The sequence below is a fragment of the Ascaphus truei genome, chromosome 2, assembly GCF_040206685.1.
Source record: "Ascaphus truei isolate aAscTru1 chromosome 2, aAscTru1.hap1, whole genome shotgun sequence".
In the NCBI taxonomy this organism is placed as follows: domain Eukaryota; kingdom Metazoa; phylum Chordata; class Amphibia; order Anura; family Ascaphidae; genus Ascaphus; species Ascaphus truei.
Window position 1 is genome coordinate 445,392,747 of NC_134484.1, and position 72,089 is coordinate 445,464,835.

The following is a 72,089-nucleotide window of genomic DNA, read 5'->3' on the forward strand; positions in this document are numbered from 1 at the left end:
GGAGCTCGCCACGATGTTAAATCCACTCGCCCGGGGCGAGCAAATGTATAGGTTTGTCGAACACTGCCTATTTCTATTACATGTTCCCATCCCGTAATGTTGTATTTCCTCAGTACTTTTTCCCCTTTTTATTTGTTTTTTTCCCCCAATAAAACATTTCAAAGAATAAGAGGCCTCCCTTTGTATAGAATCGGAATTGAGTTAAGCTGTTTGCCTCTACTCACTAGCCACAGTGTGCATGAGTCAGAACATACACACTATTGGGCGCCCCCCAGTGGGGCAGATTCTGCTGGGGGACACGGGCGGTTGCAGAGGTCCTGCGCTCTTCCCCACGGCATTTAATGTAATGCTGGGGGATCGCGTGAGGCCCCTGCAACATTCCACTTACCTTATTTCAGCCGGCTGTGACGCATCGTCATTGCAACGTGGCATCAAATGACACCGCCGGCCATGTGACATGACGTTACATGCATCAAATGACGCCGCGGGTCACGTGACATGACGTCACATGACCCCGCAGCTTCACTTGATGCGGATGTAAGGTGGGGGGAGGGCGCCTTACCGGGGAAAACTAGACATGGGGCGCAGCAGGAATAGTTGGCGTTCCCCTGGTTTAGAGGATTCAGTCATAGTTTCAGCTTAGTTAAGATATTCGTACATTTTTATATTTGTTTTTCTACATTGAATGTATTACATTTTGATGACACAAATAGCATAGTGTTGTAGATAGATACACATTTTTGTTTTTCACGTATGTTTTAGGGTATTTTGTGATATATTTTACCAATAGTTTTTAGATATTTGATATTTCTGGGTAGATGTATACAGTTTGAAGAGAGCTGTCTTTTCTCCTCATTCTTTGCAAAAACGACACATCTGACTGGCTGAATGTTGTCGGCTGCAACCAAATGGGTGCATGAGAAAGAAAGATGTCCCCCTCCTGTCCTGTATTGGCAGAGGGCTACATACATTTATTTTTTAATTTTACAAACATTTGTTTTCCATTTTTCTAATGCCACAGATTTGATTTGAAACGATTAACATTTAATTTCCATTTGCTTAGCCTCCAAACACTGAGCGCCTTGTGTTATTAGGATCAAGTGTCTCCTGAAATCACCCCAAGGTTGCTCCTCTCCGCTCTCCCCCCCACGCCTCACACTTCCCTCTCTCCCCCACGCCTCACACTTCCCTCTCTCCCCCACGCCTCACACTTCCCTCTCTCCCTCACGCCTCACACTTCCCTCACTCCCCCACGCCTCACACTTCCCTCCCTCCCCCACGCCTCACACTTCCTTCCCCCCCCCCACGCCTCACACTTCCCTCCCCCCCAACGCCTCACACTTCCCTCCCCCCCCACGCCTCACACTTCCCTCCCCCCCCCACGCCTCACACTTCCCTCCCCCCCCCACGCCTCACACTTCCCTCCCCCCCACGCCTCACACTTTCCCCCCCCCCCACGCCTCAAACTTCCCTCCCCCCCACGCCTCACACTTCCCTCCCCCCCACGCCTCACATTTCCCTCCCCCCCACGCCTCACATTTCCCTCCAACCCCACGCCTCACATTTCCCTCCAACCCCACGCCTCACACTTCCCTCCCCCCCCCACGCCTCACACTTCCCTCCCCCCCACACGCCTCACACTTCCCTCCCCCCCCACGCCTCACACTTCCCTCCCCCCCCACGCCTCACACTTCCCTCCCCCCCACGCCCACGCCTCACACTTCCCTCCCCCCCCACGCCTCACACTTCCCTCCCCCCCCACGCCTCACACTTCCCTCCCCCCCACGACTCACACTTCCCTCCCCCCCCACGCCTCACACTTCCCTCCCCCCCCCACGCCTCACACTTCCCTCCCCCCCACGCCTCACACTTCCCTCCCCCCCACGCCTCACACTTCCCTCCCTCCCCCACGCCTCACACTTCCCTCCCCCACGCCTCACACTTCCCTCCCCCACGCCTCACACTTCCCTCCCCCACGCCTCACACTTCCCTCCCCCACGCCTCGCACTTCCCTCCCTCCCCCACGCCTCGCACTTCCCTCCCTCCCCCACGCCTCGCACTTCCCTCCCCCCCCACGCCTCACACTTCCCTGCCCCCCCACGCCTCACACTTCCCTCCCCCCCCACGCCTCACACTTCCCTCCCCCCCGCCTCACACTTCCCTCCCCCCCCACGCCTCACACTTCCCCCCCCCACGCCTCACACTTCCCCCCCCCCCACGCCTCACACTTCCCCCCCCCCACGCCTCACACTTCCCCCCCCCCACGCCTCACACTTCCCCCCCCCACGCCTCACACTTCCCCCCCCCCACGCCTCACACTTCCCTCCCCCCCCCACGCCTCACACTTCCCTCCCCCCCCCCCCACGCCTCACACTTCCCTCCCCCCCCCCACGCCTCACACTTCCCCCCCCACGCCTCACACTTCCCCCCCCCACGCCTCACACTTCCCTCCCCCCCCCACGCCTCACACTTCCCTCCCCCCCCCCACGCCTCACACTTCCCTCCCCCCCCCCCACGCCTCACACTTCCCTCCCCCCCCACGCCTCACACTTCCCTCCCCCCCCCCACGCCTCACACTTCCCTCCCCCCCCCCCACGCCTCACACTTCCCTCCCCCCCCCCACGCCTCACACTCCCCTCCCCCCCCCCACGCCTCACACTTCCCTCCCCCCCCCCCACGCCTCACACTTCCCTCCCTCCCCCACGCCTCACACTTCCCTCCCCCCCCCCACGCCTCACACTTCCCTCCCCCCCCCCACGCCTCACACTTCCCTCCCTCCCCCACGCCTCACACTTCCCTCCCTCCCCCACGCCTCACACTTCCCTCCCTCCCCCACGCCTCACACTTCCCTCCCTCCCCCACGCCTCACACTTCCCTCCCTCCCCCACGCCTCACACTTCCCTCCCCCCCCCCACCCTCACACTTCCCTCCCCCCCCCCACCCTCACACTTCCCTCCCCCCCCCCCACCCTCACACTTCCCTCCCCCCCCCCCACGCCTCACACTTCCCTCCCCCCCCCCCACGCCTCACACTTCCTCCCCCCCCCCACGCCTCACACTTACGCCTCACACTTCTCTCCCCCACGCCTCACACTTCCCTCCCCCACGCCTCACACTTCCCTCCCCCACGCCTCACACTTCCCTCCCCCACGCCTCACACTTCCCTCCCCCACGCCTCACACTTCCCTCCCCCACGCCTCACACTTCCCTCCCCCACGCCTCACACTTCCCTCCCTCCCCCACGCCTCACACTTCCCTCCCCCACGCCTCACACTTCCCTCCCTCCCCCACGCCTCACACTTCCCTCCCTCCCCCACGCCTCACACTTCCCTCCCTCCCCCACGCCAGACACTTCCCTCCCTCCCCCACGCCTCACACTTCCCTCCCTCCCCCACGCCTCACACTTCCCTCCCTCCCCCACGCCTCACACTTCCCTCTCCGTCAATTCCGTGCAGTCAGCTAGGCAGCGATATCGGTGACGTCACGACAACCCGGAACCGCTGCGGGGGAGGGTAGGCGCGCGCGCTCTGTCCGTTATCGGCGGCGCGTGTTTTGAAAGTGCCCGCGGCCTCGCGCCTGCCCTGGTGTGTGCAGGCACAGAGTGCCCCCTCCCCCTCTCACCCTGCTCAGCATGAGCGAGGATTTCCGGAAGGCGGAATCCGGCACGCAGGTAGCACCAGCAGACCGGGGAGCTGATGTGTGGGGCTGTGCAGGCTGCTGTGAGCCATTGTGTCCTTAGAGTTGTCAATTCTCCCAATTTAGGACACGGCCCTTACCTCACCCCTCCCCCCCCCCCCCATTGTCCTCCTCTCCCACCCCCCACCAGCAGCAGGGAATCACTGTCCTCCTCTCTTCCCCCCCACAGGGAATCACCGTAGTCTTCCCCCTCCCCCCCACACACAGGGAATCGCCGTCCTCTCCCCCCCCCCTAGGGAATCACTGTCCTCTCCCCCCCCCCTTCCCACAGAGAATCGCTGTCCTTTCACCCCCCCCCCCCCCCCACAGGGAATCACTGTTCTTTCTCTCTCTCCCCCCCCCCACAGGGAATCACTGTTCTTTCTCTCTCCCCCCGCCCCCCCCACGCCTCACACTTCCCACGCCTCACACTTCCCCCCCCCCCCCACGCCTCACACTTCCCCCCCCCCCCCCACGCCTCACACTTCCCCCCCCCCACGCCTCACACTTCCCCCCCCCCCCCACGCCTCACACTTCCCCCCCCCCCCCACGCCTCACACTTCCCCCCCCCCCACGCCTCACACTTCCCCCCCCCCCACGCCTCACACTTCCCCCCCCCCCCACGCCTCACACTTCCCCCCCCCCCCCACGCCTCACACTTCCCCCCCCCCCACGCCTCACACTTCCCCCCCCCACGCCTCACACTTCCCCCCCCCCCACGCCTCACACTCCCCCCCCCCCCCCACGCCTCACACTTCCCCCCCCCCCACGCCTCACACTTCCCCCCCCCCACGCCTCACACTTCCCCCCCCCACGCCTCACACTTCCCCCCCCCCCACGCCTCACACTTCCCCCCCCCCACGCCTCACACTTCCCCCCCCCCCCACGCCTCACACTTCCCCCCCCCCCACGCCTCACACTTCCCCCCCCACGCCTCACACTTCCCCCCCCACGCCTCACACTTCCCCCCCCCCCACGCCTCACACTTCCCCCCCCCCCCCACGCCTCACACTTCCCTCCCCCCCCACGCCTCACACTTCCCTCCCCCCCCACGCCTCACACTTCCCTCCCCCCCACGCCTCACACTTCCCTCCCCCCCCACGCCTCACACTTCCCTCCCCCCCGCACCTCACACTTCCCTCCCCCCCCGCACCTCACACTTCCCTCCCCCCCCCGCACCTCACACGTCCCTCCCCCCCCCGCACCTCACACTTCCCTCCCCCCCCCACGCCTCACACTTCCCTCCCCCCCCCCACGCCTCACACTTCCCCCCCCCCCCCCCCACAGGGAATCACTGTTCTTTCTCTCTCTCCCCCCCCCAACCCACAAGGAATCACTGTTCTTTCTCCCTCCCCCCCCCCCCCCAACCCACAGGGAATCACTGTTCTTTCTCTCCCCCACCCCCACAGGGAATCACTGTTCTTTCTCTCTCTCTCCCCCCCACCCCCACCCCCATAGGGAATCACTGTTCTCTCTCTCCCCCACCCCCACAGGGAATCACTGTTCTCTCTCTCCCCCACCGGGAATCACTGTTCTTTCTCCCCGCTCCCCCCCCCCCCAACCCACAGAGAATTACTGTTCTCTCCCTCCCCCCCATTCATTCACACTTCCCTCCTTCCCATTGTTCAGTCTGGTTTCCATCCCTCACATTCTACTGAAGCTGCCCTCCTCACCATCCTTCACTTTATATCCCAAATTTGCATCCTCATTCATCCTAAGGCGGCTGCGGCTAGGGTGACGCTGAGTGGGAGCTCGTGCTGGCCGCAATGAAACACATTGCAGCAATGTGTGTGGCCAGCGCCCGCGGCTGCGCATGCATGGCGCTTAGCTGCTTGCAGAGCAATCAAATTGTATTTGCACGCTCGTTGGCGCGTCACGTGAGCGGCTCGCTCAATGAGGTCTCTGTGATGCCATGGCTGCACCCCCCACCCCTTGAGCATGCAACTGGCTAGCCAGGAAACATCTGATGTCACGGCGCTCCAGCAGCAGCGAGCACTCTCCCACCATGGCCGCAGCCTAATCCTCCTCGACCTCTCTTCAGCCTCTGACACTGTCAATCACCTCACCCTCATTTCCACCCTTCCCAACCTTGGCGTCACTGACACCGCCCTCTCATGGCTCATCCTATCTCTCCTACTGCTCCTACTCTGTCACGTTCAACAATTCATTCTCTTCGCCCTCCAGCCTCCAAATGGGTGTGCCCCAAGGCTCCGTCCTTGGTCCTTTCCTCTTTTCCCTCTACACTGCCCCCCATTTGTAACTTTGTCTCCTCCCATGGATTCAACGTCCATTTTTTTGCAGACGACATCTAAAGCTATTTTTCCTTCCCACTATTCTCATCTGAATTTTCCACCCGTATCTCTGCCTGCCTTTCTACCATTTCCACCTGGATGTCCTCCCACTTCCTACAAATTAACCCAGCTAAGACTGATGTCCTCTTCTTTCCAGCTTCCTCCTCCCCAATCGCCACCATCGCCCCCTCCCCTTCTGCTCGCAATCTTTGACTCTTCCCTTCTTTTCACCCAGCACATCACCTCCATCACTACCAAGAAAAATTTGTCCACTCGTTTCTCTCTCCATGGCCAAAGCTGTCATCTACTTCCTCATCTTCACCTGTCTCGACTAATGTAACTCCCTTCTCCTCAGTCTCCCCTTCTACTCGATATCCCTCCAACAAATCTAAAATGCTGCAGCCCGTACACTTTTCAATCTCCCACATACTGCCCATGCTACCCATCATACAACGTTCCCTCTTCAGAGTCCTCATCCTGGTCTAGAAATCTCTCAATGGTCTTGCCCCCATCCCCCCTTATCTTTCAGCACTCATCTGGCTATACCCCTTCCCATCATCTTTGCTCCCTGACTGCCAAAACCAACACATGCAAACAACCACACAGAATATTGAAAAATAGCCTGTTTCTTGTTCTTACTTTGGTCTCAATTTAAAGCTTTATTCCCCTTTGAAATCAGAGTTTTTGTCCAGAAAGGAAACTAAACGATGTATCAAACTTTACTTAAAGGCAATCCAAGCAGTTAAAAAAAAAAAAAAAAAAAGTCTGCGTGCAGCGCATGCGCATTTTAAGTGAAACTTCTTTGTCTTCTGCTACTGTTTTGTCACAGAAATTGTATTTGTGATGGTGATGTTTTTAATTAAAAATCAAAACACAAGTTCACTGACAAAACGCAAAGAAATTTGACTTAGAATGCGTGTGCTCTGCACACACATCCTGTTTTAGCTATTTGCACTTCTATATGTATACTAACTGAATTCCTTGTGAGTGACTGTGTTTGGGGCGGGTCTGCGCATGCGTGTCACCGGGCGGGCCTGTGCATGAATCACCAGAGGTTCTGCGCACACGCGCTGACCTGTCGGGTCAGCACACGCACGGCACTGGCCGCGCCATTACTGCGCATGGGAAAATCCATACGGGCTTCTGCGCATGTGCTTGCGTGGTGTGCCCGGCACAGTTTACAACCTCCTCTGAGCATGCGCCGCCTACAACGTGCGTGTGTTTCCCCTCCGTCCCCCGACGTCACTGATGGCCTCTTCTGCCAGCAGAGATGTCACTTCCGTTATGGAATTTTGTTACAACACATGGGATTTTTCCTATCAAAACTCTGTAGGTGCCAGCAAAGAAGTTTAACTTAAAATGTTTACATATATAGGGAGGGGGAGTGGCTCACTGAGTAAAGACACTGACAGGCACAGAGTTTGAAGTTGGAGAACCTGGTTCAATTCCCGATGTCGGCCTTGGACAAATCACTTTATCTCCCTGTGCCTCAGGCACGAAAAACATAGATTGTAAGCTCCACAGGGCAGAGACTTGTGCCTGTAAAGCAGAACAATGTCTCTGTTGAGCGCTATGTAAAACTAGCAGCGCTATACAAGAACATGCTAATATAAATATGTATATGTACACGAATCTGCAAAATGAATTACCTGATCTGCGAATCAATTCATTCTCCCGTGGGTGATCAGCAAATTACTGCTGCTCAGGGTTCCCTAAATGGCTGCCTTTTTGTTTCAATTCAATCCTTTAGTCAGTGTACTGTAACTCAGTAGCTACAATGTATTCTTCTATTACTATGGTAACATTTATCTATTATTACAGTTTGTATCTCAAACTGCTGGGAGTATTAGCAACAAATTATCACAAACAGGAAATGTGTTACAAAGATCTTGCACTGCTGGGGAGGTGGGCTACAGAAATCAAAGGATGGTCATTATATTAAAGGAGCAATCCATGCCGGTGAAATGTTTTTAAAGGTTTTTTTTATTATTTAGATATAGAATTTGAAGCAGGGGGTCTCCGGAGCTGAACCCTGTTAATTTCAGCTCCAGGGAAGCCCCTACTTCCGGAGATACCTCCTAAGTAGGTGCCAGTAGCTGGTCTGGCTAAGCAAGCTGGGCTTTTAAGTTTGAAGCTCCCGCGTCATATGGACCAATAGAAAGCCGCACTGATGATGTCACGGCTTCCTATTGGCTCGCAGGGCCTGAGATGTCTGAACAGAGGACATATTGTGAATGATGGTAGTAGAGGAGAGCTACTACCGGCCCCTAATTCGCAGATAAGTATCCCCGGAAACAAGGGGTCCCTGGAGCTGAAATTAACTGAGTTCATATCCGGAGACCCCCATGCTTCAACCCTACCATGATTAATGAACATTTTGGCCGCAAGAAAACTGCAGATAAATAGAGACTGACCCAACCACAGTTTCCTCGCGCCCAAATGCCTAGTACACTAATTTTCGATAAGGATTAATACAGTGTGGGTCGCTGCTTCCATGATGCAGGACATTTAAAATTACCCCATGCTATGGCCTGTGTCAGGAAGCAAGGGGTCCCCTGACCTGAAATTAATGCAGTTCAGTTCCGGATTCCCCCTGCTTCAATTCTTATGTAATAAAAATAAAAACAGCACGATCGCCTGTAAGAGCTGTACAGAAAGAGGGACTGCTTCCTTCTGTTCTCTGCATAGCTCTTCCAGACTGGGGGTGATCCAGTAAGATTAACAGAGAGAGAGAGTCCCATTCAGAAGCAGGGACCTGTGCTGTGTTAATACTTAAGGGTAATTCCCCCCTGTGTTGCACTTGGCTGTGATCAGGCCACATTTGGGCCGCGGTCTACCCACTCCCAAGTGCAGGGCAGGGTGGAGATAAATCATGTTACATCTGTATATTTTTTTTTAAAAATTGCCGCCTTGGATTGCCTCTTTAAAACTCATTAAAAATGGCATTAAGAGTTTAATTAAAAAAGATATATAAACTAGTAAGTATTATCTATTATAGGCTAAAGCAGTAAAATTCAGGGCATTTTTGAAATCCCTGCTCTCTGGTTAAAATTCCGGGCATTACTCATTCATTAATGCCTGGAATTTTTGCAGCTTGCAATGTGTTTATTTACAGCCAATCAGCTTTTCCTTTTGTCAGAACAGCTCTGAGACAGGGCAGGGGATTGGTCAGGAGGCAGGAACAGCTCTGAGACAGGGCAGGGGATTGGCCAGGAAGCAGCAGCAGGCAGTGACTTCTCCCCCTCCCTCCGTGAACACGGCATCATTTTGAGTTGAGGAGGGAAATAGTGTTTGTGTAGCTGCAAAGTAAGTGGCTATCTGCAGTTTGTAGCGTCTGTCTATTTATTGTGTGTGTGTGTAGCTGCAGTGTGTGTATGTGTGTCTGGCTGCAGTGTGTGTATGTGTGGCTGCAGTGTGTGTGTGTGTATGCAGTGTGTGTGTATGCAGTGTGTGTGTATGCAGTGTGTGTGTATGCAGTGTGTGTGTATGCAGTGTGTGTGTATGCAGTGTGTGTGTGTGGCTGCAGTGTGTGTGTGGCTGCAGTGTGTGTGTGGCTGCAGTGTGTGTGTGGCTGCAGTGTGTGTGTGGCTGCAGTGTGTGTGTGGCTGCAGTGTGTGTGTGGCTGCAGTGTGTGTGTGTGTGTGTGTGGCTGCAGTGTGTGTGTGTGTGTGTGGCTGCAGTGTGTGTGTGTGTGTGTGTGTGGCTGCAGTGTGTGTGTGTGTGTGTGTGTGTGGCTGCAGTGTGTGTGTGTGTGTGGCTGCAGTGTGTGTGTGGCTGCAGTGTGTGTGTGTGTGTGGCTGCAGTGTGTGTGTTTGGCTGCAGTGTGTGTGTGTGTGTGTGGCTGCAGTGTGTGTGTGTGGCTGCAGTGTGTGTGTGGCTGCAGTGTGTGTGTGTGTGTGTGTGTGGCTGCAGTGTGTGTGTGTGTGTGTGGCTGCAGTGTGTGTGTGTGTGTGTGGCTGCAGTGTGTGTGTGTGTGTGTGGCTGCAGTGTGTGTGTGTGTGTGGCTGCAGTGTGTGTGTGTGTGTGTGGCTGCAGTGTGTGTGTGTGTGTGTGTGTGTGGCTGCAGTGTGTGTGTGTGTGTGTGTGTGTGTGTGTGTGTGTGTGGCTGCAGTGTGTGTGTGTGTGTGTGTGGCTGCAGTGTGTGTGTGTGTGTGTGTGTGTGGCTGCAGTGTGTGTGTGTGTGTGTGTGGCTGCAGTGTGTGTGTGTGTGTGGCTGCAGTGTGTGTGTGTGTGTGGCTGCAGTGTGTGTGTGTGGCTGCTGTGTGTGTGTGTGTGTGTGTGTGTGTGTGTGTGTGTGTGTGTGTCTACAGTGTGTGTGTGTGTGTGTGTGTGTGTGTGTGTGTGTGTGTGTGTGTGTGTGTGTGTGTGTGTGCTGCAGTGTGTGTGTGTGTGTGGCTGCAGTGTGTGTGTGTGTGTGGCTGCAGTGTGTGTGTGTGTGTGTGTGTGTGTCTGCAGTGTGTTTGTGTGTGTGTGTGTGTGTGTGGCTGCAGTGTGTTTGTGTGTGTGTGTGTGTGTGTGGCTGCAGTGTGTTTGTGTGTGTGTGTGGCTGCAGTGTGTGTGTGTGTGTGTGTGGCTGCAGTGTGTGTGTGTGTGTGGCTGCAGTGTGTGTGTGTGGCTGCAGTGTGTGTGGCTGCAGTGTGTGTGTGTGTGTGGCTGTAGTGTGTGTGTGGCTGTAGTGTGTGTGTGGCTGTAGTGTGTGTGTGTGGCTGCAGTGTGTGTGGCTGCAGTGTGTGTGTGTGTGTGTGTATGGCTGCAGTGTGTGTGTGTGTGTGTGTGTGTGTGTGGCTGCAGTGTGTGTGTGTGGCTGCAGTGTGTTTGTGGCTGCAGTGTGTGTGTGTGTGTGTGTGTGTGTCTGCAGTGTGTTTGTGTGTGTGTGTGGCTGCAGTGTGTTTGCGTGTGTGTGTGTGGCTGCAGTGTGTGTGTGTGTGTGGCTGCAGTGTGTGTGGCTGCAGTGTGTGTGTGTGGCTGCAGTGTGTGTGTGTGGCTGTAGTGTGTGTGTGGCTGTAGTGTGTGTGTGGCTGTAGTGTGTGTGTGGCTGTAGTGTGTGTGTGGCTGTAGTGTGTGTGTGGCTGTAGTGTGTGTGTGGCTGTAGTGTGTGTGTGGCTGTAGTGTGTGTGTGGCTGTAGTGTGTGTGTGGCTGTAGTGTGTGTGTGGCTGTAGTATGTGTGGCTGGCTGTAGTGTGGTGTGTGTGTGTGTGTGTGTGTGTGTGTGTGTGTGTGTTTGTTTGTGTCTGTAGTGTGTGTGTGTGTGTCTGTAGTGTGTGTGTGTGGCTGCAGTGTGTGTGTGTTTGTGTGTGTGTGTGGCTGCAGTGTGAGTGTGTGTGTGTGTGTGGCTGCAGTGTGTTTGTGTGTGTGTGTGGCTGCAGTGTGTTTGTGTGTGTGTGGCTGCAGTGTGTGTGGCTGCAGTGTGTGTGTTTGTGTGTGGCTGCAGGGTGTGTGTGGCTGCAGGGTGTGTGTGGCTGTAGTGTGTGTGTGGCTGTAGTGTGTGTGTGGCTGTAGTGTGTGTGTGGCTGTAGTGTGTGTGTGGCTGTAGTGTGTGTGTGGCTGTAGTGTGTGTGTGGCTGTAGTGTGTGTGGCTGGCTGTAGTGTGGTGTGTGTGTGTGTGTGTGTGTGTGTGTGTGTGTGTGTGTGTGTGTGTGTGTTTGTTTGTGTCTGTAGTGTGTGTGTGTGTGTCTGTAGTGTGTGTGTGTGGCTGCAGTGTGTGTGTGTTTGTGTGTGTGTGTGGCTGCAGTGTGAGTGTGTGTGTGTGTGTGGCTGCAGTGTGTTTGTGTGTGTGTGTGGCTGCAGTGTGTTTGTGTGTGTGTGGCTGCAGTGTGTGTGGCTGCAGTGTGTGTGTTTGTGTGTGGCTGCAGGGTGTGTGTGGCTGCAGGGTGTGTGTGGCTGCAGGGTGTGTGTGTGTGTGGCTGCAGGGTGTGTGTGTTTGTGTGGCTGCAGTGTGTGGCTGCAGTGTGTGTGTGTGTGTGTGTGTGTGTGGCTGCAGTGGGGGTGTGGGGGTGTGGGGTTTGGCTTGTGGGTGTGGCTGCAGTGTGTGTGTGTGTGTGTGTGTGTGTGTGTGTGTGTGTGTGTGTGTGTGTGTGTGTGTGTGTGTGTGTGTGTGTGTGTGTGTGTGTGTGTGTGTGTGTGTGTGTGTGTGTGTGTGTGTGTGTGTGTGTGTGTGTCTGCAGCCTCGGGCCTTCAACTCTTCCAGCCAGGGCATTATTGGCCAGTAATGCCCTGTTCTTCGAGGATTATTACTTAAATACTACAGAACTGATTCATTTAAAAAAAAAAAAAAAAACGTGTAGGATATTGCTTGGATTGCTCCTTTAAAACCATATTTACAAAGCAGTGCTAAGCCACAAGGTGCCGTACAGCCCATTCATTTGAATGCTCGATAAGATGCCTTGATAAATATGACACTAAATGTATGGCAAATCCCCTGACAGTTGGAAATCGGTAAAATCTGAAAAGTCAAAAGTAATTATATGGTGATGGTCCAATTACATTAACAGAACAAACAATTGACAGAGAGTTTCTGTTCTGTTTAAGATTTTAAGAAAGCAAGAACTGTACTTATAATACAAACCAATACAAATGAAGGAAGCCACCTCCTGATTTCATGGGTTATGAATCTCCTAAATATAAACGTAGTGGAATTTTGAAGAGCAGCATACAATGTTACCAGTGAAAATGTACTGGTGGCAACAAACAGTAGTGAGTGACTGCACCATCAGGTATGACTTCAAAGGCATTAATACAGTACCTCACACATTTGAGTTTCTATTTATGTATTGGCAATATTTCTAATGCATGTATACTTGGTGCATTCTTAACAAACTGATAATGAAAGCACATTGTTCTTTTCCCAGCTCCTTGCTAGATTGGAGGGACGAACGTCTCTGAAAGACCTGGAGCCTCTGCTTTTTGCTGATGAAGCCTGTCCAGTTCATGGTAATTATTCATTTAAAGATCTCATAAATGTGTTTTTCGAAACCACATGTTTGTATTCATTTTTTCTCCATTTAATATACTATTTGGTAAAATGAAGCATAATTCATACTTGTATTGCTTCTTGATGTTTGGCACCTATTCTTTATACTGTATGTAGTATTTCATTTAAATCTGGAAACTGTCTCTGATAAATGGGAATGCCCTTTTGGGAAAATAAAAACGACCAATTTGGGGCCTGTTTCCATGTCTGGGGATATTCATGAAACGCTTGCTGTTTTAATTCCCCTCCCTTTCTCCGCACACAGCTAATTACAGCCTTGTTGACCAGTAACAGAACAATATCCCTGCATATGTCATGTTTTATGATCTTATTAAGAAATGCCAGAGGCAATTCAGTATTAAAAGACTAGTCTCTCATTGGGTTGATCTACTGTACTAGTTGACAATATCCAACAAATTATTATTACATTTAATTGGGAGTGGGTTGAACAAATCTGATAGATTTCTTTGACTGGTTGATTAAAGCTGTAGTTGTGGGTGGAGATGTAGATGTGGCTTACCTGTAATTCAATAAAGCTGTTGGCACTGTTCCATGCAAGTCTACAGAAAGGTGTTCTGCCTTCGATTGGGTTCTAAAGCAAATGCTCTGGCAGAAGGATAGGTGAAAGATTTGTACTAAAAGAGTTCAATCTGAGGATGGGAGGTCGACCAGTAGAGTGCCCGTGGGAAAAGTACTGTGTTTCTTCAGTATGTTAGTTGGGTTACGGATGCTATAGTCTGAAAGGAAAAGTATGCATATTTGCAGCTGACGCAAATTATCTGCAGAAGGATTGATACTGTATGGCCTCAATTATACCAGAAACTGCAGAGCGATCCGGGGACGTCATCGTAGTTAAGTAGCGGCGCTACATGTGCACATGCAGAAGAGATTTGTAGCACTACTGCAAGGAGGCATGGCTAGATAATTTCTCTCTCTCTGTGTGTGTGTGTGTGTGTGTGTGTGTGTGTGTGTGTGTGTGTGTGTGTGTGTGTGTGTTATCTCTATATCTATCTCTGTCAAAAGGAGTGCTACTGAGCATGACAAATGTATACAACAAAAGACATGGGAGCCCAATGCTACATCCAATTGATAAAACATATATGGTAATATAGTAATATATAGTGTTATTGGGTTGGCACATATAAGGCACCTTATTAGGAATGGAATATTGTGTCAGACCCAACATGATCAGAAGTTGAACACCCACAACCTCTGTAATTCAGAACAACGGGACTCTAGCAGTGTGTGCTAAACCAGCTGATGTCTAGTACCACTGTCACAGTATTCTTCATTTTGAGCTCTACTTCTCATTGAGTGCTCATACTTGTACAAAGTGCTTTGCCTACTTCTAGGATGGAGCAGCATATCTAATTAGCATTCTTTTGCTAAGTGACACCTGTCATGGGAAGACACCTTACAGTCCATTTATTTGAATGTGCTGTAATGTATTCCAGCACCGAAGGTGTCTTATCAGAGAACACTGCTTAGTAAATATGTCTTACTGTCTGTATCCTTTATAAGATTATAAGTACTACTAACTCAAGTCACCACCAGTTCACTTTGTTACTTTCTCTCTGCATCTTACTTGCTGCGCTTCATCTTGTTTTTACTTCTGTCAGAGAAACCATGTGTTTTATTTAATCCCACCTGGCCTCAGTAACTCATAGTCCTCAGTACATATTATTATTTTGTGCTTGATGTCCTTTCAAGGTTACAATCAACAAAAGATATCAATTGGAGGTATGGTCGTAGTAGATAGTGGTGCACTGCAACCCATCAGATGGGTTAGCTCATAATGCTAGAGCTGTGGCCTAGAAAAGTAGTGTTTGCGGGTTCTGGTCCTGTTGGGTCGTGCACCATGCCAGTGATTAGGTTGGTTCCTTAGGCTTATGAACGCTATATAGTTGGTATGGAAATCCTTTTAAGAAGCGTGAGATGGAACTCCTTTATACTTTGCATAGGCATTAGCACATCTGCCAGCCAGGAACCTCCAGGTCTGCTCCTTTTTCAGCACAGGCATCTCTCCCTAATTTATTTGGCTGGAGGTTTAAGGGAATACACAACTGGAGACGCTTCTAAATTGAAAGTTCGCCCTCTTCCTACGGAGTGTGAATTTTTAACAATCCGGCAACGGATTTTGTATTTGTCTGGGAGTGGGGGTAGTCTGAAATGCGGATTGGCCTTTTGATACTGATCCATGGACCAAAGGAACCAGCGGTTCCAAATCTGCAAAAAATGTCATCCATCTCTAGTGTGCATTTATAAAACTTATGACAGACAAAACTGAAAAGGGGGAAAAAAAGAGGGAGTGTAGATCTGATACAATGTATAGAATGTCAGAAATTGGATTAATGGTACATAATTATGATTATGCTGTTAAGCTCATAGTTAATAAGGTATGGGTAGATGTAAATCTGTACTTCACTGAAAGTATGGTTTATTTATGGAACTCTCTCCCGGGGGAGGTAATGCCACTTAACACAGTAGCAGAAAAAAAGCTTCTGATAGACATAAGGGTATGCTAAATGAGTGGGGAGTGGGGGGGGGGGGTGGGGTGGAGGGAGAGAAGCGCAGGATCCATGCTGCGGCTTTCCAGCTGTTTAGGGAAATAGGGCAGCCACTGACTATTATTACATGTAGACTGTGTATATGTCTATAAAAACATTCTCTAACTGTTTCCACAAAGACATCCTAAACCAAGTGTATTTAATTGATCTGATAAAGCTACATACAATAAATATACATTTGTAAAACAGAGGAATATACAACTTTTAGAATGATCGAAGGATTGATCGAAACGACGTGTAATCAATATAACTTAATGCAATTGTCTTACATAAAAATATTAAATTACCCCTTAAGTTATTTTTGAATTATGTTTTTATTATCTCTGGGTCCTATGTGATTCTATTCTTATCCTACACGTATTGCCCTTCCTCCTCTGTTTGGCATATGTAACTTAATTAGTTCACACAGAACAAGATAGGTGTCTGTTAACAATTTGCCTATAGACACAAGCAACCTTAATACAAAACAAATGTGGTAAATGTACAAATCTTCCACCGTATTTGGTAACTGTGTGAAAATTAACCGTTCTAAATAAACCATCTACTGTATAAATACCAGTCTGTATGTATAATGTGTCAATCCCCTACTTTTCAATTCACTTTGGTGTTAAGGCATACGGCCCCTTTATTTTAGACAGATTGCCAATGGGGAGGTATGTTTTGACATTGGACAATTTGAATGTTTTAAAAGTGCAATAGAGAAGGTATAGTTTATAAAATAATTGTAGAAAAACAAGGTGCTTTGTAAGAATTTCCGTTAAATGTAACCTAAATATATGTAGTATGTTTTTCCATCCTTTAGGATGCTGAAGTTGATGACAGATTTAATCTGAATGAAATAGTGACTGTTATTTTCTCTGCACCTCTAGTGAAACAAAATAGAAATACTGCAACAATAGCCTATAAAGAAATGCTGCGGTGCCGTTTACCAAAATCATACGTTTCTCCAGCGTAACTAATTTATTTATTCGGTTTGTCTCTTGTGAAAATGCACAATTACATACCTAGTTAAATCCAGATTTCCGGCACTGAAAGATTGGAGTCCATTCAAGTTCATTCCCTTGGCTTCTGCTTGTTCTGGGACTGCACAAACCTGTCATTTTGAACCCTGATTTTAAGAGAGGAAGCTTGTCTTTTTTTTAATTTATCTTCTAAGTACTGTATGTGTTCCCATTGGGTATGTCAAAATGCACATAATGTCATCGTGTTTGTTTTAGGAATTTCTTTTGTGTTTTTCTCCAACAGGTGATGTAATTGAATTGTATGGTCCAGAAGGCACAGGAAAAACTGAAATGCTTTGTCATCTTATTTCACGCTGCATTCTGCCCAAGTCAGAAGGTGGACTACAAGTTGAAGTCATTTTTATAGACACTGATTATCACTTCGATATGCTGCGTCTAGTTACTATTCTTGAACACAGACTCTTGCAAAGCACTGAGGACACGGTAAAACAGTGTCTGGGCAGATTCTTTCTGGTCTACTGCAGCAATAGTGTTCAACTGCTTCTTACGCTCTACTCTCTAGAAAATATGTTTTGTAGTCGCCCTTCTCTGTGCCTCTTGATTCTAGACAGCATATCTTCCTTTTATTGGATAGACCGAAGTAATGGAGGAGAAATTATTTCGAAGCAAGAGGCCAATCTGAAGAAATGTACTGAGCTTCTTCATAAACTGCTTAAAGAATACCAGTTAGTGCTTTTTGCATCAACGCAGACCATCATGCAGAAATTTTCAAATGATCGTAGTGAGGGATTTTCTCATTCAGTAAAACAAAGCAGTGCTAGTGTGGAGTTCAAACCCTATCTTTGTAAATCATGGCAGCTGATGACCACTCACAGAATTTTATTTACAAAAGAACCAAGTAGTAAAAGCAGTGACCAAACATTTTATATAATGTCCTGCCATCTGAAAAATAAAAGTGTTGTTAGACGTTCATTTACAATTGCAGAATTTGGGGTGCGATTTCTTTGACATCTTATTCAATATTCTCTCTTTCTAGTAAGAAGAGTTAATATCATTGTTATGATCCTCCACTTGTTTGAAATAATGCAGTTTGCATTGTTGGGTATCTGATTATTATTCACAGTATCTGTGAGTTTCTTTGTACCCCCTTTGCTAATGTTGTAGTGATGCAGCAAATTGCGTAAAATAGTATAGTTGGGGAGTTTTTTTATGTAGAAGACATGTCTGAATTCTACCAAGTTGTAATCAATCACCAGTAGCTTTATAAGAATGTCTTAGAAGTACACCAAGGATTGATCAAGCGCTAATAGTTCTATACATTTTCACTTTTAAAAAAAGGTTTCCAATGTGTTTTTTTGTCCCTGTCTATGACTTTGTATTCACATACAGATCCTATTCTGTTTTAACAGCGTGTTTTACATTGCTGTGACAGCTCCTATCCCATACAGTATAAATCACTGTAATAAAAATAGGACCTCGCAGCATGGGCTATAATTGACATTTTATGAAGAGCTACCCTGACAGCTCATCTATTTTTCCAAGTAACAGGTTCCCTGTCAAGTTAGCCTTCTCTGGGCAGAAGCTACTGTACCTTGTCTTGCAATTTAATCCACATTAAAACGGTATCATGCTTGACTGTTATTTTTTAAACTCCTGACACACTAGTCAATCCAGATGAAGTAAGAGGTGTTACTCCTACAGTCAGGATGTAAATAAACTTTTACATCTCCAAAAAAAATAATGCTGTTATTTGTTGAACACTTCATCAGAGAGAGTGTCTCTAGATGACCAAGCTACACCCGTTTATAAACTGTTTTCACAAAAGTGATTGGGTAAAGATTGTATACACGCTCCAAAGCATTTGGCTACTTAGGGATATTTAAACTTTTTATAAATATGGTGTAAATCTTTTTAAAGCCTTGTAATCTATAGAACATGCCCCTGCCCCTTCAAAAAGTCTCTCTTCTCTTCCCCCCCCCCCCCCCCCAACTCTGAAAAGTAACAACGTAAAGTTGAGCTTTTCTGACAATGACTTCTAATTACACTGCACACCAAGTCAATATTCAAATCTACAGTACATTCTAGGAATACAGATTCAACCTAATGTGTCTTCTGTAATAAAGAAACAGAAGGAGATACTCCATGTAAATTTTATTGGGAGTGGAGACTAATCTAATCCTGCTCCAAACCAGCACTCCATGTTTAATTGATTCCTCTTTGTTCTTCGCCATAACACTGAATAATTGAAACGTTTGTAGCCTACATATTACTGTTATTACCATGCACAAAAGTTAAATAAAAATAAAAAAAAGTATGGTGTATTGTACAATTGAAAGAAGCTCTGTTCACTTTACCTTCATCTGTGAAGAAGCTTAATGTTGGTCTCCTTAAAGATATCACTCTACAATGATTATGGCTACCTGAATTTTAAAATAGTTCTTAAAAAGATTAATTCAAAGAGCTTTGGCAAACATGTCATCACTTTCTATGCAATTCATCATTTGGTCTCCCCAAACGCCACCTGTCATACAGTGACTAAAGAATACATAATGTCTGAAATGCAGCTGGGGCTAAATTACACATCTGATCTGGTCCTGAAATATTATGGATTCTCTTCAAGGCCATATTTACTAAGCACCTTAGGGCATTTTCCAGTGCTGGAAGTCACTTTTATAGCTTATAAAAGGGTCTTCCAGTGCTGGAAGGTTCCTTTATGGCAAGATTCTGCTTGGTAAATATGGCCCTATGGGACGTGGTTTGGTCAGGGACGCTATGACAAGGCAGAACTGGGAATGGATACATAAGGAGCAATGGAGAACACCCAGAGATGGAGTGGATTGCTTTGGGTGGGGCAAAATTAAAGGGTATAGACTGCACCACAAAAAGACAGCACTGGGGAGGAGGAGCAGAGGAGTTAGGAGTTGCAGGACGGCTGGGGAGGAGCGCGCTGTAGATTAGAATTTTTTTTTTACAATTTTGCTTAAATCCACAGGAGTGCCTGTTTTTGGATTAAATACCTAAGACTATAACCTTAATGGGACCTCCTAACAGAGCTGCCGTGGCACTAATTCTAGTCTTGCTCTCTTCATTATCTTTTATTCAAACCTTTGGTCAATGAGAAGAACCTGGCTACATTTGAACAAAGTTTAAACAATGACACTCCAGCTGCACTTGTGAGTAAGCAAAACTTGAACGACCTAGACTAAATTTACACCATTTCGTATGCAGATACTGAGGTTGCCCAAGAGTTTGAGACTGCGCTCGTCAGTTGTCCTCCGCTCCTTTCCTGGTCCTCTTCTTCACGCAGCTCCAAAGCTCTCCGGCGATCAACCAGGATACATCAAACACAATACAAAGGAAAGAGCGCAGGGAAGGCAGGACGTTAGGGAAATATTTCACATTTATTAAACACAATAACTTACAACTAAGTTCAGTCACTTGATACTCTAAAACTTGAATGCTGAGGGGCTTTCCAGTTTAAAACCATCCATCCAAACTTTTGTCGCCAGTGGTATGCAATCCTTAATAAACATTATCTCGATCAAATACTGTTGATGGTTGAACAGGTTGGTAAGGAACGCACTGTTAAGTGAAACATCCTCAACTGAGATCAAACACCATGATACATTAAAACAAATAAATCACAGGTCTGGCTCGATAAAGTGACAGGACAAATATTGTGAGGATCTGTTCACATTTAATATACACCTCATAAATTGACATTGGCCCCTTGTAGACGCATTTACCAGAACACCCTCCTACTGTCTCTGTACGTTCTTCTTAATTACCACTTAAATTGTAAGCTCTTGGGGCATGGACTCCTTTTTTCTAATGTTACTTTTGTATCAAGCACTTAATCCCATTATGTGTTATATTATGATGTCACGTGTATTACTGTTGTGAAGCGCTATGTACCTAAATGGAGCTATATAAAAAGATAGACATACATTTAAACCAAAAATAGCTTAAAGTAGTTACCGACTATCGTAAACACGGAATATATAGGTGGCTGCTAGGCACCCTCGAGTCGTCCTCCAGTAATCTGGCCACGACAACTATATAAAGCTACATAGACAGAACACCACTAGGCCCTCTTCACATACAGTAGTGATTCAGACATTCACAAATCTACAGTACTGTCTTATAGTGAATCTACTTCCCACAGAGAACCACCTACACAGAAATCAGCACACAGACTCACAAGAGACAACGAATGCCAGTGGGCCAAACCAAAAAAAAAAACATACATGACCTGCAAGTATTTAATTTCTCCAATTAGAATTTGTCAGCAGAAAAGACGACAGTCATAAATAAAGGTTTCTTTCATTCCTACCTGTAACCCTGACCCTTTCAATCTACAGATTGAACGATGTAAAACATTGCAGCTTGAGACTAGGGCTTTTTCCATAACAACCGCAGCCCTGTCAACGATAACCATTCTACTAAATGTAGGAATAAAAGTAACTTTAACTTCTCTTCCCATAATACAGCTATCAAAACATTCAGTAATCTCAATGAATTAGACAAAAAAAAATGCATTGAAAAGTGACAGTTAGGCCCAGCAGGATCAGAACCCATAACCTCTGCTATTCAGGGCAGCGGTGAGCTACTGTAAACCAGCTGCTGGATAGCTCCTTTGCCACAGCATACTTTTAAATGTCTATTACGCACTGTTCACACCTGTTGCCTATCAGCCTTGTGACCAACACCCTCATCCCTCCGCCCCCCTGGCTTTCTGTATAAAATGATAACTTCCTGGTTGCCGGATCAATGTGCCTTCCTAACATCTGAGAGTGAGAAACTGTTAGACATTTTGTTACATATTCCCTCAAACCAATCTTGAAACAACATTTTGAGAGACACCTGTGCTCAAAGAGGAGCACACCTGGGAGATATGCAAAGGCAGTGCTAACTTAACATGGAATTATGTTTATTCTGATGAGATCAGTAATGGCCATTGTTTTTGCATACATTTAGCTTTGTAGATTGGCGTTAACCTCCGAGAACATAACATCCATTACTGATTTTGATAACATGACGTTATGAGCCCTGACTTAACACAGCTTTTGGATCTGGGCCTTGGATGTTGGAGCGAGCATACCTCAAAGAAAGTAGTACCAATAAGGAAGTCTTGATCCCCAAATATAAAGCAGATCCAATGGTGTACCACCACACAGATTCCTTACATAAGTTTATAACAAGTTTTAGTTTGGAAGAAAATACAATGAAAAGAATTGTGCAAAAACATTGGTTTGTACTTATGCTAGAACAGTGTTTTTCAACCTTTTGGTGCTCGCGGCACACTTGGAAAATAATGTTTGCTTTGCAGGACCCTAAAATCTAAATTATTTGGTTTGTGTGGATTTTTGGCCTATACCCAGGAACTAGGACCAAAAAGTCATACAGCTCTGATACTGCCAATTGAGCAGAGGCAACGTGGTAAAGAAATTCGCCCACCTGGCTTACCTCGCCCGGGATTCAAACTCGGGATATTTCGATAGAAATTTTAAATTGAGAATAAGGATTTAATTTAAAAAATAATACTACAATTTTTGTAACTATATATCGTTTTTATATGTACCTAATTGACCAAATAAAATTATCATGTCAGAATCAATGTTTGTTACCAATATAACATACAAAGTGTATCTCCCCCTCCTCTCTCAGACACACGCTGTATCGGAGTGCAGGGGGTGGCGATCTGTGTGGGCGGCGCATGCCCAGTCAGTACAGCGGCTATCTTGTTCTCACGCATGCACAGTGAGCCGGTATTTGCGGCAGCCATCTTTAGGGGTCCGCAAGATGTAGTGTGGGACTACTTGTCCCATAGTGCTTACGGAGGTAGGCACCACTTGGGGCGTTTGAGCCAATAGGGCTCGAGGAGGGGGAAAGAGGATCTTTGGCACGAACAGACACCGCGTGTCAGTTGGAAGTAGGAGGGCAACAGGGAAGGTAATGTCCAGGGAGCAGTGCTTCCATGGACAAGACCTAGACTTGCCTCGTAGGCCCCAGCTAGGCCCTGAGTCACCACAGCCTGAGTATTGCAGGGAAGGCCCCAGCATAGGGACGCTTCCCCTTAATACACAGTGGTACTATCGCTCCGGTGATCGGACAGCCGTGCGGCCTGGGACCAGGCCAGGGCCATATAGACATTGTGTGAGACCCTCCAGCTGGAACTCACACTTCACAAGGCGGATCGGACAAGTAAGGAGTGAGGGGAGTATTGGAGGCCCCACGTTGTGGGACCTGACGGATCCTCTATTTTACCAAGCAGCACCTGGGTAATGGAGTACCCAGGCAGATACCCAATGTGCACCTACATCTACAGGGGGTAGCGCTACCTCACATTGGGTGGGATTGCTGGAACAGAACACCAGGGGTTATTGGTGCCACTGCACCCTAAGTACTTTGGGGGTACTCACCCACGTTATTGTTGTGTTATACTGTGTGGTACAGTTAATAGTTATTGATGTGTGTCAGTAAATGCTCATTATATACCTTGTGTGTATTCATTACTGTAGTAGTTCCTGTGAGGGGTTATCCCGCTAACACTGCGATCCCTCAGAGGTGGAGGCGCTGCACTAAAGGAGTAAAAGCTCACAAGAGGCTCCCAGTGGCGGAGGCTTAGGCCTCCTGTGAGCAACAGGTATAGCAGCATCGTAGTTCCCCTTAGGCATAGGGAAAGGGGGCTGCACATATACATTAAATAAGTTTGTTTACTGTGGCACTATGTTATCTACCTTCTCACAAGTAAATCTACTATGTAAGGCTGCGCTTATAGTGCCGGCGACGTCGCGTCAAAACAAATGCATTGTCGGCGGCGGCGCTTGTAGTGCACGCGACGGCGCGACCAAGCCACCGCTAACAAAAATCTGGTAGTCCCTGTTATTTGATTTTTTTCAGCGACGGTCTCCCCTTGTGGCCAATCACAGAGCTTGTCCGTCCCTCTGCCTTCCCCCTTTCTGACGTCACTGGCCTTGTAGCCAGCGACATCGCCTAATCTTAAATTACAACTATCGCAATGGCGACGGGTGACATCATCGGTCGCCGTCGCCGGCAGTATAAGCGCAGCCTAATATGTGGGTCTCACAATTTTACAGCATGAGGAATGCATTAGGAAGCATTAATATAATTAAAAACAGATTAGCTTTCCAGTGGCTTAACATATTATTGTAGAACATGCAACTGATTTATCATTCTTTTTATTTCAAGGGCTTGAGCACGGGACAACTAATGTGAGAGGGGGTAACACCTTTTAAAAACGTAACCAGTTATGTACTTAGGTCCCTAATGGACTCAATAAGGAATAGAACATTGAACTGGATCCTTTTTATGTCAGTGTCCCCCTTATTTATAAAGGGTATGCTAACGTGTCACAGTATGTTTTGATTTGTGCCCTTTATTATGTTTTTGAGTCCCGAATATCAATTAACAACAACAAAATCTGTTATTTTGAATTAAAAAGTGTGCTATTTCTTTAAAAATGTACTATTTATAGTCTTCAGTGTGTGCATCCATTTGCTTACCTGTAATGAAGTGCTATGTTTGGCGCAAAATACGTCCGGCAATTCTTCTGTTATATTGTAAGTAAACATTTTATTGCAATTTTTATCCAGCCCAGAGGGCGTACGTTACTTTTTGGACAAAGATCTGAGTTCATCGTTTTCTTTTAAAGTTATTCTTTTATGTATTCCTCCAATGCATGCTCTTTTAATCAATCCACTTACAGTATATGTATTCATACTGTCTCATACTGTAAGTCTCCCAACATGCCACCTAGACCCTTGCCTTGAAAAGCTTACAATCTCTTTTCTTCCGGTTTGTTTTTATTTGATGTTCATCTGCCTATTATGAACAACATCTAATATGTCTGATATACTATGTCTATAAAACACTGTGAGCATGTTGAAATCTTGCTTATATATTCTCTGTGCCAGTTCAAATGTTCCGATAACCTGGTTTTCAGTTGCTTAGTGATCCTACACACGACAAAGATTTCTTCTTTTGTTTGGCAATTAAAGCAGCAATATGGGTTAACTTAATTAGATATATATATATATTTTTTAATTGCAGGTTTGAAGCAGGGTGTCTCTGGAGCTGAACCCCCCTTTAATTTCATCTCCGGGGACCCTCAACTTCGAGAGATACTTACCTCTATAGATTACAGTTTCTCTGCTTGCAGGGATACTGGAACCACTATAATCTAATGGTGACATTTAAATGTCCCACTTCACCTATTGACCTGCGTTACCTGGATCTTTACACTCCACAGAGATACCAACACCCCCATCCGAGGTAATTATCTCTGGAAGCAGGAGGTCCCTGGAGCTTAAATTAACGGGGTTATGCTCTGGAGACCCCCTGTTTCAAACCTGTAATAATTTTTTTTTAGTATATTAATATATTTTTTTTAATAGTTTACTTTAAAAAAATGTTTTATTCCAATAACAAATTTGCACAGCCTTCCTTCCTGTTAACCATGTAATTATTGTAGCTTGTCTACATACACTATGAGACCTTTAGCTTTGTATTGTTTCAGTGCATTCTGGAGAGCCTACAGTAGGTAGGGCATCTTGGATAGTGTGTAAAAGGTAGTTACCACAGAATACTCAGTTACCAAATACTTATACTCCTAAGTAATCTCACTTTTAAGAAATACTCAAATTCAGAATTGTGGGAATCCAATGTTTAAAAAAAAAAAAGAAAAGCAACAGAAAATTAATTCTTGAATGAGATGGGCGGGAGATACTGGGTTATTCATACATATAATTAAGGGATTCTTGTGATCATTTTACCAGTTGCACTCATAAGAATTACAATATTATGTACCTGCTAATAATAGATACAAAACAATGTTCCCAGCACTCATAAAAGACACATGAAAAAATGGATGTAAGCCAAAAGAATTTAATGAAGAACCGAACGGAATGGGATAAAGGTAAATCTATCAATATACGTGAGGGAAGGAGGGAGAAAACAGGGGGGAAGAGTAGGAAGGGAAATCCCAAAGGGGAGAGGGGGTGCAAACAAAGGTGATGCAGGGGAAGGGGGGCAACGTTTCAGGGTTAAGACCCCTTCTTCAGGCCTGTTCCCAAAGGGCAATAAGTGTCCAATGGTACTTCCCTTGTACCCTGTAAAAACTCCCTAAATAAAATTAAGGCAAGTTGATCCAGGTGAAACAATGGATAAATCCAGGTGAAAGTCAATATTGGTGAGCAGAAATCAGTCCAGCACCTAAAGGAGAAAGTGCATATTAACAAGTTTTATATAGGCATAAATTGCACAGATCCCTATAGCTCCTGAGCTGATGCACACTAAGCTAGGTGGAACCAGAGTATATATCACAGGCAAAGACTGCTAACAGTCTGGATATCAACTTAAAGAAAGTAATTCCACCAACCAGTTAAGTCCAAAGTACAGCCAGGATGTCTGTAAAGGTCCGTCGGTTAGCACTCCTCCTGTACACTCTCTCCGTGGAGGGTGCTGGGATGCTGAGCCTGAAGAAGGGGTCTTAACCCCGAAACATTGCCCCCCTTTCCTCTGCATCACCTTTGTTTGCACCCCCCACTCCCCCACCCTCCCCTTTGTGATTTCCCTTCCTACCCTTCCCCCCCTTTTCCCTGTTTTCTCCCTCCTTCCCTCACGTATATATTGAAAAATTTACCTTTATCCCATTGTGGTATGTGGTCGGTTCTTCATTAAATTCTTTTGGCTTACACCCATTTTTAAATGTGTCTTTCATAGGTGCTGGGAACATTGTTTTGTATCTATTGTTGTGGAGGAAATAGGGTTCCTTCTTGTTCCACGCTGCACCAATTAATCCATACGTCTACCAGTGTGTGCTGTCTACTTTTTGTTTGTTACATACCTGCTAATAATATTCAATGTATAGAGGCATTTAGTACATTTGGGCCCATATGTTGAGATCAGATATTTTCCCCTCCTATGCATATGAGGATTTGTGTGCAGCTAAACAATCAACTATCAAAACTTAACCGTAAAATCTCCTGCGAGGTAATAATGTTTGCAATTAAAGGCCTTAAAAACCTTAAATCCCCTGGTCCCAACGTTTCTTCCGGCTTGTACTACAAAAAAAATTCCTAAATTATCGCCCCCCAACTAAGGATTTTATTCAATAAATTTATTAAAGGAGAGCCTATTCCTGACACCATGTCCTCAGCTAACATTGTGGTGATCCTTAAGAAAGGGAAGGACCCTACAAATTGCTCAATCTATCGCCCTATCTCCCTCATCAATACTGACCTGAAATTGTTTGCCAAAATACTAGCCAATCGGCTGCATGAGTACATGGCGTATCTGGTGCACCACAATCAGGTGGGTTTTCTCCCTACCAGACAAGCCGCAGATAATGTACGCCGAATTGTAGACATGACACACTCAGCAAGCGCAGGGGGTTCGCCACTCCTATGCCTCTCTCTAGATACCGAAAAGGCCTTTGATAGATTCAACTGGGACTTCCTATTCTCTATACTTAAACATATGGGTTTCGCAGGGCGCTTCCTACAAGCGATCAGAGGTCTATATCAGCACCCCTCAGCTAGAGTCAGATGCGCTGGCCTCATATCTAATAAAATTCAAATGACTAATGGCACTAGGCAGGCGTGCCCCCTGTCTCCTTTGCTGTTTGCACTCTTTTTAAATTGCAATGTTTTAATGAGCCCGTTGCGGACTCCATTAGATTGAACCCCAACATATCAAGGATAACTATTGGGAATATTAACTATAACATTTTGCTATTTGTGGACAACGTATTTTTGACCCTTTAACGCCCTCTGATCTCTCTCCCAAATGTCTACCAATCTCTCGACGATTTCGGAAGTAGATCGGGCTTCAAAATTAATCACACCACATCTCTGGCACTAACGGTCAACTTGCCCAATGACACAGTCGAGCTCCTAAAACTTAATTTCGATTTCTCATGGCAAACGCATTATATCCCCTATCTTGGAATCATCATTACTAAATCATATGAAACGCTATACAAATTCAACTAACCCAAATTAATTAAAAAACTGAAGAATGATCTAGAAGCAAGGGGTAAATATAACATACCATGGATCGGCAAAATTGCATCTATTAAAATGAATCTCCTTCCACGTATAATGTACTTTTTCCACACTCTCCCTATTAAGATTCCTGTTACAGATGTCCAGGACCTCCAATCCAACATCCCAAAATTCGTATGGAATAGGAAGCGCCCAAGGGTCAAAAGAGAGGTACTATATAGACCCACGGTGAAAGGTGGGCTAGGTCTCCCTAGCCTGTTGAGATACTATCAGGCCTCCCAGCTGAGTCAGATTCTGCTTTGGAACTCTGAGCCGCAAATGAGAGCCTGGGTAGATATAAAGAATGCTGAGTCCAAACCAGCAGATATTAAAACTCTCTGATGACTGACCAAATCTGGCAGGACACCAAACACTATCTCTCACCCAGTGAATAGACATTCAATGACTCTTTGGTACTGTCTGAAATTCAAATTTAAATTACAAAAGTCAGCTCCCCCATGATCTCGCTTTTTGGTAACCCAAATTTTGACCCAGGCAGACCATTTAGGTGCATTCCAAGTTTGGAGGGCAGCTGGTATTACCAGAGTGGGAGACCTATTCACCAATACTGAGATAATTCCATTCCCAGAGCTACAAAAAAAAAAGGAACCTGCCACTCTCGGAAGTATTCAGATATCTACAGGTTAAACATTTTGTCATAGTTGATCTAAGACAGATCAGAAAAGATATCCCCTATTTGAAGCACTCATTGCTGGATAATAGTATAAAGACTGTATTCAGTACTAACAGATTATTGCTGTAAATCAGTCTATTGACCCTTTGAGAATAAAGGGTCAATAGACTGATTTACAGCAATAATCTGTTAGACTGAATACAGTCTCTATATACTATTATCCAGCAATGAGTGCTTCAAATAGGGGATATCTTTTCTGATCTGTCTTAGATCAACTCTGTAATAAGCATTACTTTGTCCCCAAAGCACCTGCTATAATTGAGTGTATACACATTACAAGATATATAAGGTGGAAGCGGTCTCATTTCTCTATCTTCTGTAAACATTTTGTCACTCAGTTCTGCGAGGCAGGTGTACACGCACTTATTTTGAATCTCTATTTAAGAATAGATTTCAAGAGAGGGGCATGATTTCTGCCTTGTACTATTCCCTAATTAGCTCTGGGACAGATAAATATTTCTATATGCTAAAATGGGAGGAAGAGCTGGGTGAGGTCCTGGACGATGAAGACTGGGTTGATATCTGGGAGCCTGCGGCAAAAAGTTTGATCTTCATTGTGGTCAAAGAGAACTCCTATAAATTATTATTTTACTGGTATATGACTCCAGTTAGGCTCCATGCAATATTCAACTCCCACTCGCCGACCTTTTTCAGAGGTTGCGGACAAAATGGCCCAATGTCATACATTTGGTGGAACTGTGCGAAACTCATCCCCCTATGGTCTATCTACTAATTAATAGACTACTAAATGTGGATCTGAGACCTGACCCTTGGTCTGCCCTACTAGGCAGACCAGTTCAAGACATCCCAAGAGCCTCAGCCAAGCTGATTTCTCACATCATGTCAGCCACGAGATGCTGTATTGCGGCGTCCTGGAAAAAAACAGGAACCCCCCTCTCTGGCCATGGTAAAACATAGAATATGGCATATCTCTACGATGGAAAAACTCACGGCTTTCCTGAGAGAGAGCTGCCTCAAGTTCTCCCAAACCAGGGACCCATGGTTTGCCAGAGAGGGGGGCCAGAGAGATATCGGAGAATTGGTATGGGTGTAGGTAGGAGACGGCGATCCTCCTGGGCTGGGCTGACACAGAGCCATTACCCAAATGAGATAGAGAATATTTATATGGAATATTTATTACTCTATGAACAATAGATTTGACTTGTTGCATACAAGAAAAATAATCTTAGACCTTTACAAATGATGTTACCACCCCCCCGTTCTTCAACCCCCCCCCCCCCCATTTTCCTCTTGCTTTGTTGTGTCCATTATTATTTAGCTGTAGAATTATTGTGGGATGTCAAGGAGAACCCCAACAATTTGGCTATTCGTTATATATGAATCTGTGGGTTCGAACTGTTTGTGTCCCGGTTTTTGCTGTATGACATCCTTAATGCTCCTATTTTATCTTCTGTATCCCAATTGAAAATTGTCAATAAAAAATAAGTTGGAAAAAAAAGTTAATTTATTGATATAAAATATATGGGGTAATATGAAACCTAAGAGCAGCGCCACTGGTTAGCAACACAGCAAGGAGATAACCAAAGTTGGCATAGTATCTATATGCTGTGAGTGAGAGATTGAAAGGTGCCCAAAAAATGAAAACTAAAACACCAGGATGGGTGAATTAGTGATCAGTTTATATAACTCTAAATAACAGTGTATGTCCAGAGGAACAGGCTACCATGCATCAGAGGGGAAAGTCCCAATTAATTCACTTTTTAAGCTCAAACAACTTTTGTTATTGTCGCTCTGGGGTATCTTACAATAGAGTATTCATATTATAAGATCTTACCTCTCCGACTTTTCTAGTCCTATATATATGTGCACCTCATTACTCTGGTGTAGGTGACTGAGTGCATGTAATTTAGGAATTCTTGTATCTCTGCCTCCATCTGGATGTGTGAGACACCTGTGTTTGTCCTTTGTGAACAACTAATCCACTCATTTCCCCCAGTTGCTATAAAATCTTAAGCACTACCTAATTGACGATTAATTTTATTTTTTTAATTACTAACCTGTAGAGTTCCCTAGTGCATATCTCAAACTTTTTTCAATATGTACTGCACTTGCTCCTATCAACTTTCCTGGGAGGTTGTTCTATCCTTCCTATGCATGACAAACAAGCAAAAGAGAGACCAAGGAAGAACAAGTGATGAAGCAGTTTACTACGGTAGCATTGCCGGGAAAACGGTAAAAAAAAAGAACCACTTGTCCGATTTTCTTTAAAGGTTGGCTGGTTTCATCTAGCAATCCCCAGTTGCAGGGAAGGTAAGTCCGGCTGCATTTGTATGTGGGGCAGAACATGAACCAGCAGTGTTTCTTGTACCATCAGGTAAAAATGCCGATCATGCAAAGTCCTTCAAGGCAATCTGTACCTCTGCAAATAAGAATGTTGGGTTTTACATGAATGGGTGATTACCACGTTGATATAATTACTATTTCATATGATAATGGGACAAGGCTACAAGTCTACAGAATAGGGCAAAGTTAGGAAAAGAAGAAAATGGAATCGCACTTTGGAATTAAATAGCACTGAACTTTACAAATACATTCTGAGTCACTTAAACCGATATTGCTTGTTAATGAGTACACAAAAATGCTGTAACATATGTTGATGTTTTTATTTATTGTCCCTCATCCCAACAAGAATTGTTTATAATTCTTAATCATTACAGAGTTGTAAGAAATATAAAAAAAATCTTCTTTTTCTTCTGAATTTTTTTTAAAACTGCAAACATATATTCTGAAATGACTTTATATTTTGTGTAACACACTGTTATCACATAAATACATATCCCTACAAATGTTAATATAGAACAAAAGACAAATGTATACAGCTTTGGTTTTCAACCTTTTTTTTCTCTCGGGACACCCCTAGTCACAGTGTTCAGTTGCCGAGGCACCCCTAGAACAGGACAGTCAGTCACAGGAGACACAAACAGAACATGCACACACAGCCTCACCTCTTTCCGGGCCCATGCTGCATCCTCCTCTGCTTGGCCACACCATCTCCTGATTGGCTGCTGCTGGATAATACAGCCAATCAGGATGGAAGAAACTGCCCAGTCCCCTAGCAACTGCCCTGCCCTTGGAGATATGGGGAAATCCTGCCGCACCCTTTTGATCCTCTCACGGAACCCCAGGGTGCCAAGGAAACACGGGTCTATATTATCCTCTGTAATGATGTTTTGCTCTGTGGACGTTCAGCCACACAATAACAACACAAAACAGACCGTGTATTTAAGATAAGGCAGGTGTGAAGTCACGGATTGAGCCTTCTTAACTGTTATCCACAAAAAAGGCGAATAAATAGATTTATTTTTAGAGTTTGTCTATATCTACATTGTGGTGTAATGTTTGTTTGTTTTTTAAATAAAATAAGCAAATACTGTAGGACAAATCTACTAATTATTCTGAGATGGCACAAAGCACACAGATCCCTAAGGAAGCCATGTTCTGTTGTGATATGCTATGAATGATGTATTTTCTTTCTGGGTTGATACGTACTGTATGACATTAGGACAACATCATGTTTGAAATCCAGGACTGTGGTAGAAGTCCGAGTTGCTGAAAGCTATAACCCACTTTTTGGCTTTAATATGTTTACAGGAAGTCAGCACTTTTGTCCAGTGTGCCAATTTCAAAATGGAAACCATAAAATGAGTAATATCCTTCAGCCCTTGGACTTCCTGAAAGCTCATCATGGCAGCTTCCATGGCTCATACTTTCCTAAAGTTGACTAGCAGATGTCCACAGATCCACAGTGGTTGATAAACTGAAGCAAAATGTGTCCCAAAGGCTTATATTTCTAGTTCTTTTTACAGAAAATAAAAACACCACTTGTGAGCACATTAACATGTGTCGGACAGGTCTGCAACCCTGCTTTTCTCCATTATCTCCTAGCATACATGTATAATGTACGGTGGAGAGGTTTTGTCACTTCTTTACCCACCATAACTTGTTTAATGTGTAGTTCTTTTTATGAACTTCAGGGCACATGTTAAATTATCATCATTTGTTGAATGAGACTGATTAAGGAGACTTGGAGTCTCAGTACCTCAAGACATTGTATGAGAATACTAGTTTTATGACTGCTTCCATAGGCACAGCTCTGCGGGCACTTCTGCACCCATGTTAATATCAGCTAGATCCGTTACCAAACTGGAACACAAAGATATCTTTATTGGAGAAGAATGTTTTTTTCTACCCTGCTCTCAAGCGTGAACCCAATTTTAATATTGCGGGAAAGTATAGAAAAATAGAAATGGGTTGTTCTGTTCTAGAATGGGTAGTCCAATGGATTACAGTATGCAGCGTTGGGGAGGTGATCTAAGGATTCATTCATCACAAAAGTAGTTGAATTCACAGGTAACGCAGCTATGCAAATGTATTGGCGATGATTGCAGTTTTACAAGCTATTCTTAATTTTAAGGACATTTTGAAAGAGTATAATATAAAGATTACAAGCTTGAGGCACAAAACGTTTCAGTATATTCAGAGAACCAGCTCAGAACCTATGTTGAGCCAAATGGAATTTAGAAGCAATTACAGCTGTTCACATATGGGGTTGTTTATACATCAAAACAAACTTTTTTAACCATAACCAGAACTGCCTGATTGAATGGTCTCTGCATCCAGAAGAGTTGGACAACGGTGATTCCTTATTCGGGAGTTCTATTAGACTTTGCAAGAAACAAAGCTCCCACATTTTTGTTCAATGAAACCGCAGGATAGGACTTTAATGCAATTACGTTGTTTTAGAACTTTTTTTTATCTTGTCTACATATTTCTTCTTTTTACCATGATCGTAAAAGTACTAAAGAAATTCAAGCTGGAAAAGTTACGGTTATTAGCAATAATTTCCCCTTCGCCTAGTTTTATGTTTCTGCTGAACTTAGCAGAAGAATCACTTTTGGAACTTCTACAAAGTAGTTATGTACTGTGGCAAGTTCCAGTGTTCCCTTTGGTCCTCGCCAGACTGAATTTACAGACATGGATTTCTTAAAGGAAAGACTAGTAAAGGAATCTGATGTGCCTGCCGTGACAGGGACTTTCTTACAGAGTCAAAAAACCTTGTGCATTTAAGACCAACAATAGTCTGAAGATTCTCTCAGACTGTTCTTGGCATCAGGAGGGTTCAGGAACAATTGTGGTTCAAAATCTGGATTTTTTTAAATTAAGGTTTTATAAAAGAAAATAGCAATAAAATCCTTCAGAGTGAAATTTCTGTCACCTTATCCACTTGCAATGAGGTTTATTAAAGCCTTTTCAAAGACTAGATCTTTTCTCAGGGGTCTATTTTTGCCTTTTGACTTGAATCTGCCACTTTTTAACCATTTTGTCAAGCTATGGAAAATTGCTGTCCTAAACCTCTATTTCAAGGAGGTACAATTACAATCACAAGACTTGCTGAGGTACTTTTATATCTAAGTGAATCTAGGTTATGGAGAAAAGCAGACAGGCTGTTTGTACATTTTGCTAGTCAAGGAAGTACAAAAGGTATTTTAAGATGCAGTGGCTTGATGTTTGAGATCCATGATACAAAAGAAAAAACAATTTCAGGAAAACCTCAACCTCTTTCCATCAAAGTGCACTCTACACCTTTTTGGGAAAAAATGCTGAAGCTTCTCCAATAGACATTTAGAAAGGTGAGCTGATTTAATATTCATATTTTCATAAAGCATCCATTTGAAAAAAAAAATTATTCTGCAGATACATCTTTTTCTTTTTTATAGAGCTGACCGTGTTGTTGACATAGCCAGAATTGTGCAGGCACAATAAGTTACTACTCTGATGAGTTTACAAACTAATTTATGATGGCGAAATAATGTCTTGCTTATGTAACCCTGTGTAGTTTTGGGGTTATAGTTCTTTCCCCTCCTGCGCAATAATCCCTGGTAAGGGCAGGTTTGCCAGGAGTAATCATGGGGGTTTCCCCCACCCCCATGTGTTGTGTAGTATTCAGTGAAGATAGTGTCATCAGGCCCGGTCCAATTACAGTGACACAGGGGTGGTGCCTATAGGAGCTATTTAGTGCACAGCACTGCCTGAATTTAGGCAGTGCCTCACCCCTCTTGAGTGAGGCTAGTCTGACCCAGCAAACTTCTAGGGCTCTGGCAGGTTTTGTGGCCCTCCCTCAGGGGAGAGGTGTGGGTGACTATTCCCATTACTCCATCAGGGAGTAAGGGAAGAACAATGACAGCTTCTAGGGCCCTGACTAGGAGTGGTGTCCAGGGACTTCCTTTGGGTTGGTAACCTACAATGAGCGACTGAAGACCGGCCGCAATGATGGGCAGTCGGCCATTGTCTGCTGTAATAAAGGATGCTATTTATAAAGAACTCTTCTGTCCTGAGTGTGAAGTCATTTGGGAAGAAGGTGCACATAGAGGTTCTCTTTCAGAGACTCCTCCCTACTACGCTGGGGGTCTGGAAGAGATGGAGGCGCTGTACCAAAAGTGAGTATAACTCAGCTATACCTCATAAGCCGGTCCTGATGATATTCCCCATACCATCGCGGGAGACTCAGGAGTCCTGTAAGCCAGCAGGTGCACCACACTACACCACATGTAACATGGGTCAGTTTCCACAGGAGAGGGTCAATATGAGATTGGGTGGAGGAAACACTGTTGCACTTAAGGTAACAAGGAGAGCTGACCCGTGCTCACCTAGTGCAATGGCAATATTCTAACAACTTATCTACCACTGCAGCATTTGGGAGGAAGATGTTGCAGGTTTTTGCTCCTTCAGTTTTTTTGTGGGAAATCCCATGGGTGTGTAAATGCTGCGGAATATTGATGAAATAGATATCTTATTTCCCATATTTAGTATTTCTCTTGTCCAGTCACACCAATGCACACAATTGCTCCGTGTGTGTATTTTGTACACTAATAAAGTTAACGTGATATTTTCTGTGCATTTCTGTTATTTATATATTTTTGCTGGGTAATGTTATCTTATTGCCTAAAGCCGTACTGAACAGCAGAAAATGAAAGAACCTTATATAACTGCATCCTTGTGTCAAAAGTATTCTGTCCTACAGATGTGATAATATTGTGCAAAGAGTGTTATTAAATCGGCGCTCTATACTAAAAGGTGAAAAACTAAAATATTATTTCAGTGATCACAAATCGTGATAAAATAAAATAGCGATAGTGCAAATAGTGAAAAAAGGAGAAAATTAGAAAATATACGATACTATGTAAAGTTCTGCTCAAACCCTCCACAGAATTGCTTCTTCAATCCTCAGAAAATGTGTAGTCCAGTCGGTGGGGAGCGCAGATATGTGAATACAAATAGAAACACAAAATAGATGTGTGGGAATGTAGACGGACGTTCACAGAGGTACACAATTGGGAGACGTTTATAATGTGAAATTATAATAAGGCTTTATTGTGCCTTTTCCTTTTTATCAGGAAAACATCCAAACAAGGAGGGGGGAACAAAGCTTCCATTCACTTGGGAGTATTTCTAGTGAAAACACTATTCAATTAATTCACATCTACCTTAGTCAAGCATTTCTCCAAGTCCCCAAACACATAGCATGAATTAAGCAGATATAGAAAGTCTTGTAAATAAAAGTCTTATCTGTTCCTTGTGGTTTGGAGGGAAAATCTTCTCACTTCCTGGTTTAGCTTCAGGTGTAGTAGTTTTCCCTGTGTCTTGAAATCAGCTCTGCTGTGCAGAGCTCACGACAGGTCAGCTCCAGAGATCTGGGTTTCTTTTGGTCAGTCTCTCCTGGGACTCAAGAACCTCTGCTCTGTCTCTCCAAAGGTCAGCTCTCAGTCAGAGCTAAGGAGGAGTCACTTCCTGTCTCAAAGGCAGGCTTTTTGTAAACAATCTAATCAGGCAGGTGGTGTTTAGTAATTAACTACCACACTGCTAGATTAAAGGCACATTACTGAACAGGGATAAGTCCCCTGTTACAGGGAACATTTGGATAAAAAATAAAAGCCCCAATAGCGTAGACTGATAAGTGATTTATCAGGAATGTATATAAAAGCATTTACACACTCACATGGTGTCAAGAAGTAACAGTTACATAAGTAGTGATCAGGACCGGAATATACGCCATCTGGGATTTTCAGCGTTCACCCCCCACTCACGTCCACAGATCTTCATGCGTCTCTCCTCCTGGTAACACTTGCCGTTGGCTGGCCTCCGCACCACCGACTGGACTACACATGTCCTACAGATGTAGCACGATCCAAGTTCCCCCTGCGCGTCACTTGGCCCAATCACGATCATGGCCCAGCGAAAGGGGAATTTTCCCATAATGCACAAAGCAGTGGGAGTTCCTGCTTCTGAATGGGACTCCCGCTGCGTTAATCCTACCAGGCCCCTACCAGTCTGGAAGAGCTGCGCAGAGCGAACAGAGAAAAGCGGTCCTTCCCTCTGTGCCTCTCCGCACAGCTCTTACCGCCGATCGCGCTATTTTTATTTTTAGTAGATAGGATTGAAGCAGCGGGTCTTCGGAGCTGAACCGCATTAATTTCAGGTCCGGGCCCACTGCTTCCCAGGCCTCCGTACCAAGTGCCAGTATCAGGATTGAATGTGAATGCGTAATGCTAAAGACCAGTGACAGAAGGTTACTTGTAATTATAAAGATTGGACACTCGTAGAACGTCCCCCAGGTAAAGCTTGATTGAAGACAGTTACTGGGTGTGTGGTCATGGATGGTAAACTCACCACTCAGGGTAAGACTGTGTACACAATAACACCAGAAACCATAAGCATATAAATCACCCTAGATTGTACGAAATGTCCTGAGATCCATAATATGGAAACATGTAAGCAGAAAACTCACTTTTAGTGCTGCAACGTCCATGTATTCCAATGTGCCAGGAGTCCAGGTGTGCCCCCGTCCAATATGTAGAATATAAAAGAGAAAAAATGGCAGAGCACTACAGAAAGTGTCCTAAATGAAATGAAGAGGAAAGTGTGTTTCCCACGAAAATATTATTTATTCGTCATAAAGGACAAAAAGGGCAAAGTGTAGCCCCACCAACGTTTCACGCTTCCCCGAGCGCTTTATCAAGGGGAAGCGTGAAAGGTTGGTGGGGCTAAAGTTTGCCCTTTTTTTTTTCTCAAACATTTTTATTAGGCATAAGTTCATTTTACAAACATTGCAATATAGAAATAGCCTAATACAGTAACAAGTATTTTTAAACTGGAAAGGGACCATTGGAGGTAACCGCTCAGAGAAGTGGCGGACCCCCAGGGCCAACGTTTGGCCCAGAGATCAAGATGGGAAAAGGGAGAGAGTGAGAGAGAGAGAGAAGGAGGGGAAGGGAGGGGGGAGGGGAAAGGGGGGGGGGTTTCCCTCACCCGCCGGTTCCTTTTCGCTCCAGACTGGGTTCCTGTCTTTATTAATTTTGCTATGTAGAGTGTAAACTGGGCGAGGTCAGAGAGTCAACAAGGGTTCCCATATTTTATAATAATCCTCTGTCGACCGTTTGAGAAATGCTGTTAACCTTTCCATAAGCATGACCTCATTCAGTCTTTTCTTTACCTTTTGTTTTGTGGGGGGAGACACCTCCTTCCAGGATGACGCAACTGAGCATCTTGCTGCTGTTAAAATGAAGGAGATTAATTTCCATACTGGGCGATCAATTTCCTCTATTGGTCTGCCCAGTAAGTAGGTCAGTGGATCTATATTGATTGTGAGGCCTGTTACCTCTTCTTTTAGAATTTGGATTGTGAGTCAATATTTCTGAATTTCTGGGCATAACCACCAAATGTGGGCCATGTCCCCTTTTTGTCCACAGCCTCTCCAGCATAGGTCAGAAGCCAGAGGATAGATTTGTTTCAATCTTGCTGGCCTGAGATACCAATAATACATTAGCTTATATATATTTTCCTTGGTTGTGGTACATATAGAAGTTCCTGATGCCGAGTCCCAAATGTCTTCCCAGTCCTCTCTGTCAATAACCATATTCAATTCCGCCGCCCATTTGAGCATATAATCATGTGCGGGAGGGTTCGCTGGTTTCTCCAATTCAGCGTAAATTTTCGTTATTAGACCTTTTTGATGTGTGCCTACCTGGCACAGTTTTTCAAATTTTGTGAGAGGGGGAAATGTTTATGTTGGGGACATCTTTTGCAAAAAATGCCGGATTTGGAGAAACTTGAATGTTATCAGTTCTGGAGCATCGAATTTGGTGCGTAAATCTTTGAAGCTCAGGAGCTTTCCATCACTCAGCAGATCAACAACCGCTCTGATCCCCTTTATTTTATATTGCTCGAATTGTTTTGTCTCGCATCCGGGGGGGAATTTAGGATTGTTATAAATTGGCGTAAGCTGTGAACCAAGTGTTGAAAGCTGGAATTTAGCTTTTGCTTTAAGCCATATTTCCCAAGTGTGTTCCATCGCCCCTAGCTCAAATTTATGAGCCACCATATTGTAACGCTCGACCTGCCGAGGAGCCTGAGAGGAGCCTGAGAGGAGGACCTGAGAGGCAAGGCTGATGGGGAAGGGGCATGCAGGGCATGAGCGTGACGTTCGAGGAGGCGGAGAATGGGGAAGGTGCACCGGAGGGTCCAGGAGCAGACAGAAGAAGGGGAGGCGGAGCTGACAGGACCGGAACAGATACACGCAAAGAGCGTGTGCCGCGTCAGCGGAGGCGGAGTCAGGCACCGGGTGCCAACTAATGGTGGCTTGTGTGCGCGCGCGCCCGTAGGGCTGACGCGCGTGGGCTGGAGGTGCGGGGACAGCAGCCAGGAGCGGGGAATACCGCCGGGGAGCCTGAATGGCCTGTGAAAAAGGTAAGGATGCGCGGATCCTTACACATATCCCCCCTGTGAATAGACCATAGACAAGCTGGCAGAGAAGGCGTTTTGGAGTATCGTGACTCAATCCCTAGCCAACAGTGCTGGTCTGGGTCTGAATTCCACATAACCGCCTGTCTTAATTGGGCTGCTTGATAGTATTTTGAGATGTCTGGAACTCCCATGTCCCCCTTCGTCCTCGGTGACAACAATACTGATCTGACGACCCTGGGTCTTTTTCCTTGCCAAATAAATGTAAAAATGTTGTTTTGGATGTTTTTCAATTCAGATCCAGGGACCCGGACCGGGAGTGTCTGAAAAAAATTAATAATCTGGGGAATATGTTTATTTTAACTGAGATCATTCTCCCGGCCCACAAAATTTGATATCCTTCCCATTTATCTAGACCCTTTTAGATTTTTTTCGAAGAGAGTTGGGTAGTTATGCTGATATAGGGAGCAATAGTCCTTTGATACATTTACTCCCAGGTATTTAATGTATGAAGGGCTCCACTTATAGTTGAAGTTGGATTTTAATCATTGTAACTCTGGCTCTGTTAAATTTAAATTTAGGGCTTCTGACTTATCACTATTTATTTTATAGCCTGATATCTTGCTGAAGTCTAACAATTCCTTTTGAAGGTTGGGGTTCTATATATAGAATAGACGTTAGAATTATGTCATCGGCAAATAGTGATATTTTATAATTTGCCTTTCCAATTAGTATGTCTTGAATATCTATATTGTCCCGTATTTTTTATGCCAGAGGTTCAATTGTTAGGGCAAAAAGAAAGGGGGACAAGGGGCACCCTTGTCTCGTTCCATTTTTTTTTGCGAAATTCCTTGCAGCGCCCCCCGGGAGTTTGACCACCGCGGATGGGCTGCAGTAAAGCGCACGGACTCCCTCCAAAAATGAATCTTTGCATCCGAATTTCTACATTGTTTGATCAAGAAACAGCCTGTCAATTCTGTCAAACGTCTTCTCTGCGTCTAGGTTTAACAAAACCGCCTTGGTATCTGTAAGGTGGGCATGGTCGACGATATTTATAATTTTGCGTGTATTGTCTGAGGCCTGTCTGCCCAAGACAAAACCCACTTGGTCTATATTTATCAATCTAGGTAGAATTGGGTTCAATCTATTAGCTAAAATTTTACTGTACAATTTGAGATCGTTATTTAATAGGGAGATAGGGTGGTAGCTCCCGCATTGCAGTGGGTCTCTACCTTCTTTGTGTATTATAGCTAGGTTAGCTTTAGTCATTGGTGGCGGGATTGGATTACCCTCCATGAATGAGTTAAATAAACTTAACAAATGGGTAGATAAGATCGGGATGAACCTCTTGTAATAGGCATTGGAAAAGCCGTCAGGGCCAGGGGCTTTGGAGATCTTTAACGTTTTTATTGCGTCCGCAAGTTCTTTTTGTGTTATTTTTGTGTTTAGTAGTTGGTTTTGCTCCTCTGTTAATAATGGGAGGTGGCAATTGGATAGATAATCCCTAATTATTTCGGATGATGTGAGATTAGGGTTTCCGTCTTGAGTTCTAAGATTATATAAATCTGTATAGAATAAAGTGAATTCTTCCGCAATTTTTTTATCGTTATATATTATTTCACCAGACCTACCCTTGATTACTGTAATCTGTGAGCGTTTCTGTATACCTCTTAGTTTGCTAGCCAAAAGTCTGTCGGCCTTATTACCCTTATCATAATACTTTTGGTTAGTACATTTTAGGGATTTTTCTACATCCTCTAATTGGCTCTGTTTTAGCTCGTTTCTGGCAGTAGTTAGTGTTTTATATACTTTTTTTGAGGGGTTAGATTTATGTTGCTGTTCTAACTTTATCATTTTGTCTGTTAAATCTTTCAGTAACTTCATCTTGGCTTTCTTTCTGTGGGGTGCAATGGAGATAAAATTCCCTCTGATTGCTGCCTTATGGGCTTCCCACAGCACTGCCGGTGATGTAACCGAGCCAACATTAAGGGTAAACTACTCTGTGAGAGCTGTTTTTATTTCTCTTTCAATCGCCGGGTAATTTAGTAACGAGTCATTTAATTTCCAGTTAAAGGAACTAGATTTTATGAATGGGACTGAGAGGGTCAATGCGATTGGAGCGTGGTCTGACCAAGAAATTGGGCCTATATTCGAGACTACTGAGGCCTCCAGAATGGTTTTGGTAGCAAAAAAGTAATCTATACGAGAGTAGGTCTGGTGTGGTGTGGAGAAAAAAGTGTAGTCCCTCTGGCCCTGATGTTGCATTCTCCAAATGTCCATCAAGGAGTATTCCTCAATAATAGCTTTAAACTTTTTCCCAAGCCTTTAAGAGGTGACCGCGTGCGGTCGTTTCGAGGAGAGTGATTCATCCTCATTAGGGTTCAATGCCATATTGAAGTCTCCACCTACTATCATTGATGATAGGTAGGCCGGGTCGACCCTGTCTAGAACTGCCCTTAGGAACTCTGTTTGGTTTTCATTTGGCGTGTATAAGTTGATCAGAGCGATTGATGAGCCAGAAAGTGAGCCATATACCATTAGAAATCTACCCTCTGGGTCTGTGGTTGTTTTAACGAGATTAAATGGGATTCCTTGTCGGATTAGGATGGCGACTCCTCGCTTTTTACTGCTGAATGATGAAAAGAAACCAGTCGGGAAAGCCTTGCTAAATAATTTGGCCAGCTCTTGGGGCGTAATGTGTGTCTCCTGAAGGAATATAATATGTCCTTTGGACCTTTTCATCTCTTGGAGGGCTAATCTCCTCTTCCTATTATTATTTAGGCCCTTCACATTTAAGGATATAAAGTTAATTGGAGATTGGCTAGCCATTAGAGCTACGTTTTATTATCCCTTTTAATGCATCTCGCTTCCCACTAAGGAGAGAACAGTGTGGGTCCTATTCATCTCTACTGAGAAAAACAGTCTACTAGCAGATTCCGGACTGGCGTACCGGGATGGAGGGAAAGGGAGGGGTAGGGGAGAAAAGTGGGGGAAAGATCCGTTGAGGCTATCAACAGATGGAGATAAAGTAGAAGAAGGTCTATGGAAGACCACAAACGGAAATACCCGGGGTAAATCGCCGGCATTTGGGCTTAAGGCCCAGTGGGGGGAGATCCGTCGACACCGGCACAAAGGTGCAGAAGACTACAGACTCATATAAACTTATAGATTATACTCGTTTTTGAATTAGGTTGGTAGGGTGTGAGAGTAGTGGTGTGGAGGGGGGGGGGAGAGGGGGAATGAGAAGGGGGGGATGAGGGGGAGGGAGGGGAAGGGAGGGTTAAGAGGGTGGGATATACATATAAACATATTTTGGTGCAGAAATCATTGTGTTAGTTTGTTGGGATCCAGCATTTTTGCTATCATTTTTGTTACATATAGCAAGAACATAGATAGTACTTTCTGATAATGAGTTTATCGTTAGATTACAATGTAGTAAGCATCTAAGATAAGTACCCTCCAGAGGTGAGGTTTGGGGGAGGGGAAAAGGAGGGGTGGGGGGAAGGGGAGAGGGCGGGGGGGTGGAGGGGGAGGTGGCTGGGATAGGGGGGAGGGAAGGGGGGAGAAGTAGGGGGGAAGGAGGAGAAGGAGGGGGGAGAAGGGGGGAGAAAAGAGTGGGGGTAAGAAGAGGGGGGTATAGGTATATATACACTTTATACTGCAGAAGCCATTATTCCCGAGTACCAAAAACAGATATTTCTGCTATCCTTTATGTTGTATATACCGTAGGCGCTGTTAGCAAAACTGTGGCTACAAGCCTCATAATTTATTATCTTATTATGCACATTTTAGAATACTTAACTTTAGGGGGGGAGGGATGGTGAGGGGAGGGGGAGGATGGGGGGGGTTGCACTGTGGGAGCCATTATATCCGCATATTGAGCATATGTATTTCTACCATCAATTGTATTGCATTTAGCAGAAGCATGACTCACTATCTATGGTTACGAGTATATTCCCAGGTTATGTTTTATACATTAATTTGAATTTGGGAGGGTGGGGAAAAGGGAAGGAGGGGGAGGATGGGGGGGGAGAGGAGGGAGGGAGGGAGAAAGGAGGGGGGGGACACATACATATACAGTTTGCACTATAAAAAAACATTATACACGGGTAACAACAGTATATACTCTTAATGCCCCTTACAAAGCGTTTAGCAGAGGTATATGTAGATGGTTATTGGTTGACAAATCACCAAAAAATCTACTCGCCACACAAAAAAATCTACTCGCCACCTAGTACCAAGCGTATGCTGCTTGGGCCAATAGGAGCTCGCCACGATGTTAAATCCACTCGCCCGGGGCGAGCAAATGTATAGGTTTGTCGAACACTGGTTATTGCTACGAGCTGTGACAGAGTCACTAACTCAGTAGGCTGGAATAGTGAATGGAGAGACGCTGCAGCCAGTTCACAGAGTGTTAATCTCCTCAGACAGAAAGAAGCACACCTGCAGCCTAATTAAGCAGGAGGCCTGAGAGACTGCAGGTTTAAAAGCAGGAAGTGACACACACACAGTGAGCTTGTTTTTCCACAGGAAGGTGGAGAGAACTCTCCCGGCTAGGAAGCCGTTGCTGTTGCTGTGGTCCCCCAGTCCTGCGAGGAGCTAGGCTGCTGGGACCAGCTGGGACCCAACCCAGGATAAAGATACAGATACAGATTGCTGCGAAGAGCTTGTTTTTCCACAGGAAGGTGGAGAGAACTCTCCCGGCTAGGAAGCCGTTGCTGTTGCTCTTGTCCCCCAGTCCTGCGAGGAGCTAGGCTGCTGGGACCAACTGGGACCCCAACCCAGGATAAAGATCAAGATCGCTGCGAGGCTGGACACAGCCTGCTCCCCGGAACCGTGTTCCTGTTTGCTACTGGAGCGGCAAAACAGATAAGACTTTATTCTTATACGTATCGTTATCCTTTGTGTAGCATGTTTTGGGCATGACCAGATTAGCTGGCTGTCCTGTTAGTAAGGGCTCAAGAAGTGAGTTAGTGTCCCTAACGGGACTAGGCTTTAATTTTCAAGAAAGTAGTTTCTTAAAGGGACAGTGCACCCGTACTTTATTTTGGACGTGGCTAATAAACCACTATAGTTGAACATTTCCCACCGTGTCTAGCGTCTTACTGACCCTGCCGCGAGACCATCCTGCCACAGAGCATGTTGACAGAGTGAGTTGTAAAAACATTTAGTCTAGGGGGAAGGGAGGGGAGGGGGGGTGAGAGAGGAGACACATAAATCAACATATGTGTTATACTGACGGATTTTGTGCTTAAGTAGGAGCTGTATGTTTTGTATGTTTGCAATGACTACAAATAGTAACAAACAATTATCTAAACCCCTTTCTGGTGTGTGGACAAAGAATGCAACTATTATAAACCATTCACTGAAGTTCTCGTATTAATGCATCCGAGCGCAGGCAGTATTTTGAACTTGTACTGGTGGTAGAGGTAGACAATGGGACAGTAGGTAAGTCACATAGTCCCGAACTTAGCTTGGGAGGGGTAGAGGGGGAGGGGGAACAGACCATCAAAATATTATTGCTAACTTATTTACAGAGAATTATATATTGCTGTCAATCTCTGCGGAGACCCCCAACCATCTCCTGGGTATCTCCCAGGTTTCGGCCGGGAGGCTGTCGTGAGTAGATGGGCATCGAACAGGCATCAGTCCCGTAATATTAGTGGGTGTGGGGGGGGGGGGGAAAGTACTCACAGTTAGAGATCCTCTGGTATGGAGCTGGTACCTTCACCCCCTCCCCGCGGCGAACCACAGACCAGCCGGACCCTCCTTCCGCAACAGGCGGGGGGTTCCAAAACATTTGAGCAAACGGTAAACAAATCTGCGCTGGCAAACTCAGGGCTCCAACCATCTGTCGCCTTCGGCCCGACGTCTCCCTGCTTACTCCAAACCTTAGGCAAACAGGTGACGGGGTGATTTTCTGGAGATGTGTGAAAAGCGATCAAGCGCCGCAACTTTCTTCTACAGTGTCAGGGCAGTTGTTGACTCTGGGATGTCAGTGATCGGAGGATTTTCCAGGGTATAGAGCATCAACGGGTGCAGAGCAGCCTCTGTTGGTTAGTTGACTCTTGCTCTGGTAGTTCCAGTGGTCGTCGCAGGGATCCTGAGGTAAAATTGTGGGAACATCTGGTAGCGAGGGATCATTTCTTGTCCTCATCTGTTCTTTGCCTGGCGTTGTGCTGCAGCTCTCCTCGCAGGCCGAGTGGTGCTGCCTTCATCTTCGTCCCTCTGCGCGGGTGTTTGCGGGGGATCGGCCGACCAGACGGATGGTGGAGTCAGGCCTAGGGCCCGCACATATGGGGTCATATCTTCGGGGTGCCGTATTGTAAGATATTTACCTCCGTTGCTTGCAGTTAATTTAAAACGGGAAGCCCCAGCGGTATTTGATCTCATTCTCTCGTAGGAAGGAGGCTACGGGCTTCATTTCCCGTCTGCGACCCTTATTCTTGAAAGGTCATTGAAAATCTGGAGGGGTTCGTTCTGGAAGGTTAGTGAAACTTTACCCCGACAGGAAAAAATGTTACATAACGGCGCCAATGTGAAATTACATAAATGTGCATAGAAAAATGAAAATGAAAACAAACATATAAAGTGAATTATAAATGGTACCATTGTCAAAAGTCCTTGATTAGGTGTCCATAACCAATGAATCTCAATGTCCAAAGTTTCTTGGATCCAATTGGAGATGAGTGGATGGAATTCAGCACATATAAGAGAAAGGGAAACAGAAAAACATAGTGTAATACTGGTAGACTAGTTGATTAATTCAAGGGATAGGGAATGGTGAGTTCCTTAATAAAGATGTCGGCAAGAAGGTGAGATGAACAGAAAATGCATTTATTAAAAACAATGATAATTAAAAAGAGCTCCTCTCCTCACGGTGGCAAAAAAAAATTGGAATCCTTCTTACTAGACCCAAGTAGGACATGCGCAGTACGATAACGTATTATCACAGGAGCAAGCACTTCATGCTGACAGCAATCGTTCCTGTAGACTCAACGCTACGCTCTCCAGACCCGCTGGGGCATGGTGATCTTCCGGCGTGGTAAGCTGGGCGGTTGGACGGCTCACTTCCCTTCTCCTTGTTCTGTATCTCCCAGTATCTCAGATGTCCGGTAGAGAAAAACAATACAGACCAGCGCCTTATAGTCCCAATGTGAGATAAAAGTTCAATGGATGATTGGAAATGTCCAATGGGTGTATATCTGATCCAGTGGACAGCAGGTGCCTCAACAGCAGGATGATTTATACATGCAGGGGAGACAAGAGAAAGATCATAGTGTAATACTGTGAGGTTAATACAAAAAACACATAGACATAGACAAACATACACAGATAACACTGAACAATAGGCTGACTAATATAAGGAGGAATATTTAATGAACAATAAAAATGCAGGTTACTGGTGATGAGCAGGATTAGGATCCGGTGTTTTAAAACCGGAATCCTACTTACAGCAAGTCCCTAGAACACGAGCAGATAAGAGGGTATAGGTGTCCGGCGGGTAGTGTTGGTAGACACGCGCCGCGTGTAGGTGCCTGGGGGAGCTCTCTCAGCCGCGGCCGATGATGGCGATGCTTCCCTTCACTCCACGTGACTCTCCTTCACTGGCGTCCGGAAGTGCGTCACAGCAGGCGGGACTACACACCCGGTACTTCTGCCGATAATGCAGCTTGTATGCTGCGGCTCCAGGGGCTGCTGAAAAGGTCTGCTCCTCTGCCAAGTGATACTGCTAAATGATTCTGGCCCAACGCGTTTCGTGCGCATGCGCACTTCTTCAGGGGATCCCCTGAAGAAGTGCGCATGCGCACGAAACGCGTTGGGCCAGAATCATTTAGCAGTATCACTTGGCAGAGGAGCAGACCTTTTCAGCAGCCCCTGGAGCCGCAGCATACAAGCTGCATTATCGGCAGAAGTACCGGGTGTGTAGTCCCGCCTGCTGTGACGCACTTCCGGACGCCAGTGAAGGAGAGTCACGTGGAGTGAAGGGAAGCATCGCCATCATCGGCCGCGGCTGAGAGAGCTCCCCCAGGCACCTACACGCGGCGCGTGTCTACCAACACTACCCGCCGGACACCTATACCCTCTTATCTGCTCGTGTTCTAGGGACTTGCTGTAAGTAGGATTCCGGTTTTAAAACACCGGATCCTAATCCTGCTCATCACCAGTAACCTGCATTTTTATTGTTCATTAAATATTCCTCCTTATATTAGTCAGCCTATTGTTCAGTGTTATCTGTGTATGTTTGTCTATGTCTATGTGTTTTTTGTATTAACCTCACAGTATTACACTATGATCTTTCTCTTGTCTCCCCTGCATGTATAAATCATCCTGCTGTTGAGGCACCTGCTGTCCACTGGATCAGATATACACCCATTGGACATTTCCAATCATCCATTGAACTTTTATCTCACATTGGGACTATAAGGCGCTGGTCTGTATTGTTTTTCTTTTTGTTCATCACTAACTGTGTTCGGGTTAGTAATTCCTGGCAGCCTTATTTATTGTTATCTTCACCACGATTTTGTCTTATTTATATTGTAATTCTACACATTGCATTTATTGTTTAGCGCTAATCACACCACTCTTTCTTTCAGATGTCCGGTAGCTTCTCTCGTGAGAGGCGATGGTGTTGCAGACACAAACCAGATACGGCGTCACGTCTTGAGAGATCCCGAATGGATGTCAGTCAAGGAGTGCATGTAGGCACGCGTGGGAGTGGGGCAAACTCCACCCTACGCGGTTCACGGATCCTTCCGCTTCTTCAGGGGCATTACCTCGACAGGCCACAATTATTTTTTCTTTTATTGTGTAGCTATGCATCCTGACGATGATGTCACGCCATAGATTGGGGTACTCCAAACGTGGGCCCAAGGCCCTGTGGGCCCTATTAATTTCCAAGTCTCTGTCTTCGATCGGGCCGCAGATTCAGTTGAACAGGTCAGCCAAATATGACCGGAGATGACCAGGAAGAACTGCCTCTGGATGTTGCGAATGCGCAAGTTCTGGCGTCTGTCCCGGTTCTCCTGGTCCTCTAATCCATCCTTTAGGTGGGAGATTTCTTCCCCCAGCCTAAAGATTTCTTCTTCGGCTTCGGTCTGGCGTAGGAGGGACTCCTCTAGTCTGCCTTCTAGGCTTGTCGTCCTATCTGCAATGCCTGAGATTTTCTGCTTGAGGTCCAGAACCGCTGTTTTGATATCAGCCTGGAGGGATGCATGCAGTTTTGTATGCATGGATGCCATAAGCTCTTCTAGATATGATCTTGTGATGGGCTCCTCTGTTGTAAGGACTTTTTTAGGCCGTGCTCCTTTGCCTTGTGCTGTGTGTGCTCCGGCGCCATCTTGGATTTCTGCTGCGATCTCAGGGCTCTTCTGCGGCGGGGAGAAATTCTTTGTAACCGCTTGATTCGTGGGTTTCTTCGGGTGCTTAGACATTCTCCTTTTGTTGCTCTTATCAGGGTTCCAAAAAGAATGGGGGAATTTTAGGTGGAAAAGCGCAAATTGACTAGTTTATTCTGGTGAGTCTGCGGAGATTCTCAACTACACCACCATACCGGATGACGTCACCGGAAGCCCCCTCCACACTTTGCCCTTTTTTCTCCTTTATGACCAATAAATAATATTTTCGTGGGAAACGCACTTTCCTCTTCATTTCATTTTGAACACTTTCTGTAGTGCTCTGCCATTTTTTCTCTTTTACAAGTGCCAGTATCTCCTGCAAGTTTAAATGGCTCACGTGACCGGGACATATAAGGAGGAGATACCGGCACCCCCTACTGGACCAGAAGATCGCTTTCAATTAGATTATATTCTTTGATACATCTGGTATACTTTTTTGATCCAGAATTGCACCAAATTTGGAGCATTAAAACATAGACACTTGCTGGGTTTAATTTAAGTATGTAGAGCATTTTTCCCCCTGTGGCTTTTTTGCAGAATGGGTCTTAAATCGAGTATATTCTTTCATAATCTAGCCTTCATGTTATATTGTAATTTTGTTATATGTCTGTAAAATCTTCACTCCGCTTTTAAACCTAAGCCTTGACTACATTTTGGATTCCCACACAATCAACTAGAGCAAAGGTACGCAAACTGGGGGGGGGGGGCTCACTTACAGAGGTCCCACGCTCTTCCTTACAACATCTAAATTAAATGTCAGGGAAGTGCGCAAGGCCTCTATAAATTCCCTTACTTTGTCTCTGGCGGCATCTTGCAACGTGTCACCATGGCAACGCGGCATCACATGATGTTGCTTTGCCATATTAACGTGATGTCACATGACATTGTGACATCAGAAAACACCATAGAAAAGTTAAAGGGGGACACGAGCAGGCAGGGGGCGCAGACCAAAAAGTTTGCGCCCCCCTGATCTAGAACAGGGGCGGCCAACTCCAGTCCTCAAGAGCCAACAATAGGCAAAGCAGAAAATCCCTTCTTCAGCACACGTGGTGCAGTCGAAGACTGAGCCACGGATTGAGCCACGTGTGCTGAAGCAAGGATATACTGGAAACCTGACCTGTTGGTGGCCCTTGAGGAATGGAGTTGGCCACCCCTGACCTAGAGCAAATGTTCAGTGTTGCCATCAGCTGTGTGCTGAGGGATCAGTCTTCGGTATTAAATGGTTAAAGGATAGTTACTTGGATGTCATTTATGGATTTGTATGACGTCAAAAAGGTGTCAAATGACAACAATCAATCGTGGGATGAAAGAATGATTGACCACCAAATGTTCTCAATTTTCCCATTTCATCAACCACTGAAAATAATAAGTTACAGCACATTTGTTCCAGCTCTGAAAGCCAGAGCTCCTAGACATACCATAGAGACTATACAAACACTACATCATTTTATTAATTTACGAAGACTGTTACCCATTAATAAGATCACCACAGGTTTTTTTTTTTAGTAGCACTTCATTATAAAAACTTGTTAAACCTGTTTAATGCAGCTTCAAATAATTTCCTCATCGTTGGTGAACTCTCAACACTGTATGGAATATATATTATATTTTTTTTAATCACCTCTGTTGACTTTTACAACCTGGCGTTCAGCTATGTTTTGTAGAGAGAAAATAATCCTCTTATATATGTACTTGGCTCTGACATTGTATTTTCCGTTGGTGTAATTATTATTACCATTAACATATTGAACCATTAATGACTTCTACACATCTAAATGTCTTCACGCGATGTGAAATACATCTCATTGCGTTTGATGTTCTGAAATAGTTAACAGCTTAGATAAGGAAATTACTATTATTTTAATACTTTATATACGCTGGCACACCAAAAGACAAACAAAATGTCAATTTCCTTACAGTTGTTGTTGGCAAATTGATCCTAGTGCCAACGTTTTACTGGAACTGCATTGAGTCCATTTTAAGGCCAAGTAATTTGGAAGTGGAAAGTGTTGCACAACTTCCTTAAGGACTTTTGCATGTGTACATTAGTCTTTTATTAATGATGTAGCTGCTTCCCTCATTAGGGCTATTCCTCCAGTACATACAAGACTCACAGTGCAAGCGCCACTATTTCTAAGTGACGCAATTATTTCCAGATGTCTAATATAGAAGCTCCCCAAAAATATTTGGCGGTCTATCTCACAATGTGTAACCTGTTAGTATGTCTCAGCTACACGGCTAAATAACCAGTGAGGCTCGAGTCAGGTATAGGCAGTACATGTAAGGATAGCATTGACCTCTTTTATTTAGCCCCATAAACCTACAACGGGGTTAATTTCGTTGTCTCCTTTAGCAATTTCTAGTTAGCATGAAATAAAATAGTTGTCGGTGTTCCCTTACACCGCACCGTGTTGGTAAGGGATTCTAAACTTGTATGTGAGCACTGTGCGCTGTTTCTTCATTATCTTAGCTCGCAAGGAACTTGTGTTTGCCTGTACAGAGTTCACAAAACGCGGTATTTGGATTTTCTATAGATATGTGGTGGGAATTTTCTTGAAAGGAAAGGTTGGTGTTCCATGTTTGCCATGTTCATGTTTTTTTCCATTTTGTGCCTTACCTCTATTCAGCTATTTGATACTCCGGTGATAGAATCATTAGATCTCTGACGAGAGTGGAGAATGATATAGGACAGGGGTGCGCAAATTGGGGTGCGCTAGATTTTTTTTTGGTAGGCGCAGCACTTACAGCACCCGCGCTCTTCCACAAACCATTTAAATTAAATGCCGGGGGGATCGTGCGAGGCTTCTGTAAGTTCCCTTACCTGTTCTCTGGCGGCTTCGGGCAACGTGTCGCCATAGCAACGCAGCATCAAATGATGCCGCAGGGGTCACATGATGTTGCATTGCCATGTCAACATGACGTCGTGACGTCAGAAATGCTGGTGACAAGGTAAGAGGGGGCACGAGTGTGAGGGAAGAGCAAGCAGGGGGGCGCAGGCTAAAACATTTGCGCACCCCTGATATAGGACATCATTTGTACTTCTAGGATTACATTATGTCCATCTTCTAATAAGAGAGTAAAAAGTTGTCTCTTCTTCTGATAGACTCTGAGTACATTCTGCTACATGTAAATGTTCATTGGAGGGTATTCAATGAAGAGACAGGGAGTTAACGATGTTGTGTTACATGGAAATGGGGGTTAATATTGCTCACTTTATTTGTTCACATTCACTAAGCTAATTTTATTCTGAACACTTCTCACAAAACAATGAATTTGAATATTGTTTTATTGTGACTGTTAAAAATAAAAAAAAATAATGGGAATTAAATTACCCTGTAACAGCCATACATAGAAACCATAGATATTGAAGCTGGCAACAACACACCTAAACAATCCTCCTCTGTAGCTGCTGAGAAATGAGAGAGGATAAAAGTTTAGTGCTTAGGGATACATTTTTTTAGATCATTAGATCCATTAATCAAGACTTTTCGTGAGCTGGGTTAGAGAACAGAACAGTGGAAAACACACACTGGGTGACATAGTTTGATAGCAGATGAGGTTGAAAAAGATATGTCCATTGTGTTCGACTTATGCTAAATTTAGATGACAGATACTTATCCAATATTTGTATTTACAGTACAGTATATTGATCCAGAGGAAAGCAAACAAAAAAAAACATGTATTCCTTTCTAAAAAGGTATCTTACAATCTATTGTATCTGCCATCACAGTCTCCATGGGTAATGAATTCCACATTTTAACTGCCCTTACTGCAAAGAACCCTTTTTTTTGTTGCTGGTGGAATCTTCTTTCCTCCAACCTTAAGGGATGGCCCCGAGTCCTTTGTACTGCCCTTCTGATGAATAGTTATTTTGAAAGCTCCTTGTATTGACCCTGAGTATATTTGTATATAGTTATCATATTCCCTCTTAGACACCTCTTGTCTAATGTAAACACATCTAATTTAGCTAGCCTTCCTCATAAGTCCAATTTTCCATCTCTTTATTAATTTTGTGGCTCTTCTCTGCACTTCAATGTTCCATAATGGTTTTTTTTATTAAGTGGTGCCCAAAACTGTACTTCATATTCAAGGTCTGATCTTACACCTTGAATATGGAGGGGATTTATACACGGACATAATTATGCTTACTTCCCTTCCATCTATTCCCCATTTAATGCTAGGTAAGATTGTATTTGTCGTTGCAGCTACTGTCTGACATTGGTCTCTATTGCTAGCCTGCAGCCTAAAAGCACTCCTAAATCCCCCTCCATGAAGGATTCGCCTAATTTTGTCCTATTTCATTTGTACGTCACCTGTTTATTCTGGTTTACCAAATGCATAACCTTACATGTATCTGTATTAAACCTCATCTGCCAAGTTTCCAGTCTATCGAAGTCCTTCTGGAGAAAAATTACACCCTGCTCTGATTCTACTACCTTACACAATTTAGTGTCATCAGCAAAGTTGGAGACTTTTCTCTTGCATATTCTATTCTATATTTGTACTTACAGTATATTGATCCAGAGGAAGGCAAATAAAAACCCCAGTGAAACATTATCCAATTATGTCTAATAAGGGGAAAAATAAATTTCCTCCTGACTCCAAATAATGTTATTCCCTGGATCAACAACCTTCTCGTGTTTACTTATTTGGTAATATCACTGTATACCTTTCCTTTGTTAAAAGATGTCTATTCTTTTTTTGAAGCTATCTATTGTATCCACTGTCACGGGAAACCAAGTCTTATCAACACATTAATACCGGGATTCTGGATTGAGCACAACAAGGCGGGCAAAATAAATTGTAATTAATTTCCTTTTAAGACAAAAACAATTCTTCACAATTACACTCAATAAACACTTACTGGGATGGGGAAACGAAATCTAATGTCCACTAAACGAATTACTTGAAAACAAAGTCTCTGGGCACCCCTGCACGCATGCCAGTGGGTGCGCGATTTGAGCCGTGCGACAATCCTTGGCTAGGGGCGCAAGTTTCCACCCCTGTTTCTCCGCCGGAGAACATCTTTTCGTTAAGTCCTTACAGGATTAGTTCGGGAATTCTTAGCTCAAACAAATTCTGGACGAGGGGCACGAATCTTGGTTATGATGTAGTTACACCCTCACACTCCGGAACCACTGACACTGTAACTTGGAAAGGATCTTGGTGAATCTCAGATGAATCTTAGGTGAATCAAACTAGGACTGAGCTGCAGGCATTGTTATAGGGTTAAGGGTCCTATCTCTAACATACCCAGCCAATCCTCCCGTGGGAACAACTTTTCCCACCTATCCCAGTCTTGCCAGTAGCTCCCAAAACAGGCTGAAGTTGCTTCCCGGTTTGCTAAGAGCATGCGCCAACTTGGCACCTGAGCAAATTAGCATACCGGGCCCAACCCCTTACCTGGCGACAGTAAGTCTGGGGTTTGGCTACCAAGTGTTGATAGCCCATCCTTTGCATGGATATCTGGTACTTTGCAATATTCCGGCCACCCTAACACCTAGGGTCTCTGAGGCTTTTCAACTCTGGACTTCTCTAGACACTGGGGCACCAACTCAGCAGGGTGCCCTATGAAGTACAGAGATGAAAAATCCCTCAGCTCATCCACCATTAACATATTGACATGCTAATGTATTCATTGCCGGGCTGACCGGAAAATGGTTCCTATCTTTATATTTTAAAACATAGGTGAAACACATTTATTTTTTATATATGGTCTCTGTATATGTGGGTGCTACAAAACCAACATGTATGTGTATGTTACATCCTCAACTATCTGCATTCCAAAAATTAGAGTGCTAGCTCCTTCCTAACAAAAGTTAGCTACTTAATTGAATAAGCTCTGTGATGTGATTTGCGGTTTGACTCATGGCATACAATGCATCACTGCTTGCTGGGATTGGTAACCGCAGAAGCACTCCACGTATTGACCTTAATTGGTTAACGAGACCGCAGGATACATTGTTGCTTTCCTGGTACTTCAACTAGACCGCAAGCCACTTATCCACCTAACTTTGTGGTTAAGACTTTCTCTGAATAGTCTGCAGTTTAGGAAGTGATTCAGAACTTCAATGTAGCAGCTTACCACAGACACGCTTATTCAATCAATGTTTGGTACAGCGCTAGGATCTCCCCCTTGTGTCGCGAACACAGTTTGCGCATACATCAGACATTAATAGTACTGCAGTTAGTTCCTGAGCTGCAGAACTGACACTTCTTTTTCACGGTATGGGCCAGGGGACAGTACAGATTATATATAGGGGAAACATGGCATTGTGGTGACCATATAATTTAACCCCTTCATCTCCAACAACGTTTAGGGGTAACCAGCCAGGCATAATACCTTTATTATTGGCCTGGTTAACCCCTTCACTGTCACATCCCCCATCACAGTCTCCATGGGAAATTAATTCCACATTTTAACTGCCCTTACTGTAAAGAACCCTTTCCTGTGTTGCTGGGGAATTCTCCATTCATCCAACCTTAAGGGGTGACCCTGTGTCATTTGCATTGCCCTTAGGACAAATAGTTATTTTGAAAGCTCCTTCTATTAAACCTGAATATATTGGTATATAGTTATCATATCCCCTCATATACACGTTTTATAAAGTAAACAAATATAATTTAGCTAGCCTCTAATCATAAATCAGATTATCCATCCCATCACATTTCTGCTCTTATTTGGTGGCTCCTCTGCACTTTTTCTAGTTCCATAATATCTTTAATATGGAGTGGTGCCCAAAACTGAACTCCATACTCATGGTGTGGTCTTACTAATGCCTTATACAGTTTCATAATTATGCCTATTTCCCTTCCATCCATTCCCGTTTAATGCAAGATAAGATCTTATTTGCCTTTGCAGCTGCTGCATGACACTGGGCACTATTGCTAAGCCTGCTATCTACAAGCACTCCTAAATCCTTCTCCAACAAGGAGTCTTCTCATGGTTTGCCATCTTTCCTCATAGACCTGTAGGGGTGCACAGAGAAGTCAGGTTCAGGCCCAGATCTGGTAGGAACCCGAACAGTCCATGAGGCTAGCTGTCATCTTAGTTTGGGTATAAGACACCACCAATCTGTTAGGTCCTTGCTTGTCAAACTTTTTGTTTACAGGTCAGGAGTCAGGTTAACTATTTTTCTCTAGCACTATGACTTTCCCTGTTCCTTTTTATCAGGCTCCCAGTTCTACTGATCTTCAGGTACCTTCTTGTTTTTATCTTGTATTCCCTCTGCATTATTTGTCCCCTGTTTATTTAATTTTCCCCTGCTACCATTGCTCTTTGCATGTAGCACTGCAGTTTCTTGTAATTTACTTTTGTTTGGCGAGTTACTCCCTTTGCACCTTTTGCTTCCCCACTTTTTGTTTGTCCCATTGCTACCGTAGGTTTTTGGTGCACCTCTGCACATTTTACAGACTCCATTTTGTTTTCTTTGTCTTATTAGTTTTGTGTTACATTAAATTCTATCAGTTATATATATCGGTCTTCTGTCTTTTATAGGTTTCCATGTTACCTCCAAGGGTTCCATACATCCTGATAGATGGAGACTTTGCTCTCTATGCCAACCTCAAGGTCATTAATAAATTAAAAAGTTGGGGTCCCAGTACCGATCCTTGAGGCACTCCACTTATAACTTTAGCCCAACCTGAAAAGGTTCCATGTACGTGTGAGGAATCGCCATTCTGGCGGCCGTGGACCGTCTCCTCACCTTACTGGCCCTTTGGCGACGAACATCCAGGAAGTGCATTCATCTGGTCCGGTGACGCGTGCACGCAGACCTTGCACGGTCTGATCCGGCATCCGCGGACCCTGGCCCCGCCTCCCGCTCTGACGCATGATGGGGGCATTTGTCCAGCCTCTTTGCTGACGCGCGGCCCAACTCCGTCCCCGCTCTGATGATTGACAGAACTGGCGTGGGAGTGACGCATGTCCCAAGCTCCGCCCCCACTCTAACGACAGGCAGAACCGGCATGGGAGTGACGCGCGTCCTAAGCTCCGCCCCCTGACCTCCATGACACGCTCAGGTTGGCGCGCGATCGGTCCCACCCTCCTACCTGATCAGGCTGTATCATAGGGCACACCTGTGTGCACCAGCAGCCTATTGGATTCTTACTTCCTGTTTCCGCCCTGGCTTTCTATTGGAGGGTCCTCCTATTTATACCTTCCTGCTGCATTCTGTCTTTGCTGAGTATAGTCTTGTGTGACGCCGTGCCTTGCTGCATTCCTGTACCTGAGACCTTGCCTTGCCTTTCCTGGTTAACCTCTTGTTGCCTGACCCTGCTTGTACCTTGGACTCCGCTTCTCTCCTATCCTGAACCGGCTTGTATGACCATTCTCCAGTCTCCAGTCCTGACCTTGGCTAAATACTCAGACGATCCAATAATCTCCTATTCTGAACCTGGCTACGTACCCCGATGATCCGCTACTCTCCAATCCTGAACCTGGCTACGCACCCCGACGATCCGCAACTCTCCTGAACCTGGCAAGTACCCCACTACTCTCACATCTCCAATCCTGACTTGGTTTGAACGACTAAAAACCTTCCACTGTATATGGTGGAGGGTTTTTAGTCACCTTTTCACCCACTATAACTTAAATAATGGTATACGGTGTATACGGTGGAGGGTTTTTAGTCACCTTTTCACCCACCATAACTTAAATAACTTAGCATAACTTTGGCTATGTTTAAAAGCTGTGTTTAAAGCAGCATGCATGGCTTAAGGGTTTAAGGGTATAAGGGTTTGGTATAAGGGTTTAAGGGTTTAAAGATGTAAATTGGTGTGATGTTCAATGGTTCCGGTGATTTCAGAAAAGAAAAGCAATGATTGTGCAGACGGTACTTAAAAGTAAAGCTGTATACACATAAAAAAATCCTCAAAATTCGAGGCTTACATTATAATTGCTCTTTAAAGCATCAAATAGAAAGATACTAGGATCAACAGTGACTCCCGCAGATCAGGTGGGTCGGGCTCTCACCACTCCCCACAGGTCCGTCTCATCTGGTGATATCACTTCTGGTTACGGCCGCCTGGCCACAAGGAGGATGCTTTCCACAGTGCTGTTCCTATGCTCTGAATTGCCGGGGGGGTTAAGGGGGAACTGGATACGACTCTACGTGTTTCGCTAGGCTGAAGCTTCGTCAGGAACCATTGATGGACTCCTGCCGAAGCTGAAGCCCAGTGAAATGCGTAGAGCCGTATCCAGGCTTGCCGGCTACTCAGAGCATAGGAACAGCACCGGGGAAAGTGTCCTCCTTGTTGCTGAGCAGCCGTAACCGTCAGTGACATCACCAGATGAGACAGACCCGTTAGGAGTGGTGAGAGTGCGACTCACCCGATCTGCGGGAGTGACTGTTGATCATAGTATCTTTCTATTTCATGCTTTAAAGAGCTTTTATAATGTAAGTCTCAAATTTGGAAGGTTTTTATTTGTGTATAAAGCTTTACTTTTTTAGTACCGTCTGCACCATCATTGCTTTTCTTTTCTGAAATCACCATAACCAGTGAACCAATTTACATCTGCCACTGTTTTTGATATGCCTGACTATGTTTTTCTCTTTTCCTCCTTCGGTACATCCCCCCGCTCCCCTGCTTTGTGGATATCGGCTTGGAAGAGATATAGGAAACATATACCTTTATTCTCAGGGTCTGAGTGGAGGAGTAAACCAATTTATTGATACACGTATCACATCATTCACTTGTGTTTATAGTATTCACTTGTTTGTGCACTATTGAGGGGAATATTAGATTTACCCCCTACATTTATATTTGTCACTCTTTGCACACTTTTTGTATTCACTCATTGTAGAAATGTTTCAATCACTTTAAAATTATATTTATAAGCATAGAGCACCACCTTGGGTATTTTTTCCTCGTTAGATTATATTTTACACAGAGGAAGATAGAATGGCCTAAAAAGGTCAAGTTGTGCGCCTTGCACTACACCAATGGAGATGTGGGGAACCAATAAATTGTGAATGTGTGGTGACGGAACAAAAAACTGCAATAAGAGTGCGGAGGTGGTGCTGGCAGGGATGAGGTTAATGATAAGCAAAGAAAAGAAAGAAAGCTCCCTAATAGCCGCACAAGAGAACACCTATACCTATATTAAAAATTACTATTTATTAATAAATTATTAAAATATATTTATTGCAGCAAAAAACTAACGTGAACCAAAGTGATTAAAATAATCCCCCGATGAAGCCACAACGGTGAAACATATGTTGGGCAGGCTAAGCGTCACCACCTAGTGCGCTGGCTATATCGGAGAGGTCTGTTGCCTTTTCTCAGTTAGAGTGTTTCGGAGCCTTCTAAAGGAAGCACAACACTCTGACTACTCTCCTATTTGTTATGGTTCCGAGTACAAGACACATACTTTGTGATCTTGAAATAGCTGTTTTGCTAAACATAACAGACCTCTAGGTTCATTTACCTTTGAACCTGTTGGTCTGGTACATATGTGTGTGTATATATCCGTATACTAGCATTAGCTGGCTCAACAAATATACTATATTATTCTGAGCACACACACTATATTAAGCTATACTCTCCATTTAGGTGTAGTCCTCAAACTATATAGAACTGTATTGGTATAACTACCACTGTTAGTAAAATCATATAGTAGTGGGACATTCTAAAATAGTTATTCCTAGCATACACTGTTAGTTTGAACTAGGCATACAGTTACCTCCTCCGTTTTTAATTTATTTTAATCACTTTGGTTCACGTTAGTTTTTTGCTGCAATAAATATATTTTAATCATTTATTAATAAATAGTAATTTTTAATATAGGTATAGGTGTTCTCTTGTGCGGCTATTAGGGAGCTTTCTTTATTTTCTTAGATTATATTTTAAACAGATTGATTCCTATTGTCAGGGTCTTCCGAGATGTTCTGCTCCCAGCCACACTTTCTTTGTCTGTTCACTGTGTGTGCTGCTGTTTCTGTCTGCTCTGGGTTTTCCTCTGTCTGTCTCATCTTGGTTTCTTCTGTCTCTGCCTGCCTTTATAGTTTCCTGTTCCTCTTTGCCTTTGTTTTATGTTCCTGACTCCCTCTGCCCTGATCTGTTCCATTCCTGTTCTCATGCCTCTGTAAAATAGGGGAATGAGACCGCAGTCACCATTGTAGGTATATGCACAGGATAGAATGACAGGTGCTAGAAGGGTATACGTACAGTATTAACGGTGTTGATCAGAAAGAATCCCCTTATATCAGGCACTCAAATGTCATTCATATTATAGAGAGTAGACAAAAAATGGTCCTGTAGTAAATTACTGCAAGTCTGTCAGGTTGACCAGAATCACCGCGGATATCAAAAAATAATAACATTTTATTAATTCTATATAGATGATTAAAAACACATATACATTATTAAAAATCCCTATTGTGGCTGATATGGATAAGTGAAATTAGATAGGTATAATACCGTATATCACCATATCCTGACTCTCAAGAATTGCAACTGGTCTTAATGTCTTTAACCGAAGGGTTGTAGACAGAATGGTATATTCCAATCAGGCAGCAGATGTCAAATGTCAAAAATCACAGTTGGTCTTATGGTCTCTGACTTAGGTATAGCATAGATTGCTGCTATGAATCATTTATGAATGAAATGTTCATAGGACAAAAACATATAATCACGTTATCACTATAGTGTATAGATACAAGCGTTTGCTTGTTATATTCAATTGGCCGTCTTCAGGGGGTAATGATGACCTGAATGCCAAAGTATCACATCTATATCGTCGCAGTGTGTTACATCTATGGCATAGATAGGTAAGTATGCTCTATTGTATACAGATGGTCACCAAAGCCACTGTAGTGTAACAGTAGGTATATAACAGTATATGTATTGTCTTAAATCATATAACGTCCCCCTCTCGTATCAGTAAGTATAGGTTATGCTGGAAAGTAGTACAGCCAAGTAATGCTGGTAAATAGACATATAACCTGTTTTATCCCAAATATCTAGGAGACGCTAAGCCACCATGTGTGCCGCTTGAATCAATACAAGCCTGCTCGTGATCCCACTTGCTGAGAGTCGCCACTCGAGTGACGTCACCGCTGTGACGCCTTACGTCCCGACGCACGTTTCACGTGTCCACCAGGAAGCGTGGTGAAACGTGCGTTATATACCTACTGTTACACTACAGTGGCTTTGGTGACCATCTGTATACAATAGAGCATACTTACCTATCTATGCCATAGATGTAACACACTGCGACGATATAGATGTGATACTTTGGCATTCAGGTCATCATTACCCCCTGAAGACGGCCAATTGAATATAACAAGCAAACGCTTGTATCTATACACTATAGTGATAACGTGATTATATGTTTTTGTCCTATGAACATTTCATTCATAAATGATTCATAGCAGCAATCTATGCTATACCTAAGTCAGAGACCATAAGACCAACTGTGATTTTTGACATTTGACATCTGCTGCCTGATTGGAATATACCATTCTGTCTACAACCCTTCGGTTAAAGACATTAAGACCAGTTGCAATTCTTGAAAGTCAGGATATGGTGATATACGGTATTATACCTATCTAATTTCACTTATCCATATCAGCCACAATAGGGATTTTTAATAATGTATATGTGTTTTTAATCATCTATGTAGAATTAATAAAATTTTATTATTTTTTGATATCCGCGTTGATTCTGGTCAACCTGACAGACTTGCAGTAATTTACTGCAGGACCATTTGTTGTCTACTCTCTATAATATGAATGACATTTGAGTGCCTGATATAAGGGGATTCTTTCTGATCAACCCTTTGGTCAACACCGTTAATACTCATGCCTCTGTAGAAAGAAGTAGAATTGATCCACTAGTATTTTTTGTTTTCCAAACTTCCATTATATTGGAATTTTAGAATTGAAAATCAGTATCAATGTAGAGCAAAACAATATTTTTACCTGCACTTAATACAGATCTGAATTCAAGGCAGGTTTCAAGGCTGAATGCATGTCAAGGCTGGATCTTTCAACAGACCTGGCTGCTTGCTAGAACTCTAGTCAACTTTGTACGTGAGATGCCACTTCTCCTACACTAGATCCAAGTGAACAGCCAATAGTCAGGATATCATTAGGTGATCTCGGTAATGGAGGTAAGTATGTCAAGTAGTGCAGCTCCAGTGTATATCATAGGATCAGACCCCTGGTATATATAAGGGCTAGTAGTGAGGTAGTGTGTTGGACACAATGAGCCTAATAATGTAACATAATAATGCAGTCACTGGGTCATGCTCCCTCTCAGATATATCTCCTATAATGGAGAGGTGCAGAGTATTTACTATGTGAAAACGCACAGCTGGGTTTGCTGTGACTGCAGCTATGGTTGTGCTGCTATGCTCTGTAGGGAAAAGACCTATGATTCAGGTCATTTTCGTTACCTTAATAGGGCTATGTATGAGAGTGTGGAGCTGTTTCCTCAAGCCTAACGTCCTGTGTAAGTGAAGTATACCACATATGAAAACGCTGGATGCCAGCACACTACCTCACTACTAGCCCTTATATATATATAGCTGTTGTTAACATGCTCTATCGTTAAGATTTTAATTAGCATGTATGTTTTCTGTTTTCTGATTATTAATAAAACTTTATTATTTTTGAGCTCTAATTATAGTGAGTGCATCAAAAGGGATTTCTGCTTCTCTGTTTTCGGCTTTATCCTTTAACCACATTCCTGAAAGTGACAGTAGTAAGTCTGGTAACCGCAATAATTGTGCTTACATTTCTATTTGTTTTAGTTACTTTTTTAGAGCAGAAGAAGGTACAGCAACTTTAACATTTATCAAGCAGTTACAGAAAAGGGGATGCTCTCCTGTCTTTGTGCTGTCAACCCTAGAGTTATTGGAAAGAGGCCTAAATTCCCACGATGTTACAATATCATCACATCAGCCAATGCAACAGGTTGTTATGGTAGCAATACATAAAACACAGTAGAAGCAATTTGGAGCGCCTTGCTTTATAATAACTGAAATAGCCCAATCTGCCTGTTTTTTTTTGTTTTTTGGAAGGGTTGAAGCTATGTAAAATGTAAGGGCTATGTTTATTTTTCTAGAATTTGTAATATTTTGTTCTTGTTGTTTCCATACACCTTATGCACGTTCTCAACTGTGTGGCTATATTGTGATGTGCTTAAATAGAAAATAAAAAGATGCTGCTACATTTCAGATGTCATGAAAAAATGTCCTTAATGGACCCTATAGTGCAACACTAAAGTGACTTTTTCTTCTTTTGACTCAATAAAGCCTTGTACTGCATTTACAAATGTTTTTGGCATTGACAGAATACTGGCAAGAAATCTAGCTAGCAGAAGACAGGAACAGCCTCTGTTTTGTAGAACTGAAGTAAGATTAAGGACTTTAGCCAATGCCTCCTGTCAATGTGAATGTGACCAATTATTTTACAGATGATGTCACTGTATGGCAGCAAGAGTATTTCCTTCTCTTTTTACTTACTTAACCAGAACCATCTTTTGCTGCATTTTACATTTAACTGTGTATTTCAACTAGTAAGTGGCAGGGGGAAAAAATGGAGGGGGGAACAGTAAGATTGTTGTTGAAATGAGCAGAAGTTAGATAGAGTTGCCTTGTGCAGCTATTTGTATGTTTAGATGCTATTCAAAGCAGTGCTTATCTTTCATTTCTGAATTGGCTAAAGGAACACAGGAGCAGCACAGACATGAAAGAAAGTCATTCAAATCTGGTACAGAACATGTAAATAACTGGTCATTTTTATATACTTAATAAAATAAGAGGGATACGATAAAGAATATTGAAACATCATTAAAGGGTGAGATTCTCACTGACAAAAACTCATGGTAGATTTAATAGTTTGCAATTATAAAAAAAACCTTTGCATAATTAAAGATGACCGTGTGCAAGTTATAATGTGCATTCAATGTAAATGCAACATCAAGATTGTATTGGATACCATCCCACTATCAAAGAGTTGACGTTATTATCAACATGTGACCTTTTACCCTAGTAAAGATAGGGTAAAGGGAGTGTGAAGAGGTGAAAGACTCAAGGTGATTCCAATAGAGACACATATATAAAAGGGCTGTAGCATGGTTATGTTCCATGAGAAATTGGAGAAAATGGGTTAGAAAAAAAGGTGGTCTGTATTGAAGGACAAGAAAAGGTATTAACTTGTGCACTCTCACACGCCATCTCCTCCCAATGTCATCATATGACCAGAAGCGTTAGGGGTCTATTCTACAGCCGCCAAAGTGGCTAATTGAACTGGTTCTGGTCACAAATGTCACGATCGGCCATGTTGGCGGACATAGAATAAGTTCTGAGAATGTATTCATATTTAGTTTTATCAATATTTATATTGCCTGCTTTTAAGTGCAGCTGTGGCATTTATTTGAACATTTTGGATTGGATTACGCATCAGGTATTAGCCAGTTTTCAATGAGAATAATAGGGCAAGTGCACTAATACAAGCTGTGTGCTTATTAGTCATTAACTCCCCTAACAGGGATGGGATGCAGGCAATTAATTAGTGAAGTATTTAATTAATTCTCTATTGCAGTTATTATTGTTTGTAGTGCCAAGAAAAGCTTTAATACAAAACAACTAAGCTAATAAAAAACAAGTTACTGGATTTATAAAGTATTTTTGCTTAAAATATGGTTAGTATAAAGTATGCTAATAGTTTCCCAAATCCAGTTCCTTGAAAATAGACTGATTATTTAAGAATGCTTGTTTACTTAACCCTACAATTAGCAATCAGGCTTCTGCGACAGCTTTAACTGTCAAAACCCTGACTCAACTATGGCACAAGAAAACCATAAAATGAAAACATTTAGAAGGATGTAAAACAACTGAACTAAAACTAGAATGAAATTGGATTTAAAAAAAAAAAAAAAACGCAATACAGTGCAGAGAATCTGATAAACCCTATCACACAATGGACTGTGTGCAAATAAAATAGAATCTGTAATTCCTGAAGTAGGTGAGATGTCGTCTCCTCCTGTTGAATTTACAGATACCCCACGTAAGGATGCGGCATCACCGGAGTCCCTTTCCCTAGCTTTGGAGTCGACATTGGCCTCCGTGGAACAACTGTATGACCTGACCCTGGAGACACCTTCTCCAGCACCAACAGATGGTGCTGCAGGTGGAGTGACCCTGTTGTCACGCCTTGACTGATGATTGCCCCGGTCCAACGGAGAGGTCAAGCTTCTGGCTCTGCACATAGGAGCATGTCCAGTGGCTGCTGTAGCTCCTCACTGATGATCCCGAAAGGAGACCCTTGAGCCAGAATTGGACAAACCTCTGGGTCTGGACTAGAATGATAAGATGTTCTGTGGATATGTGTTAAAATGTAATATGACACACATGATCAGCTGCCACGCTGGTCGATTAGAGCATTGGTGGGCGTCAAGTTATCTGACTGAGGAGGAGCAAAATGAAGTGCTGTGGCAAGTGGGTAGATGAAATGGACAATCGGATATTCTTTGGGGAGGATGTTCTAAGGCCCTTGGGTGCCAGCCAAACTTGAGAAAGGCAGCTAGGTCTGTCGAAACATTGTTACTTGGCTCAATAAATAATTATTTTTGCAGAAATCCGTGGTGCCCTGTTTCTCATCTGATAGCTGAAACTCGGAGTGCAGACAGGGATTCCCTGAACCAGGAGCACCGGCGAATATAACTACTTTATCTTATTGGTGTGCAGCGTTACCCTTGTTTATGCTAAGGGACATAGAAACAGCCCCTGCTCCTTGGGAAGAGCCATTAATTTGGGTTCTGCCGGGTGCCTTGTATTCCCCTCACCTTACCAAGCTCAGTCGCACGATAGGGTAGTCCAGGACAAAGTGTGCAAACTAGATGGATATGACTGCCCATCTGTTACTGAGCACATGATGTGAGCAGTAGAGTATTGCCGTAGGAGTGGGGTGCTGTAAGGGTATATATCTGCAAACACGGGCTACCTTGGTTGGCCAGTATGGAGAGGCAGGTAGCGTACTTAGTGCGGGTTTGGCATATTGGGAGGAGCATCTACATGAATAGATGGATAGAGTGGAGTATGTGAATTAAAACGGGCATAAATGTGTCCATCGTGTGGAAGTCCCAGATTTAAACTGAGGGATGGTCCCACTCATTACTAATAGCCTCTGGGGTTACAACAGTAAGAATGCCACTACGCTGTATTATACCACCCAACCCAGTGTTCCCATGTTAACAGGGCAGCTTTTGCATGTGTCAGCCTCCACAATTGCCTGTTCATTGTGTCCCATGAGTTATTTGGGGAAAATAAACAAATGTTATATGAGCTGTATTAAAGTTGTTGTATGCATGTATTTTGTATATTTACATGATGACTGTCTGTTACTAACCTATGGTTTCACAGGTGTTGTGGCCGCTACTTCAATTCTGGGTCATGTCTAGTATATTAGCCCCTTTAAGCACATGTAGCCAGGCAACCTCTGGGCTCTATTCCCTTCCCCTCCCTGCCGCTCACCTCTGCTGTGGTCGGGAGAGTTGCGGCCGGTTGTGGGGGCGCGCGGGTGCAGGCGGCGGGTGTGCGTGCCTTCGGGAGGTGTCGGGCAAGTGGACAGATTGCCAAGATGTAAAGGGAGCGCTCCGGTGCTCCGGAGGCTCCGCGGCGGCCCGAGCGCTCAGGGCGCCGCCATTGTGTGTTGCGCATGCACAGTGAAGACATCTAGCGGCGGCCATTACAATAAGCTCCGCTTGGGGAACTACATTACCCAGCAGCTACTGGGGCTGCCATGTCACCTGCTGCAATACAGCCAATAGGGATTCTGGATTCCCCTGCTCTGCAAATAGATACTTTTGGTGCGCGGTGAGCCACGCCAGTCGGTGCTGGGACAAGTATAGGGTAGGAGGTATGTGCAGGGGTCTGGGACCCGCTGCACTAGGCCAGATCCCCCCCCCCCTCCCCTAGGCCCCAGCTAGGCCCCGACTCATGCAATCAGATTGTGGCTGCTACAGGGACAGGCCCTTAGGTAGGGACCCTGCTCCATTAGCTATTTTGAGAAGCCAGGGACACAGCTGCAAGCTGCGCGGCCCTGACTATTGTGATCTGGGACCAGATCACCAGAGCAAGAGGAAGAGAGACTATCTTCGTGTGGGATCACTCTGCGGGATATCACCCCACGCGGAGGCGGAATCGTGGCGGAGGACATCGCTGGATCGGCGGATCCTCCCTGTTGTCTACTCGGCGCACCCGGGTGCTATAGCACCCGGCAGGTGCCTATATCTAAAGTGCACCAACCGTATGCACACACCATAGTGGCAGCGCTGACCACATATCAGGGTGGGGCTGTTATCCTTGTGGACACCAGGGTGGTTGGGTGCCCGAGGGCCCCTCAGGTACGGTGGACACGGTGTGGGTTACACGGTGGTGGGATAAGGCCCCTGCGAGGCGAAGGGGTAGCTGTAACCAGTAGAGTTATAATCCGGTTATCACTGTTTATTACATGTTCTTCAGTAAAAGGTTATTCTTATCACATACTGTGTGTGTATATCAGTGTTGTGGTTCCTGTGAGGGGCTACTCCCACTACGGTGGGATCCCTCCCAGGTGGAGGCGCTGTACCAAGTTGTATTGCTGTATCACCCCGGGCTCCCCGTGGCGGAGGTTTGGGATCTCTGCAAGGCAACAGGTAAAGTCAGCACCCCTAGACTCCTTACCCTAGGGGTAAAGAGGGCTACACACACACATATTGAAAAAATATGGCTATATAACAGACTACACAGCAGGGATACTTTGGACCGTAACCTGGTCAGGGTTGTTAAAATTACAAAGCACCAGGATAGACACTGCTAGGGAAAAGAGTGAGAAAGTTATACAGTACATTTGTAGTATTTGGTACAATTTACCCCTGGAAATCAAACGTCACAGGGAGCAAATATTCCCCCCAGAAGGAGTGTGTATAATACTAATGTAATGCCATAGTTGTGGGTGAGATACATCTGAGAGAGGCGGGTGTAGTGTTTGCAACAAGGAAAAGATGGGTTAAAGTATTGCACAATGTATAGTTCAATAACAATACAATAGCCATAAAGCCTAGGGGGTGCATCTGTCATTGTTTTCATCTGTTATAAATGTAGACTTCAAATATTGTGTACAAATTATAAGTGGAGAATGTAGCTACTGAAATGTACAGGTACAATTATAGTCACTACATGTTTGGCAGGCGTAACATGTACCTATAAGTTGTGGATTCAAGGTTATAAATTGGGGAAAGTTATTCTGTGTTCCACAATATGTGAGTTAAAATTCCAGAGGTTACAAGAATGTTGGGGACAACATTTAATTTCAATAGGGAGCCTGGAAGTTTGGCCAGTGGTAGGCAACATGAAATATATAAAGAACCGCATATGCAGCCCTGAAACCCTCAAAAGAGCTGCATATTACACACACACAAATATATATGTGTGTGCACAGGCAGAAGGTACATTGCAGCTGTGGTTAGGAGCTTCTCCCCACCCCCTCCAGTCAGCTTCTTAATGCCCATACACTGTTGAATACTGTCTCACACCTCCCCCTACACTGAGAATTATGGATTATTGCTGTCATTAGGCAGCTCATGGAGTGGGAACAAACTACGATCCACCCAAGCATCATCTCCATTCCCTCTACACAGGGGAGACAGGGAGAGTGGGCTGCAAGGGTGACCAGTGGTTGAGGGCAGCCTGTTACCCACCAATGGTCTAGACCTAAGACAAGTGATGGTTAGGCTGAACACACAGAAGGGATTGCAAAGGAAGCAGGTACATTTTATAATAAACAATAATAACGTACACAATTCAATTGCTATAGGAACCATTTCCAGACCAGGGCTGCCAGCTCACAGCTTACTTAGTGGCACAGATGTTGGTCAGATGGACTGAAGACATCCTGTTCAATTCAGCTCAGTCAAGATCTCCCACGCTGACTTTACTGGCCTCACCCAGATAGTTTGCAAAGCTATTCCCAAGGACTTATTTCCAACCTGAAGTGGTGAACCCTGACCATGATTTACATGCTGTATATCACCTTAACCTCAATAAAGCAGCTAGATTTCACTATGTGTAATACTGTACATCTGCTCTGATTTTAGTAATTTTACAAAACTGATGTTAAATTGAAGCCAATTGTGAAGTAAATCTGTTTCCCTATCTCACATGAAATTATTGCCCTTTAGTGAATCTAACCAGTGAAATTGTGCAGCAATATGTCACCTATTAGGTACAACATAAGGCATTAATATATTTGATTCTTCCAAGAACTACAGTAAGTGTTTGAAAAAGTTTTGGACTTTGCCCAGGGAGACTTCTTTTTGTGTCTGGCAGCAATAAATTGGGAGAAATCGGTTTTCTCTTGTATACTGTATTATTGTGAATTGAGCTGTATTACACAATATATACAGTATGTAGCACCCTTTCCCCCACCCTATGTGAGATAGTGTCGCTACCTGTGTACTCTGGTGCTGGTGCGTACCTGTGAGGTACAACAGGAGGCCGGAGATCTCCGCCATGGTGTGGGGAGGCCATCAGGTCAGGCTATATGGATAGTTCATCAATAGTGGCAGCGCCTCCAGCCCAAGAGGATCCTGGTGCGGCCAGGATGGACCTCAGGGGCACTTCTTCTTTGTGTGGACATTTCAATTAGTACACCAGATTGGGTATAACTGGGGTTTATTGGTACAGCATGATGAGACACAGGATAAAGTTCCCGAATGCAATACCCAGACTTGAGGCCTCGAATAACCCCTTCTTGGTTAACCTTACCCCCTAGACGGGCAAGGCCTCAGCCTACTCCTCTTAAGGAGAGACTCACTGCTCCATCCTCATACTCTGAAGGACAGCCCAGAACTACTCCCAGGAAACACTTACTCTAACTATAGAGGGAAACCCCTTCCTTCCTTGGGGAGTGGCTTGTAAGACGGCCGACCTACAGTCATAGACCCCCCTTACAATACCAGGCTAATCCTGAACTTTATTGCTAACACACACACAGAACAGTATAACAGACCCTGCAAGAGTTACTCCCAACACTGCCCACTCTTTTCTGGGACTTACAGTGTTGGAGGGGCCAGAGAACCAGTAGTCCAAGGGGACTTGGCTACATATATTTTAACTAATAGATTTAAGTTCACTTATGATTGTATAAACCATGTTGCTTTTACACATTGTACCTTTCCTATCACAAAGTTTTAAGTGCCAAATTAGATTGAACAGTATCTTTGCTTGGGTCATTGTCTGACCTCTTACCAGGCTGTTTTTATATTTAAACAAATAAATTAAATAGCTATTGGGCTTTGGGAAGATACAAAACCCACAAAATGGTAGTTGCCAAATATTATTATTGAAGGGAATATCATTTCCAATAATTTTTGCCTATGAAATTGTACTACAATACTGTCACCTTATATGTCACCCTTGTGCGGGTTTTTTTTCTATTGTGATTTAATATCTACAAAAAAGAATTCTGTGCACAAAGAAGTCTTCTTTGAAACATCAAATGTATTAAATTACACAGGGTGTACTTTTCTGCAGGGTGTACCAGTATTTTTTTTTTTCCTGTTTTGATCCAACAATTTAATAGTTGTTAACCTTTTCTCATGATTTCCCAAACAAACATAAATATTTACAGATGTACAGTAGTAAGACTGTGCTGTTCTGCGGTTACACCACTGTGCATGCGTGCTCTGTGCCTGTTCAGTGGAATGCATATGTGTTCGATTACTTTATTGTGCATAGGATCTAAGGAATACAGAAAAGGCAGACGTTACCTTAATGATGCAGTACTGGTTTTCTGTGTCGCTGGATGTATTTGAAACAGGAAAAAGGTGTTGAAATGGAGAATCTGGAGAACATAGATGAAAACAATGGAATCAGTACAGCATTGCATGAAAGTAACGACATTATGTACTAAACTGCGCACTCAAACTACTCTAGTTCTTCACAACAGTGTTTAACCCCCAAATAATAAAAGAAAGAGATTGCTTTCACATTTCATGATGTTATCATTTTCAATGAGTTAATGATTACTCCAGCCCACAGTCCTCACATGCCATAATAGTCAATTAATGGTGTCTTTTAAGTTCTTCAATTCTATAGTGGTATATGTTTACTGTTTCCTAGGAGCATCTAAAATGGCACCCTTGATGTTGTTTGGTATTGTATTATTACCACGCCAGCCATCCAACTTCACTTTTCTGGCCCAGTGGCATTTAACGTGAAAAGCACATGAAGCTGGAAAATCAACTGGGCAACTGTATATGCTTGTCCCCTGCAGCATGCAGCATATCTTTCCAAGGTTTCCCTAGGGGCCCGCTCATCCATGTCCTGGGCCCCTGGAATGTGTGGAGTGGAGGAGGAAGGGGAAATGGTGGCCCAGGACTAATCCGTGTCCTGGGCCCCTAGAATCTGTGAAGTAAAAATAGGCAGACTGTAACAGGGGACTTATCCCTGTTCAGTAATGTACCTTTAATCCAGCAGTGTGGTGGTTAACCTCTGGTAGTTAATTACTAAACACCACCTGCCTGATTGAGATTGTTTACAAAAACCTGTCTGTTCAGACAGGAAGTGACTCTTTAGCTCTGACTAAGAGCTGACCCTTGGAGCTGACCAGTCTTGAGCTCTGCACAGCAGACCTGATTTCAAGACACAGGGAAAACTACTGCACCTGAAGCTGAACCAGGAAGTGAGATTTTCCCCCCAAGAAACAGATAAGACTTTTATTCTTAAGAGACTGCTTATATCTGCTTATTTCATGTTATATGTTTTGGGGCTGCGAGAACTGCTTGACTAAGGGAGATGTGAATTATTGCATAGTGTTTCACTAGAAATACTCCCAAGTGAATAGAAGCTTTGTTTCCCCCCCCCCCCCCTGTGTTTGGATGAATTTCCTGATAAAAAGGAAAAGGCACAATAAAGCCTTATAATTTCACATTATAAACGACTCCAAGTGTGTACCTCTGTGAACGTCCGTCTACATTTGGTGTCCGAGGTGGGACAAGAGGTGTCCTTGTAATTAGAAAGGACCGGAGATTTTTATGTGAAATTTTTTTTTATGCTTTTTGCCTACAAACAATCTGGAAAAAAAAAAAACCTCTCATGCAGCAGAGGCAGAGTTAAAGGTGTACACACCACTGAAACTTACACTGCACTGAAACATACAAAAACACAGATGGACTCTTTTCCCAAATCCCAAGAGACTGCTGAAGCAGGTAAACCTTTAATTGCCTATCACAAAATGTAATACGGTCATTGAAATAGGGATTTTGCCTTCTAGCCATAGTCAGGGTTCAAGAAGTGAGTCAGCCCTTAAAAAAAGGGATAGGTGTTTGTTGTTTTCAAAAGTTTCGCTGAAGCAGTGAATACATATGGTGATCCATGAGTGGTACTGATTTTGCAAACAAAGGTTGCCACACCGCATAGGGCTACCAGCTGTGAATGGAGTATATGCAGAAAAGTGTGAAAATTGATACAAACACTGTGCTGAAGCAGGGATATTTTTAGCAAACAAATGCTGAGTGTAAAATTGCCCTATAAAGGAAAAAGGTATTTCAAAGCCAATTGATGAGTGTTGAGTCACCCTGCCGGGAATTAAAGAAATAGTCCACTGCAAAGAATGTTTTTCTGCAAGTAAAAATCTGCCTATATACTGTATATCTTGGGAGAAAACAGATACCCAAAGATGAGACTGAAAATTACTGAACTCAGGCAGAAAACCAAAT

The 72,089-nt window shown here is 44.3% G+C and overlaps 1 protein-coding gene across 1 annotated transcript; it reads left to right on the forward strand.

Moving 5' to 3' along the window:
* Positions 1–3,492: 3,492 nt before the first annotated feature.
* XRCC2 (X-ray repair cross complementing 2) lies at positions 3,493–18,771 on the forward strand. Its single transcript, XM_075587875.1, has 3 exons — positions 3,493–3,669; positions 12,814–12,895; positions 16,748–18,771. Exons 1-3 carry the CDS (start codon positions 3,631–3,633, stop codon positions 17,470–17,472), a joined length of 846 nt encoding a protein of 281 aa, XP_075443990.1. The 5' UTR covers positions 3,493–3,630; the 3' UTR covers positions 17,473–18,771.
* Positions 18,772–72,089: the final 53,318 nt, after the last annotated feature.

Bases quoted from the DNA above. Each gene is read 5' to 3' on its own strand.
- XRCC2 (XM_075587875.1), top strand. From the start codon at position 3,631: ATGAGCGAGGATTTCCGGAAGGCGGAATCCGGCACGCAG. The intron at 3,670-12,813 runs GTAGCACCAGCA...TTCTTTTCCCAG, and splicing joins AGGCGGAATCCGGCACGCAG to CTCCTTGCTAGATTGGAGGG. The intron at 12,896-16,747 runs GTAATTATTCAT...TTTCTCCAACAG, and splicing joins TGAAGCCTGTCCAGTTCATG to GTGATGTAATTGAATTGTAT.